This window comes from Amphiura filiformis, chromosome 14 (assembly GCF_039555335.1).
Source record: "Amphiura filiformis chromosome 14, Afil_fr2py, whole genome shotgun sequence".
Lineage (NCBI taxonomy): Eukaryota > Metazoa > Echinodermata > Ophiuroidea > Amphilepidida > Amphiuridae > Amphiura > Amphiura filiformis.
The window spans coordinates 29,579,622-29,651,710 of NC_092641.1; the positions used below are offsets into that span (position 1 = coordinate 29,579,622).

Consider the following 72,089-nt stretch of genomic DNA (forward strand, 5'->3'; position numbering starts at 1 on the left):
TTTCCTTTGCCCCCCCCTCCCCCATTTCCTCTTTCATTTTTTGTCAGAGGAAGCACAATTTGTTCAGTGCTTTATGGTTCTCATTTCTAAATTTCCTCAATATTTTCCAGGTCGTCCTCTCCTCACTGGCATTAGTATTGATACACCGAATTCCTTCATGACTTTTTCCCCATAAAATCCTCATTGCTGCCTCTCTATAAATTTCCTCAGATATGATTGCCGCCTCTCTATAAATTTCCTCAGATTTGTTTCCTGTTTCCATCTGCCTTCACCCAACTTCCTTTTTTCCTGTTAAATTACATTGAATACCTCCTCTGGTGATGAATTGCAAATTTCCTCATATGCATTATAACACATTTCCATATTCTAACACCAACACCTTCCCCTTTTTTGCTCTTATTTCTTGAACAATTATGTGAATTCCTCCCAATTTTGCACATCCAGTGTCTTTTAAAGATTTCCTCTCTTCCATTCAGTAGCTTCACGAGTGCCTCACAGCCCTCCCCTATCTTTTACTGAGATCTGTATCCTTCTACGTTACCTTCTACTTCACTCCTCTTCTTTCTCTTTCCTCTTTTCCCTCTTCCTCTCCTCTTTTCTTTTCATTTCCCTCCCTCTTTTTTCCTCTCTTTCTTTTTTCTTCTCAAGGCATTATTTCCTCAATTTTGACTGTCATTTCCTAGGAGTGGTGCGCCCCGCTCCCGCACAATTTGCATCCCTGGTTCCTAATGTGGACATCACTATCGATAATAACACCATCACTCCTTCCAAGAGGGCTGTCATTTTCTTCGGAATGGAATCAAGAATATACTATGGGTCATAGAATTTTTATACCAAAAATAGGGGGGGGGGGTAACAATTTTTCCACCAACATAGGGGGTCATACGTTTATTGAGGCATTATTTTTACTTTAATGAAAATTATATGCATATAATCGGCAAACTGACACTCGTTCACGGTAAAATTGAATATTCGTAGTCGATTTTTACACTAGGTTTCGTGGTCATTTAATAAACGAAAGGATCTCAGAATCGGAATTGTCCAATAAGTGGGCCCTTGTTAAATTATGCCGAGATATGTTGCATTCGATATCATTCATTTCCTCTATATTCATTGTGACTGTGACTAATACTGTAAAGATTCGCCTAATGGCGCACAGCGTATACAGCAGGTAAATAATTATTTTTTCCCTGCAATGAATCACGTAGAATTGTAATAACACCATCAAGTAACACTACGAAAACAAGCTGAGCTATTATGGCCTAATACTCCGTTGGTGAGCGATGGGCGATTGGTATTTTCCGAACGCAAGAAAATGAGCCCTGTCTGACTGGCTAGAAACCGATCGCTAGATCGCTCAGTTATGCAGTACAAACTCAGATGTAGAGATATATTCAATTCCATTTAAATCAATATTCTATTATTGACGCAGATAAAGAAAGTGGTATAGTGTTTCACTATGCTCCATTGTACTATAGAATTAACAACCTTGTGATTGAAATATATTCTATAGCCAGAGAAACAAGTGCTGTCAGCACATGGGTCTGAGCTGAATGGGCTATGCATGGTGGTGTCATATCATTTTGATATGATTATATTCTCAAACAGTTGAGTATATCATATTATTATCGGTCAATTTAAAACATGTTGGTGAAATTGCAGTTTAATAATATGTGTTGAAAGAATACGACGATCGCAGCTGAGTGTATTGAAAACAAAACCTGACAACAAATCGAATTTTCTTGTGTTGGCAACATCAAAGGGTGTACTGAGCATGCCCAGATCGTATAAACGTGTCAGTTCAGCTAATGAATGAAAACGCTGTGGTATCTCATATCGTTCAAGTGATGTGCTTAGGCCTCTCGCCATGCGTAGCTGTTGAAGAACTAGTGGATTCGCACTACTATCGCGGCAATTTTTGACAAGAAGATATAGACGCTCTGTGGCGCACATGTGCTCATTTTCCTAAGGGTACATTTCACGTTCAAAATAATAGAGAGCTCCTTCCATTGACAATACGAAGAACAATTAAAGGACCATGTTCTAATTTGCTGGTGACATTTTTATGAGAGGGCACTTTTAATTTGCTGTTTATTTTCTAGTTATGTCAACAAGCTCATGTGCGACATTATGTGCATCTTTTGAAAACCTTTTGATGATTATATATTGATTAGTTTCTAGTTCAAGTGACTATGTTGCGTTCATCATGATCCATAGCATAATTTTTATTTTTGAAAAATCGAGATTAGCATAGTCTAGCATAATCTTTTTCGCAAGAGTAAACACCAACATTCAACTTTATTTTTGATAAAAATAGCGTTAAATTGCCCATTTGAGGCACTTCGCACGCAATTTTCCCAAAGTAATTTTTAAAGGAGACTTTACAGTTTACCCGTTTTATAAATGTATTATGCGACTGAGTGCACTGGACATTTAAAGGCTAGTTAACTTAACTAAAAGTTCACCGTTCTTTAACGACTTTCTGTAAACAAGAATATCCGTTTGGTACACAAGGTCGTTGATGCTCATATGCTAGACCATTATTGTTACAAGCTACCACAGAACAATACACTCTTAAACGATGTACTCATTTTTGAATATAGGAACTTGCTGAATTTGACAATGCAGACTATAGCCATGGGGATTTGACAGACTCATTAAAATAACTAATCATTAATCAAAATGACATGTTGAGGCCAAAACCAAACTCAATTGAATTATCTTTCACGATAGATTACCACACGATGGATGTTGGATAGTGTTATAAACACATGCAGTCCGTCTCATTTGGGTACACGGATTATCTCTATTATTATACAATGGATAGATTCTTGATAAAATGACCTTTTGAGTAGTTTATCTTCTCTGAGGGGGATATAATAGAACCTTTTCAAAAGGAAACAGATACTCTTATCAAATAATACGATGAATATCGTGTCATTTTAAATATTTATTTGTTAAAATAGAACGGAATCTATTCAATTTGATAAGATTGTCGGTTCAAAGTGTTAATACGTTAGCCAAACTAATCAAAATAAACGATATATCTCATCAAAACGAATAGTAACGGGAGCAAAAACAAATGAGTAGGGATTATATACACAAAGAGGATTAGTTCGAAATTAGAGTGTATTTGGTGCACGGAAACTAAGTTAGGGTTGAAGATCATTGCCAACAATGTCCTTCAACAGGATGGAGTGCATATTATTCAAAGATCTATTTTCGTATTTGCGTGCAAAGCAACTTATCAGTATCATAAATACAGGTATAGATGACACGGCTCAGTTAAACTTCTAAAAATAATTGCGGGTTGAATTATTAAATTGTATACAAGATTATGGCTTAAGGCTAAAAAATGATGTTTTCTGGATAATCTCCTTAACCTACCATAAAAGCAATTATGTATTTTTACAACTTGGCTATTTTTAACTACAATAGCACCATTTTTTGTTATAAATGTGTAAATATTAGTCCAAGTAATATTTGCAGTTTTTTGATCGTTTCCTATAACCTATTAAGCTTAGGCTTGTACGTTGTATTTGATTTTACTAGCTTATTAAAACCATGACGAGGTATATTTAAATGCACTTTCAATTTTTATTAAATAATGCATTCAAATTGCGTATACAATATTATTATTACAACACAACACAAAAAGCACTGTGACAAAAAGAAAGTCCGCACTTATATATAACCCATTATCAATAATCTAATCCTGCTTATGTTGTGACGATTTGATTGGCGCAATGTACAGCAGCTTACCATGCTTACAGGATGATGGTATTTCTTATTTGATACCAGATTGCTACCAATACTGTCTCTAAATTGACAAAGATGGATACCAGTGTATGTAAATTGGTCCATTTATTAAAGTTGCATATTTAAAAGGGAACACTAGGAGCTGTCGAGGTGTAGCCCAAAAAAACACCGTACGTACATTGCGTATGGGATAGTCACACCGCACCCACTCAGCTCGTAGACTCATTTTGTACGTTTTCGTATGATGATTCGCATTTTTCATGTTAACAACTCAAAAAAAATTCGAACTTGTTGGTTTTCTATACAATGTCCTTTGCCTCCCCAATTTTTCCCCAACTTTCTCGGGGGGTCACATTTCTCTCTAATTTTGTATCCCCCCCATACAAATTTATTTCTTACATATGGAAAGTTTTCTATGCAAAAACGATTCTCTTATAAACCATCATGCGCACGTTTTCCACCTCGATACACCTGAGCACACATTTTCGTCCAACAGCTCTCAAGCAAGCAGTGATTGTCTCCACTACAGTCTTCGATTACACTACACGGTTGGGTGCATAGCATCGAAGAGCTGTGGAGCTTCTAGCTGAAAAAAATGAGCCTCTGATTGTTTTTGTCGAAACCTCAAGTGTTCACTTCATCCAATCATAATTGTTTTATATCAAACGAAAGCTAGCACTTCCCCCTAAAAACATTTTCGTCACTAGCTCAACAGATAACGATAATGTTATAGCAAGGCGAATGTGATAAATCTGTAGAAAACTTCCTATCCAAGCACATTTTCTGACCAAACTGTAGTTTTTTAAAGTCAAAACCTCAAGTGTTCTTTACAATATTTTTCAAATTTTATGTCATTGAATAAAAAAGCACACTTACATTGTTCATATACTACCGTCACTAGAATGAGCAAAGGGCAATTCTCTTTAAATTGCAAATTATGTGCAAAAAGTTATCTTCTCCTGTTTTGTCATACGGTTGTAAATTCAATGAACTGTGAATTTGCTAAAAGAGCGCTTACAAATTGATATGGTGGAATATTACAACCTGACTTTACCATCCAAGAGTCTCCATATCCAGGAATGAACCGGCGGAGGAGCAGGGCGGCCCGTCACACTGTAAAAAAGGGCCGTAAATTATCGGATGCCCGTATTTCGAAATTAAAATTTCCTGTACTTTTACGGGAACCAGCCGGCAGCCGCCCAGACACCTATATAATACTCCACACCCGCCCAGACACCTATATAATACTACAAACCCATGTGTATCCCTAACTCCCTCTTTGTCCTGCTTAAACACACTAAAAGTAAATTTTAAATTCCCTAATTTTACTGGGCCCCGTAAAAGTACGGAAAAACAGCAGCAAATGTTCCGGTTATCCTGTAATCACAACAAATCACGGGATAACCGAGTACAATTACCGAATAGGGTGCAACTTGCTAGACTTGAGTCTAGTCCTCGTGTACGGAGTTTAGGGTTATGGTTAAGGGTTGGGTAGGGCAGTCTTGTAATTAGACTAGTAGAGTTGCACCATATTCGGCAATTGCTTCTAATATAGAATACCAAATTAAAGCGCTCTATGCATGACTCCGAATCCATTATATAATATAGTACCTCGATATTGAATCGCCTAGTATTCCCCTTCCTGCAAATATTTCACTAATTATGTAATTCCACCCACATCCTAGGAAATGCGAGACGGGGAAATGATGAAGCGTGTATTTTATGAATTATTACATTTGAGTACAAACCACTGTATATGGTCCACAAAGTAGTAATGTTTTATTTCCTATTCCCAATCCCACTGGTTGCAGGATCTGGAAATTACAACGTAACAAAAACGCTGCACACCCGTCCCCCTGCATCTACCTCTGGGGTGCTTCAACCCGTCAATCCATATGTAATCCCAGCTTACAAGTTCCAACAGTGTCCCACATTTGTCAGGATAGGGCGTGGAGTAGTACCTGCAAGTGCAAAGTCTTTTCATAATAAAATATTTCGTCGGTCGCAACACATAATGGCGTACGTGAAGGACAAAATGCGTTTACGAGCAAAACGTTTTTGAAGGATATGCTACTAGTAACGGAGTCGACCCAGCAAACACAAAAACGTTTTAAAAACGTTTTAAATAAGTTATATTTTGGCTTTTGGTTTTGGCAAAAACGTTTTAATAACATTAAAATGTCGGGTTATATAAAGGTCATGATAACGTTTTAAAACGTTTTGTATGAAAACACACTACAACAATATATTTTAATGTTTTCAAAAAATGTTATTGTAAACTATTTTTGTAAACATTTTTGCCAAATATTGTGTCAATACTTAAATAACATTATGTTAAAATATTTGAACCCAGCAAACACAGAATTGTTCTTAAAATGTTTTTTTCAAAACCTTTTAATAACATTTAAATGTCGGGTTATATAAAGGTCATGAAAACGTTTTTAAAACGTTATCGAAAATATTTTGGGCAAACATTTTTCACAAAATATTGTTTCAACCCCAAAATAACATTCTGTTTAGAATGTTTTGTATCAAATTTTCAATAATGTTTTTGGAATGTTATTAAAACGTTTTTATACCCTTTATATAACCCGACATTTAAACGTTTCTGTAAAACATTTTTGTTTGCTGAGCATTAGATTATCAAAAAATGTTTTTTAAGGTTATGAAAACATTTTATACTCTTAATATACCCTTTATATAACCCGACATTTAAACGTTTTCTGACAACCTTTTATAACCTTTTGCGAATGATGTCGAAAACGTTTTGTGTTTGCTGGGGATACTCCTCTACTGATATCTCTCAGTTGCCCGATTCCATTTGAAATTGAAGTTTAAGGTTCAAACTATTAAATTGTATCTTTAAGGTTACACAAAGAGACGTATAAAAAACGTATAAAAGACGTATAAAGTTGTTCTCTAAAACAGAGATTTCTCAGTAATCAAATATCGCAGCGAGTGAAATGTTGGTGCATTGGATGTAGCTTAACATTTTGTGTGTGTTATATACAAATTATTAGAATAAATTTGAAAATCCTTCGTTTAAAGCATTTTTACCCACCATGTTCACAACATCAAAAACACGTTCCATGAGGTTTTTTTCAAATGTGCGCTCCGTATAAATCCACACCGAGCGATTGTTTTCTTCTTTTTCGTATTGTATTATAAATCGATCAAAGAAATAATGTTGCCATGGGGAAGAACCAAATACAGTACCGATTAAATTTTAAAAGCCCTTTTGGGTGGAAAATTTTGGAGAATTTGCTTGAGAAAAAGCTGGTTTGTGAAATTATCGATATCTTGATTACGAGACGTTAATTTAGACATCTGAATACCTACATTATTTCTCAACATTCTGCCAATTGCTATTCCATTTGATTTTCACTCCAAATTGAAGCTAGTTTTGCAAAAACGAGGTTTTCCTCCATCAGTTCGTTCAAAATTTCAGCGCCGACATGCGTGTTTATTCTAAGAGCCATAATGCGGACGCGATTGTAATCATCTTGAATTGCATCCAATTATAGTTATATCACCCGCTTTGAGAACAGTCTATTGCGTAAGTTGATCGATGGCCGAGTGGATAGAGCATTGGACTGATAATCTAATGTGAACTATTTTTGTGGGTTCGAGTCTCCGTGTGGCTGAATTTTCTTTTTTTTTTCTCTTTTCTCATTTTACTTCCTTTCTTTCCTCTTTTCTTTCTCCCTTTCTTTTTTCATTTCTTTTTTTTCATTTTTTTTTCTTTCTTTCTTTCATTTTCGTTTATTTTCTTTCTCTCTTTCTTCCTCTTTTTCACTATGTCTTTATTCTTTCTTGCTCCTTTCTTTTTAGTTTTATTTGATTGATTCGCTGAGTGCAGTGAATCGTGATTGATTGTTTTTCACTTTATATAATTCAGAAATTTGTAGGCCTGCTAAGTCTGTCTTGTTGATTTTCATCCCAAATTCGATTTACAAATAATTGCTTTTTGATATTGTTGTTGTTGCCTACCCTTAGGCCTACATTGTAATCAGGGAATAGCAGCATTGATTTCATCAAAGATATCAAGGCTATAAATTCAAAATCAACACATTTTCCAGGGCGTAGCTTGACGAAGTGCCCCAATCAATTTTAAAATTTATAAAATCCTTATGAAAATTGCCGAAAACGGCTTGTGCCCCCCCGGCATCCGAGCTCCGGGCACGAGCTAAGCCAAGTTTCATAGCCGTTTCATGTCTTGACCGTGGATCGATATTCTATAGTAGGCCTACGTCCCGGTACGCTTGTTCATTTTCTGCATGGCTGTTTCTGTTATGAACTTACGCCCTCTGAAATCAAGCGCATGAAAAACTCTCGGCTAACCTTAATAGTAAACAAGGAAGAACTATTATAGGATAATAGCTAGCTCGAAACCTATACGCCATTATGTGAAACGGAAAATTTGGAAAATCGCTCTACGCCACTATGTGTTGCGACCGACGATTTTGATTTAGCCATTTGGCTGGTACAAATTCTTTTTGAAAATTAATTCCAAAGTAACCAGTGAAAAGTAGAGACGATACAAGTTCATTATGGGGAATGCAATTATCGAAATTATTTGAGTAGCATAGAGACCAAAGAGTGCATTGACCATGGGGGAAACTGGATTCCCTGATTCCTTAGCCAATCCTTCAATGAATATGCGCGTGGTCCACTCAGCAAAGTTAAGGAAACAGAACAAAATCAGTGCATACCTAAACCAAAGAGGTACTTTTTCTTTCTTACGTCTGATATCAACTATTAAATAAGTCTGCGTGACTGTATTGCAGATTCCGAGCGTGGTCCAGCTGACAGACACAATTGCAGGGGTTCGAACTGTCTCGTCTAAAATAGCACATACTAGACCAGATAGGTCTCTCAATGTATACCAAAATACATCAAAGAGGCTCGTGAAAATAATAATGTATTCAGTCATGAATAATGGTGTATTGCCAGAGTCGCTATCCCATATCATTCTTCCAGCTAGAATCACTAAAAAACCGAAAGTAGGTATCTGCATACCATTTACAAGGTTGTCGCCAGTTTTGTGCTCGTCGAATTCTTTGAGTATAGCAAAACTTTGATTTACCAGGTAACCAATAGCAATTAACAAAGATACTAAGATAACAGCCCAGAGCTTGCGTTTATCTTCATTTAAGTTACATTCACATGTCCGTTGTTGATTCGAGGGTAACGCGCGATCAGGAGTTGAATACATTACTCTGTTCACGCTCATAAACAAAAATGCTGTTAACACAGCTGCAAATTCAACATGAAATGAATCAAAATAGATGCTAGCAGTTTGCATTTTGCATTTGTTATCGACGTTCGTATCATTAATAGGACTACATAGGTTCGAATTATTGTCAGGGAAGTTATGAAATGGTTGTGCCAGTGTGATCAAAGGTGCAAACGCAACTGCAAGCCAGGAACACATTTGCAACGTCGCGAGGGTAACAAATGTATACATGACTTTCTTGTCTTCAAAATTAAACCCTCGCAGAAACCTTGGAATGTAAAAAAGAATAAAAATGAATTGACTTATCAGCAAAACTATATCTACTGCATTGGTGACCTTGGTAATATTGCTAGGGTTACAGGTAAAGGCTAAAGCACAATCAACTAGACTTAACACATTCAACGTAAGAAGTAAAAACACTAAGACGTAGTCTACCATATCTCCTGTACCAAACGTTGGCCCTACTGATGATGTTATATCAAGATATGTTCTATCAGTGTTTTTGTACATCATCATGAAGCCCACATATAAAAAGAAAAGAAAGATGGATAGAAGAATGATAACCACTGCATATGCTATTTCGACTTTATCACTATCTGGTAAGAGAACTGCTGCAAGCCCAAACGTAAATCCTATTGTGACAGCTGACGTAATCAAAATCAAGGAGACGTTGTAAATACCTCCATGTCCTACATGGTGTACGTTGGCCTGTAAAAATAATACAAGATTATTTGGTCAGTAGCATGCCATTAACTCTTAATCTTTGGAGTTGCAATAATCAGGATAGTTCTACATTTATGTTTCCGTCAAAGTAGATTTGCTGACAAAGTAGAATTATGTATTTCTGAGCAGGCCTCGAAATAAGACGAAAAATCCGGACCCTTGTCTTTGAAATTTTCAAGGGTCCAACCACAGCCCCTTGCTTTTGAAATTTCAAGAGAGAGAATTAGCTACGGCGATCACGGTATGTTGGTTGTAGAAAATTGAAAACCCGCGTTGAAAACTTGATTGGAAACTAAAATAATCTAAAAAATGTATTATGTGAACCATATTTTCCAGTGGAACAACAAAACTAGAATTGTCTGCTCCTTGCTTGGTTCAATTTTTACGGGTCACGCGGACCCGTACTGTAGGAAATTTGCCGGTCCGCGCCTATACTTTCACGGGTAGTTGACGCAATGACGCGCCTTGTTTCGAACGCTGTTTCTGACACGTCCCTTTTGTACCTGTTTTAACTGTTATGCAATAAAATTGCAAAGAAAATTGCAAAGAGAAACAAATAATTAATTTTATGTATGAGTTACAGCAAAACTACCAACCCGTACAGCTCTTACAAACCTATAACTAATTGAATATGACCTGTGATGTTTAGTTGGTAACAAAGCATTCTAGTCAGTTCAGGCAAATTCCTTTTCTGTCTTAATTTTACTCAAATCATTTTCAGTGGTTTCAATGGCGTGCACATGGTTTTGAAAGTGGGGAGGCGGAGCAATGGTCACAATTTCCCCATTGCTCAATTATGTTCTATTCGCTTCGCTCGCCGTAATCAGGCTAAATTTGTTAATAAATTGTTAACCTCACTTTGTTTTTAGCCAAGACGCTCAAAAATGGTGGGGAAAGGGTGTAGCGACTAATTTTGTAAAGAGCTTTTTTTTTTCATTATTAACTACTTTCAATCGTATTGTTTTTGTCTATTACAACCACTTTCTACCAATTTTTCCCGAATATGTGCATATCCAGCTATTTCCTCAGACTTTTCCCCCGAAAGAGGGTCCGTGTCAATTTTCCCTCGACCAGATACATTTCCCCAAACTGTGTACATTTCCCCCGACTGGGCGCATTTCTTCAGACTAGCTGTCAAAAGTGCGGGAGCTGTGCATCCCGCCTCCCCTTCTGTACACCTTTCTGTTTTTGACTTGACTTTTGATTTTAACTTGGGAACGGTACGTCGCAAGTATCGTTTTTAACACAACACAAAACAAAACTTACCGACTTTGATGTCAAATTTAAGGACCTTTGACAACATTAATGACAATTACCCCCTCCCCCTGACCAACAATCACTCTGAACCCTATCTTTGAAGACATCGGTGCTTTTTATCGGTGTTTGGCAGGCGGTGTGTTGTGTGATTGTGGAGGGGTGTGTGTGAGGTGTGTATGTATGAGCTGTAGGTAGGGGTGGATGTATGGTGGTCACTGCGGTGGTACGTTTTGAATGTCCAAAACAGCATGATAAACACATAAAAATATTTATCATTTTCTATTTTCCAGCCATTATTATTTTTATGCGGAGCCAAAATCAAACCCAACACAAACACACATCCAACGAATCCGTGATTCAGGCAATAATGTGCAAAAAGTAGAAATTAGAGAAAATTGAACGCGACGTCCTCAATTGTCTCTAATTTCTAGATTGTGCACGGTTGCTGGCATGTTTTGGGCTTACGTGAAACATTGACGTGTAAACTGTGCGTATAATCAGTATGCATCTAATATGCATATATCCCTGCACGAAGCTACGCGAAGCTCTGCTTAATAACGACAGGACTGATTCACGCATTGCCGATAATTATAGGGACTGAAATGAAATGCAGATTTCCTTTGTTTTACCTGATTTGGTCGTCTCAAAATCGAATCGGTGTATATCTGATTGTGAACACTAACATTAAGACGTATAATGAAGGAAGACGGCGAATACATACCCTTATACTATTATATCCTGTATTGCCACCATCTAACAGGGTTGTCTCGTCTCCCTCTGTCTCGTGTGGGTCCATTTCTATACTAGAATTAGCCATTGTTTATCTTGTCTGCACACTGACTACTCCTAAAATAAACCAAAATGATGAGCCCGCAGTATTAAATCAAATTTACTTATGGGTGGCCGAATCGGTTATGTTAGTACCCTGAATGGCATACCTATTGTTGGAGGTCCTTGCAATATACCGCATTTATACCAGTTTATTTTGACAGATTCGCCTAATGGCGCACACGGGCTCCTTTACATTAGAGTAAATTACACGCACAAATAAAGAGCTTACCCCTCAGAACATCCTGGAATAATACCAATAAGAAATTCCTGGAATAGTGGGTCCGGTCATTTTAGCTTCCATGCCATATTTTGTTGTCACGTGCATTTTGTTTCACGCTACAAAGTATCACGCGGATTTTACACCAACCTATATCATTGCACAAATGTCATAAGGAAATCTACGTACGTCACTGGTATCGTGCTCAATTTTGTTTATTTACTTACCAAACAGATAAAAAGAAGCTTTGAAGAAAACACACAGTGTGGGAGAATCCCAGAGAATCAGGCGCTGCAATGTATGCTACAGGTTAATTTGACGCACTTGACGAGAGCTTGCAGTGTGTTTTCTAATGATATTACTATATAGTTTAATAGCACATGGTATGTTTACTGCGCATGACACAAATTGATATAATGCGACGAGTCCGGAGTAATGAAGTTCCGAATAGTATTTGGCCAAATGAGTGAACAGCAGTCCAGGCTCTTTGCTTAAGAAGTTGGATAATAATGACGTGATGTTTGCAAGAAACATATAAATGGTGAGGTGTAATGATACTCTGGAGTAATACAGACCAGACCTCTCAGAGATTGCCAAGTTGAATCACAGATTGGATACAGCTACGCCTCGTTATGCTACGTACTTGCAGAGAGTTTGACTAATTGCAACACCGTGCCAAGTTTCTACTACACTACACCTAGTTATGCTACGTACTTGCTGAGAGTTTGGCTAATCGCAACATCGTGCCAAGTTTCTGCACTAAAGGACGTGTCGGGGCTTTCCGGGTTTTGCTTATAAGTTGCATGCTGCTGTTTCCGGAGTTCACTGATCACTACTGATACACAAAAATGGAAACTATTACACCAAAAGGGTGTGCTATATGCTATGAGGATATACGCGATCCTAGACGTTTACCATGCCGGCATTATTTTTGTAATGAATGCATTCTGAAATGTGCCAACAATAATCAAGTAAAATGTCGTACGTGTAAGCCGGCTAAAAAATACCCCTTACCGAAGGAAGGATTTCCACCATATAAACCGGTAGGTTCTTTAGTGTTTGTGATTCTCTTCATGGTGTAAGAAACTGTAGGAAAAGCTGAAATAGCAGAATTTTGTGTCGATGTGTCTTCAAATCACATAAAGGCAATGAATGGTGCGATCGAGCTGCTTATAACGAGAATTATTAATCGTTTGAATATAAAGCTACAGAAAGAGCTAAAAAAAAAAGCTAAAAAGACAATATGTTGCAATCATTGATCTATAGTCATAAACTTTTGTGATATGCACCATTTTCGGTGTCCATTTATGTCGAGCTCTGTACGGTTCATCCAATTTCAAATCAAAATACTTATTGTCATTATATTATTGCCTTTGTTTATATTTTGATTTGTAAATAAAACTGAAACTGAAACTGATTATAATAATATAGTCTTACACCAATGACCCACATGAGGGTATTTCCACGAGGTTGGGTATTAAAGGGGTATCTCTATTGGTTTTGGATATGGATTATCTTTACACTTTGTTAAGAGTCGTGCTGACTCAAGGCCAAAACCACCTTTTATCCAAATTCTAACGAATGCACAACAAAAATACACTGGTTGATAAAGCTAACAAAATCTAAGCCCAAATCTGATCCATTTCACAATGCAAGGGTTTCCCTATGATTATTAATAAAGAGAAACTTCTAGAGATGAATAGGAGTTTTCCCCAGAAAATCTAAAATTAGATATGATCTAATTTGTTTTGATCACTTGACGAATGAAAGGGAATTCCCCTAAAACATGCCATAACACACAAACTCTTGCATGATTACTTCCAAGGTGTTTCCCTTTGTCTCATATTTCTCATGACATACTTTCAGCTTGTAAACAAAGTTAAATTATTAAATTAAATTACTCAGGGCACGTCACAGCTTACATACAATATCAAATACCGTCCCCTTGTGAAAAACGAGAGTATTGAGCATAAATGTGAATAAATAGCAAAACTTGCAATCCAATACCTTGGTACGCGTGAATTGCATTCTGGGTAGACATGTGCCGTAATAAGCTTAGACGAATTCCCGTTCGCACATGGTTTAACTGACAGACACTACACGTTCATACAACGTGTACGGTCATTCATACGATGTTCTCAATATATCTCTTACGTATTTGTGTCTCTAATGACCGTTCGGTAGTTCAATCTATCAAAATATGATAGCAAAGCTCCTTTCCATCAATATAATTCAAGCTCTGTTGCGGAACAAGACACAAATTACGAATAATGTGCTACAAAATTTGAATCTATTCTTACCAGGACATATAATACATAGTATTTGATTTATTTTTGTATCATACAGATAGCAGTCTGTGGTGCTGACCATGGAGGTGAAAGGGCAGCATATTACTGTGAGCGTTGTCTAGGTGATCCACTTTGTAGTAGATGCCTTGCGGCTCATGAAGGCGATGGACACGATATCAAAGAGTTGGAAAATGCCGCAGCAGAAAAGGCAAGTGCACTAGAGATACTTCAAAAGAAACTTGAAAAGAATGCCAATGATTTGATGGACATATTTGGGCAACTGAAATCTGAAGAAGAGGAGCTGCGAAAGAATATTCAGGATACCAAGAAGGCCTTGATCCCTGACGACTCAGATGAAGAATTCATATCTAACTACAATTTAATCGCTAGTAATGTAAAAAAGCTGACAGAAACATTACCAACAGCAGAGAGGTTCAATGCACTCACAATTAAAACCCTGAAACCATTGACGGAAATGTCGCGCGCTGAACTAATACTAGTAGAAAAACTACAGAGACCACCACAGCCTGAACTACAAGGTGTTTCGGCCAACGAATCTTCTTGGAAGCAAATTCTTGAGTTTTCTACCACTCCGAAAGTTCATCTCCCAACAGCTATCGCTGTGTGTGGAGATACAATTGCCGTAACTAGCACGTGGAACAAGGTCGCATTGTATACAGATGTGGGCCAATTCAAACAATACCTTAAAGATTCATCAAACGATGTTCTGGACATCGCTGTTTCTCCAAGTAATCAATACCTTGTACCCAGCGAAGACGGACTCAGTATATACAGCAGCGACGGTGTTAAACAACATGAAATCCCGGTGGGTGGTTATGGAAATGTAACTTTAAGGCAGTTTATAGCACCGTGGTTTGGGTCAGATGCTACTCTAAAAGACTCGAGTCACTCTGTTGCTGTAGATTTTGCAGGACATATTATATTGGGGTCATCTATAAGTGGACAACTGCGAATTTCAGTCCACAATTCAGATGGGAAGTTCAGAAGGCAATTTGTGCCAGAAGACGCAGAAGAAACGTCAACATGCAGGATTGCTTGCTTGAGAGATCATCTTGTGATATCTTTCTCTAACAACCAATTGCAAATTATCAGCAAAGATGGTTACAAGCTGGAAACCATCGAAGCTCCCAAGGGCACAGAAGAGGCTGACTGTTCATTATGGTGTCCTAAATACGTATGCTGTAGCAGGTCTAAGTCCGCAACTAGAGCTAGGCATGAAACGAAGGCAAATGACGGATTTGAGCAGCAGGTCGAGATTTTTGTTGGCAATTGTGGCAAGCCGAAAACAGTATTTAGGTACGTTTGTATGAACGGGAGGTTTCAATATAAGGATCGTGTTGATAAGAAGGACTGGAACTGGAGTCCATTCGGTATTGCATTATCTGCCGATAATAAGAAGTTGTTTGTTGTAAACAAAAACGGATCACTCATTCGTGTGTATGAGAGACAATATGACCATTAACATATCATGATAAGATTGAGTTCCATGAAATCCAAGATAAAGCTATAGATCTCCTTTCCCGACCACTGCTCACAAAACTGACACCATATGTCATATATATTATTATTATGTATAAAGAGAAACATTAATTTGACAATACAAATTATAATTCGATGAAATATTGTATTATATATGAAGAAATGGTTGAAATTTTGCACCAAATGTAACCTTGGTTGTATCCGTCATTGATTTGATGCCTTTTTAGATTATTCTGTACAAAAAAGTAATCCTACATTATCAGCCATGTTAATACACGGGTAGGAGGGAGGGAAGTCTCGTCTGATTTTGCAGCTCAATTTTCCATTTCCTGATAACTGCAAACAGCTGCATTCCTTGTAACAGTTCATTTCTAAACATAGTGTCGTAAAAAAGTGAAAAAAGAAATCGTCTACAAGCATATGGTGTGTTTTTAATGGAAGTTAAATCAATAAAATCAAGAACTGAGGATAATAAGAGACTTACAGAATGTCAGCCAAGGACTGGAAAAAGGAGGAGAGGAATACACTGGAGAGATGACATCACCACCTTTATGAGTACCACAGCTTGGGTATCAGTGGCTAGGAACAGACGGAGATGGAAAATGCTGAAGGAGGGCTTCACACAGCAGTGGGTGAAACAGCCTGATGGGATGAGTGAGAAATCAATCGCAAATCTTCCAATTCATTATATTAGTCATTGCAATAGTACTTGTTTGTACACGTTGGTAACTTATTTGATCAAACTCCATATGTGATGCGATCAAGCAACATCAGTCAGAACTCGGCGATAATACATTTTCAGTTTCCTATAGGATAGTAAAAAGCATTTACAAAGCTGGATTTTGCAGAAAACCCCATTGAAATTGAACAACCAGTTCCAAAGATATGAGCAATTAAAGAGTTTGCAAAACAAGAGGAAACAAAAGGAAATATTTCCTTTGTTTGGCTATATCTCAAAATCAATATTTCCGAGTTCCGACTGATTTTGCTTGATCGCATCACATATTACAATTTTGTTGGTGATGGTGCCTGGATTAATTTAACTTTCGGGTCACTCCATATCAAATCAAGGAGGCGCCCCACCTGACCCCCTCAGATTTGATTTATATTTTAGTCATATGTTGTACCTGTAAAAATATTAAAAACCTGCAAATTTGAGGTCTGTAGCTCTTACGGATTTTCTGTGGCAGCCATTTAAAGTTGGAGTAGGGGAGTCTAAATTTGGACCCAAAAGTTGCCCTTTAATCTTTTTTCATCTTTGGGCGTTTGTGCCTTCTTTATAAAAAGAAAGAGAGGTCTGAAACTTTGCATACACACTAAACTGCATGCCCAATTTGTCAAAAAATAAAAAATAAAAAAATTCTGTAATTGCGCGTTGTGTCACGGGCTCATTAAATATGCAAGAAAAAATGTAATGTTTTGTAAACTGGCAAGTTTAGCCCCTAAATTCACATTTTTGTCAGATTAATTATTTTTGTTGTCACCGATGCTATATATAGGATAAATACAATGCATACCCAAAAATTGGGGTCACAACTCATTTACATTTCGAACAGCGCCCTCACGAAGATGAAATTTATTGCAAATTCAACATTTTCAGGGGGCCCAAAGTCGATGTGGTCCACCTTCAAAATATAAAGCAAATCTGAGGGGGTCAGGTGGGGCGCCTCCTTGATTTGATATGGAGTGACCCTTTCATCAAAAGCAATGTTGTGACAGGTTGTAAACGAGGATTAACGAAACTGCATTTCTTATGTTCAAAGAAAGTTATCCGTATATGTAAAGTCAAGAATGTTCTGCTTTATAAATGTCAAATTCTGCTTTCTTCTGCTTTGTAAATTTTATTCGCTAAAAGTTTAATTTTACGATTTTGGCCTGATGTATGTAGTCCATATTTTGAAGCCGATTTTAATATTTATATTATTTTATTAATAAGATTGTTCATTATTTTCATTTTTTGTGGGATTTTTTTTTTTATTATCTTTTAACGCGGAAAACTTTAGGCTTTAGGTGTATGTTTCAAAAGAAATCGTTACAAGGAATACTGCGTCTGCCGAAGTTAATATTGCTTTGCATTCGTTGCATGATTTCAAATTCGTCTTTTCAAATAGGGCCTTTTCAAAATATGTATTTTTAAACATGCATTGATAATGTATCTTTTGATGAAATGTATGTTTCAACTGTATCTGCAATTTATAATTTGGTGGGTGGGTGGGGCGTTAGTAAAGCCTCCAAACGAAGACCTACATATTGATACCCACCATACAACGAGGACACACCTCCAAACGAGGACGTCCTCGGTTTGTTAGTATGACCAGGATGACGTAAATGATGCAAATATGCATATAAGATAGTATATGAGATAGGTCCCCAAAGGGGATATAGGACGGGTCACAGTTGGATAGTAAGTTGTCTGGTGTGTCTGTGTGAGGTCCACGGTGTGTTGATTAAAAACGGGCGTGTGAGTCCTCGGTTAGATCCTCGTTAAGTCGAGGTCCTCGTTTGGAGGTATTTACAAACATTGTATGGGTGGGGATGCGAAATGTGTTTGCTTGGGGTGGGAATTTGGGTGTGGTGGGTGCATCCATGTTTTCTTTCCTGATTTAGCTTGTTAGTTTTTGATTAAACAATATATTATAATTTAATTTTGGATTTTCATAATATGTATCTTGGTAGCTGAAAATTAAAACCATAATTTACGATCTTATATAAAATATGAAAGGTGGTTAATATTTTTTTCACACCTATTACCGTGTTGGAACCATCGTCTTGTATACTCTTAAACAAGACACTTTATCTGCACTGGCCCTCTATTGTCAACCGGGTGTACAAATTGGCACCAGAAACAAATTTGTTCGATCTTTGCATCGACCGTCGATGTTGCATCGAATCTTGTTAGCAATGAACTATCAACTAATTAATCAGCAATAATGTTAAATATATATTGGTCAATATCACTACAGTCAAAAATGACTATGTTATCAAACAATATCAAATCTATTATTATTATAGGTTTTCCCGTCCAATTTCAAACTTTGGTCGTTCAGTTTTACAATAGTAGTATAAGTGTCATTCCTTTTCGCGCGAAATTGAATGAACGCTTACATTCTCGATTTCAATTTAGCAAATGTGCAATCTATTTCATTTAATACGCATTTAAAATTCTAAATAGTGCACCCAATTTCGCACATTGTGCAGCAAATTTCGCAAATTGTGCAGCCAAATTCACATGGCCTTGAATTCAGAGCCTATTTGGAAATTCAAATTCATATATGCGGAAACAAAATGGAAAAATGTTCAATCGAATTCGCAAAATCCAGAAGTTCTTAAATATTTTACAATGGTTCAAATATAAAAATGCTATTTACCGTGTTTATATTGAACATTAGATACATGTATCGTCAACATTGTTCAAACAAGCACGTTCCTATATTAAATGTGAAGTGAAAAGATATCTTTAAGTAATGTTTAAAATTGCCGTATGCATATGCCTAGTAAAAAAGAAAATGAATTAGGCCTATAACTAATTATAATATATTTAAAAGCATTTTCACCGGTTTAGTTCAGAAACCATAAAGTGATGTATGTCCCAAAGTTCAATCAAGCTCAGTCTAGTTAATCATATAAATTATAAAAATATAATGAAACTCTTCCTTTAAGTTAATGCTACTTCTTCTTTCGATAGGTCTTTTTTAAATCTTCGTATTTTTAATTGTATAATATGTATCGTATAAGAATAAAAACTGAATGAACACAGTCAAAACAACATCCAGAAATTAAATAGCTAAGCATATTTTGCAGTCGACTTATAAACATATCCTTCACATCACAACCTGTTTAATTAGACCCATTTCGTGTCCATTTCATTGTGTGAAAATCTGAGCTATAGGTCTATTGTATAATATTTTATTAATTTTTATTCGGGGGGGCACCGACCATGAAGGGGAGACACTGGGTCTGATTGGGGGGATTTTTTAAAATTTCAGATCGTGCCCCTATGACGCTACGCCACTGGATTAACTGACATGTTATTTTATTAATTTTTATTCGAAGGCACCGACCACGTTTGGGGGCACCGATCTGATGGGGGGGGGCACAAGCCATTTTCGCCAATTTTCCTGTGGGATTTAAAAAATTTCAGATCGATTGGGGCACGTGCCCCCACCCCGCCCGTGCCCCTATGACGCTACGCCTACTGGATAACTGACATGTTAAAGTGTTAATATAATGCGTTCATGTGTTTAAAACAATATTAACATGTTACATTCGTATTCGAATTTGCAATCATTAATGTGTTTGCAAATGAACACTGTACCTAAAGTATACTTCTCATTACAAGCATTACCCATTAAAACATGTGTGTGTTTATTATGTGTTATATAGGGCTAGGCCTACTCACTTTTTTCTGCTGCAACGTAGACGTAGGGCCTATAGGCCTATGTCAGTATACTTGAAAATGCGCATAATTTCAAAATGAATTCCTTTTCGCTAATTAGATTGTCAATGCATGAAATTGAAAATAGGATTAACAACGTTTCGCAGCCCCCCGTGCATCTTTGGCGAAATTGGTTGCCTATTTCTTTAAATTAGACGTCTAATGGTGAAATTGAAACATTCGAGAACGAAATTGAATTCACAATAATGAATTGTTCTGATCATACATTAATTTGATTGAACTAAAATGAAATCGATTGCTCATAATGCGAAAAAGAAATCGGGATTCGTTGCGATCATTCAATCTTGCGCGAAAACGAATGACACTTTTATTAAATCGAACGCACAAGTTGCGAAATTGGCCAGGAAAACCTATATTATGATTATTAATTGATTTCATAAATAATAAGGTCCGACCAATGATCGCTGGTCGATAAAAATATCGAACTAAGATTGTTTCACTTGCCTTAAAGAAGCAGTACACATACCTGGCTAATTAGATGTAAAACTTTCAATGTCCATTCAGTGATTTGCTCATCCAGAGGATGGTAAAAATCCTCAAAATCAGACCTGGCATCTTTGTAATGTCATAAATGTGGTAACATAACCAGTGGCATACCCACGTTATCGGAACCGGGGGAGGTGGGGTGGCACAACTTGTAAGTGTACCGACGAAAATATTTTTGGCCGAAGGTAGTTGTAAATTGTTGACCCCTTTATCTTTGCTCTGTGCGCTCAAGAATCTATAAAGTGGGTGGGGTGGAGCTACGGATCAAAATGTTCGCTTAATACGGCTTCAATTATAAACGTCATTATACCGTTATATGTGGTACTAATGTATAGCTCTATTCTATCGAATGATACCGAAATAAGTATAAACATTCCCCACATAATGTCTCTATGACGTCATAATGTGAGTGTACCATACAGATTTGGAAACAATTCTGGCTGTATACAAAAGTATTGGTAAATTGATTTTCGGCTACAAATTCCACTAACATTCAACGTTAACCAAATGTTCTCCTAAATATGAAAGGATCATATGACTATATCAACCTAACTAAAATGTCAGTAGCTCTTGGAATAATTTGAACAGAGCGAAATGAAAATCGTGGATTTTACTGTACAAATCAATAATCCCCCCCCCCCCACATAGGCAGCAACAAATCCCTCATAATTCGCAAGACTGATGGCGCAATCAAACTCCTCATCTATAAAAAAAAAAACTCACCCATGCCGACCTATATCTGAACTTCAATTCACACCACCCATTACAACATAAACGTGGCGTTGTTTATAGAACGTTATTGTACAGATCTATCATCCTGTTCCATTTAGTTGGAAAGGATAGCTGTGGGTCTCCTGTTATACCAAAATAAGTATCGACATGCCCCACATTGTGATGCTATTATGTCATAATATGAGCACGCCCTTTCAATTCTGAAATTCTGGCTATGAACAAAATAGGTCAAAAAGCATAAATTAATGAACTACCATATAGGGCCTACTAATCTAGTTAAGTAGGTAATGGCGCTACGCATCCTGCAAAAGAACATAAACAAAATGGGGAACGATTGCTCGCTACAAGAGGAAACAGAATATCATTAATAAGAAAGAATGATCAATTTATCAACCCAAAGTGTTACAATTAAACCAGACATCAAATAAACACTTTGGGTTAACAAAATGTTCATACTTTCTTATATTAATCTAGACATGCGGTTAACGCACTGATGGCTTTCTGATGGTTAACCCTATCGAACACCCATTTGGATTAAATTTAAAATAATTAGGCCTATAAAAAGGAGAAATAAAGATCGATTTATATGGCAATGATCGCACACGACACGGCCGAAATAGCGAGTGATGATATAATTTAACAGACATCAACACGTTTAAGCCTATATTACAGTGCAGACAAATAAGGATATAAATAAAAGTGTTTTAAAAAAGTAGACTGCACGAAAGTGATTTTAATATAATATTGGTTACTTCGAACAAATAATTACCTCACTCGATCCTTACCTCACTCCTCAGTATGCTCCAAAATCGTGAAAATAGCGCGTTATAGTGGAGTGTGTATGTGAAAAGTCGGCCGTCCTTGATGCGGCTTTAAACGGCGATGGCTTACACTCGAATAAATCATCAGTCGGACTACACACAAACGATATATTCTTACGATTCCAACGACTCGACATTTACTGTTTTAAATGCAGGTAAATACATCGCTAAATAGTTTGGACCGCTACACGCTATTTATTGCATACATGTACATCGCTACACGCTATTTATTGCATATAGAGGGAGGTATAAAATAAATGAAACGCTGTAAATATTGCATTGCACTATCGTGCCTTGGGACACGCGCGTGGCCGAGGTAGCGTGCCTCAACCACGTTTGATGTTCAACTTATATTTTCGACCGCGTGTCTTGGGCTTGCAACTTATGAAATCGTGGCACACGTGGTCGGAACCACGATCGTGCCTTGCGTGCCAATTTTCTTAGACTTTAGATCAGTACTGTAAGTTTTAATCAATGTCACTCTAATTTAAAAAAACTGGAAAAAGTTAATCATTTGGGTACTTTTTTTGAGAGTTTATTCCGGCAAAAAAATCTGTTGGGTGTACAAAGTCTGCCAAGTACAATATTTAATATAAATAAGTAAGTAATCTATGTGGTGGCAATAAAGAATCAAGTACTGAATTTTGACATGGGCCCAATTTGTCAATTATGATATTGCACAGCGATACTGGGCTCAGGCCTACTTTTCTAGATGATAGCGACCTCAATATATAACAGAGAGTAAGAAATCAGTGGTGTGGCAGCATTCATATCACCATGTTTATTGTTTTGTCAGGGCATGTGCAATAATTATGAGTCATGGAGGAGGGTTATTGTTTCTTTTCTTTTTTTTTTTTTTGGGGGGCATTTTGGCCAGTCTAGGGAGGGACAAGCCGAGAGTGTGAATGTAGTTTTGGCACACATTCATAGCAGCCTTTTAAATACAACGCTCTAAAGGCTTAGGAATACATCAGAGAAACGATATGCACATTTTCCTGCACGCTGCGCTCTCAAAGGCCCCATGTCACATGGGGGAAAATGGGAAATCACACTAAAGCTATTCTTCTTTTTAATTATTTGAAAATGTTTTTCATTTTGTTAACATATTTGACATATTTCCACTTTTATTTTTCTAAATGTGTTGTGGTTTTAAATTTTTTCTGGTGATTTTACTTTTTTTAAATATTTTTAAAGCGATTTTTGAATATTTCCTGTGATTTCACTCTCTTTTTGTAATTGTTGAAGCGATTTTTGAAGATTTTCTGCGATTTTACTAATTTTTTGCAAATTTTGAAATATTTACTGTGATTTCACAATTTTTGTCACATTTTAAAAATATATCCCGGAATGCTACAAATTTGAGGGTGTTTTAGATTATTTCCTGTGATTTTACAATTTTTGCACTTTTTTAAGAATATTTCCTGCGATTTAACAATTTTTTTGGCATTTTTTTGTAAATTTCTTACAATTGTGTAATTATTTTTGAAGTTTCAAAATATTTCTTGGCATTTTACCATTTTTTTATGAATATTTCACTCGAATTAAGGGCTCAGAGAGCAACGTTTCACGTAATTTTTGTGGGACCTGAGAGCACATCAGACATGCCAAATTGCATTTTGAATACAAGGAATGTCCTTCTGATATCAAATAATTTTGTTTGTTTTTTAAATTCGCGGTATAATACAAATTTTAAAGTATTTATATTAAAAATTTATATTTTTGACATTTAACAGTCCTCGAACTAAATTGTATCAATCTAATGATACGTACTTAAAGTGTGTGTAGCTGGGAGGAAAAGCTGTCCATCATTTGAAAATGTTGACCTTTCGTATTGAAGATATCATTTTTTTCCAAATCACCTAAACATGTCAGGTCTTTTTACAAATTTACCATATTTTTGGTGTGTTTTAAAATGTACCTCAATGTTAAAACCTTTGTTGATTTTGAAATATTGTTGGCAATTTCGATAATAATAATTGTGCAATATTATTTAAATATCTATTCACGAAGGATCAGACCTATTTAAAGTTAATAATACCCATCACTGTATTTTTGTGATACATTAAAATTATGCTGGGAGCAGCTGCAATCCCGGTCATATGTATAGTTTGAACACTTGTGTAAAAATAGGATTGTTAAGTCATATTTTAATTTGGCTATTCCAGAAAATAAAAGCACTCCCCTTAACGAAGACATGGGATTCCCAAAAATTTTCATCATTTTTTTGCTCTGGGAATTCCATCAAAAAATGGTCAAAATACCTCTATTTTTAAATTGGGAATTCCCAAAAAGTTGAGCAAAAATTGGCCTGTCTTCTTTTCTTCTTTAGGGACACTGAGAATCCCCAAAATAGATGGTCTTTATTCTCTCAACCCTAAAGAAGGCATGGGAATTCCGAAGAAAAAGACCCCTTTATTGGCTTTGGAATTCCTAAAAATGTTGGCAAATATTTGGGACACTGGGAATTCCAAAATGTTTCAAGCAATTTTCCCCATTTTTCCAAAATTGCATGCATGTCTTCTTTAGTCCCCTTTTCCCCTTTTTAGGAGTGCCAATTCCCCCTCTCAAAAAAGGGAGTCATTATTTTCAAAACCCTAAAGAATACATGGGAATTCCCAAGAAAATAACCCTTTTTTAGGAGTGGGGAATTTCCTTAAAAAGGTAATTGTTTTATTATTTTCAAATTCCCAAAAGAAAACATGGGAATTTACAAGAAAATGTCTTTTTTAGGAGTGTGGAATTCACAAAAAATATCATTAGGCCTATTTCATTATTCTCAAAACACTAAAGAAGACATGTGAATTCCCAAGAAAAAGTCCCTTTTTTAGGAGTGGGAATTCCAATAAAAAGGGTCATAACCCTGGTTATATAGGGGACCACTATCACTATATTTTTGCTGAACCATAAAATGGTATCAGCGTATTTATGTTACTTGCTTACTAACTTACTGACTAACCGTTTGGTCTGAAATGGACATATCTTGAAATGCCACAAGGATATGACCTCCAAGTGGAGTCAAATGAAATATTCCCATTTGGGTCCTTTTCATATCTCGAAATCCTAAGAAGATACGACCCCAAGAGTGGTGTCAAATGAAAGAGAATAAATACAGAATGTAATAAAAAATAATTTCACCACCAGGGGTGACACTCCTCATAAGACTCTGGTCAAAATTCCTATTTTGGGTCTATATTTCAAAATCTCAAGAAGGTTTGACCCCCCCCCCACGGTTCAGCTATGGCGCGGTAAAACCGCGCTATAGTTCTTTTCAATCAGTTTCACTCTATTTTGGCAAAAATGCCCTTCCCAAAGGCATGTTTTTCCTTGATGGTTTTGTTGCCATTTATTGTAGGCCAACCCTTTTTTTGGACTCAATATTGATTTGCCTGTTTGAGCAGTGTTGCTGAATTTTGTAAATTGGAGGAATGGTTTGGATTCCTCCATTTGAAATCCACACACCCTTGTCATGCTTGTGGAAGATTTTGGAACAGGTACATGGTTTGAACCAATCCAGATCTAAAATATTTATTCAAAATCGTAGAAAAGTGTGGAAGATTTTGTAATTCCAACCAAATTCAACAGTTAAAGCAATGTCAGATCCAACCATTTTCAACAAATGTAACAGCCATTTCCAATGATATAACTGGACAAATATCCACCTTGATATTATAATTGCTGCTGTAGACATGGTTAGCCTATGTAAATGTAAAATTACCTCATACTGCATGTACTATTATGGGCCTATATATAATGCAGCAAAAACAGAAATGTGTAGGTCATCTCAGGACGAATCCATGTTATCCAAAACAGTCTAATTTCTCTTGACTCATATTAAATTCGGATCCAACCATTTTCAACAAATGTGGCTCATATCAAATTGCTGGTGAAATCTTACAATTAAACCTCATTTTGTTACGAATGAGCTTTTAATAGATAGTGAGGAACTGCAAAAACAGTGTTTAGAAAGTGAAGGCAAGAATGTGTTTAGTTTAGAATATGGATGTCAGATGTTTAGAAATTGAACACCATCACTGACCAATTTTCAAGTGGGGCAAAATACAAGATGACCCATAAAAAGGTTACACGTAGAAGATGAACCGGATTTTGCGATGGTACAACAAAACACTCATTTTTTTCAGATATTATTTATTCATCCTTCTTGTAATGAACACAAGCACATCTTTGTTCTGATACTTATTCTTATTACTTTTTATTTTATTTTATTTTTTTCATGGTTGAACTTATTGCACCACAATTGCGTAGCGTGAGTCATTCTATCATTCCTATGGATCTAGAAATGGAGTAAAAAATAACCTGTAAAATGTGGTAAAAAATTACACCTAATGATGTAGGGGTTAAGGGTTTGAAGCCGCCGTCGCTCTTGACCTCGCTTGTCCTGCAATGAATAAGTTTGATCAGGGTCCGTAGTTTGATAGTTATGGAAAAGCAACCTACATGTAATTGTTTCAGGAGCTTTCAGGATCAGGATGTTCGACCACAGACATATTCAGCTCCATTGGTAGCAAAAGGAAGAATAAGTGCATGCTAGGAACTCAGGAAACGCAGAAGGTTTTTACAGAAAATGTTTAAATGTCTGGTTATATAAAGGGTATATGATAAAACATTTGAATAACAACATTTTTGAACTTATTTCAAAATATTCTAACATAATTTAAGTGTTGATAAAATATTTTGCAAACATGTTTGCCAAACACTATTTTACAATAACATTTTGAAATGTTAGTAGTGTTTTTGCATCATCATCATCATCATCATCATCATCATCATCATCATCATCATCATCATCATCATCATCACCACCATCATCATCATCATCATCATCATCATCATCAACATCATCATCATCATCGCCCAAACTCTTATATGTCTTTCATCAGTTAATTGTTGAATCTCTAATGGTTGTAGGCCAATGTCGCTCTTGATGTGTCAGGGTATTGAAATGGCCTTGCGAATGCAGTGACCAGCAAAACTATAAGTGACATTGTCTGTTCGATTTAGTGATGACACAGGTGGGGGGTTGTCAAAATTTAAAAATCATGTCAAGTATGTGATTTTGGTCTCATAATCACTCTCTAAATGTAAAAGATTGAGTTTCCACCCTTTCAAGGAGTTAAACGAAAGACAGCCCGGTTTTTGATTGGAAAACTCTGAAATGAGAGAACGTACATAATTATTCTTTAGACAATATTCACTCTATTTGAGAGGGTACAGACTACTTTTTTTCAATTCTTTTAGAGTGAAAATTTTCCACTCAAAAAGGTGTTGTCCTCCATTTCCCTCTTTCAATCTTTTTTTCCACTCGCTTTCCACTCGATCGATGTACATTTAGAGAGCATATTGTAGCTAAAAGGGTATATTTTCTGAAAACATACTTTTTTCTGAGTTCATTGTTAGAAAAACATCCTAACTTGCATAAATTTGTATATTCTTGAGCAGCAAAACTAAAAACACAGCAGCTGCTCTGTACTGTAAAATTTGGAAACAAATTATGCATGTGAATATAAAGTATATATTAAAGTAACTCAAAATATAAACACCAGAAATTTTCATATTTTATAACGTGCTTCTCCGTCAGCATTGTTTGAGTACCAATTTTACGATTAAAAGCATCATTCCGCAACGCAAAAGTATCATTTATTAGCACTGCAATTTTAAAGTAAAGCCATATTATAACATTTGCTGAAAAGAACGCCCTTTTTAAATTCAGGTTTTTACACGATTGTAATGTACTTTAGTAAACAAAGATTCTCTGCAAAAATCAAGACTTTAGGTGCTGTAGTTATGTCAAAATCCGAGATTTTCAATAAACCGCCTGATTCAGCGTTTTATTATTACGATAGAAATGTTACTCGAACGCGTATGCGATGTCAACACACCCCTACGTACACGGCGTGCGGGACACACACAGACACGCCACAGGATCGTACCATATTACAACCGCCGGAGTAACATGCATTGGCGCTACTTGTAAATTCCAATTTTCTTTGCTTTACCTCACTTGTTTGGCTCAAAATTAAAAGGGGACATATCTGACAGTAAATGCTAACATTTTATTGAAAATGAATACTAATCTATTTTTAAAGAAATGTTATAATATGGCTTTAAGGTTTATTTTCATTAAAACTAGAATGCAAAGCAAATTTATTCATCCTTATCTATGAATCAAAAATAATTTTCAAAAAGTCTAATTTGCGGAGGTAACGACCAATTAAAGTTGTATCATTCCACAACGTTGCGGAATGATGAATAATTCATAATGTACCAGTTTGAAAAAATTAAACACAATTTTGGGTTTAAAAACAGAACTATCTTTACAGTACTTGATGTTTCAGCATTGCCTGAACCATTCTAAGTGACATTTCCCCTGCAAAACTCCTTACATCATTCCGCAACGCGATAAGGATGCATGGATTGCAAGGATTTTTTAAATTGACGATAAAATAAAAACGGTGGTGATTATTTCTTGATAGATGGTGATAGTTGTTATTGATACTTGTTATGTTACATCCTGTGGCTAACATCCAGTCCTCAATTTCACTTCCAAGAATTTTAGACTAGCAGAATGTTGATGTAATGTTAATTTCAGAATGTGACCTTGCAACAAAAATTATCGGATAAAAAAAAATAGGTAATAAATATTTTTGGATAAATATTGGGAATATTTGCCATGTCAGCTAACATAATTAGCTAAGTATATAAAACACAATTTACTCAAATGTATTGATGTTGATATTTTTATTTTCAAACATGGACTGCTTCTCATTTTCTATGGGATTTTACACACAGCGTCATTCTGCAACGCTCCACAGCAAACACAAAAACGTTTTTAAAACGTTTTAAATAAGTTATATTTTGGGTTTTGGTTTAGATAAAAACGTTTTAATAACATTAAAATGTCGGGTTATATAAAGGTCATGAAATCGTTTAAAACGTTTTGTATGAAAACACACTACAACAATATTTTAACAATGTTTTCGAAATGTCATTGTAAACTATTTTTGCAAACATTTTTGACCAAAAACACAGAAATGTTCTTAAAATGTTTTTAACAAAACGTTTTAATAACATTTAAATGTCGGGTTATATTAAGGTCGTGAAAACATTTTGAAAACGTTATTGTAAATATTTTGGGCAAACATTTTTTGTAAAATATTTTTTCAACCCCAAAATAACATTCTGTTTAGAATGATTTGTACTAAGTTTTCAAAAATGTTTTTGGAATGTTATTAAAACGTTTTTATACCCTTTATATAACCCGACATTTAAATGTTTTCTGTAAAACATTTGTGTTTGCTGTGCAGTAAATTATCAACAAATGTTATTTAATGTTATGAAAACGTTTTATACCATTAATGTACCCTTTACATGCTTTATATAACCCGACATTTAAACGTTTTCTGACAACCTTTTATAACCTTTTGCGAATGATGTCGAAAACGTTTTGTGTTTGCTGGGTCCTTGCATCATCATGATCATTCCAAAATTGCAAAAAATATTTTCTCTAAATGAACTCTAAATGCCGAAGAAAAATCTCAGGAACTTGGAAAACTAATTTTCCATGATCTGTGGGGCACTCTAGACATTTTGTGAGAAATTGTTTAAGCTCTAGCATCCGCAGCATTGGGATAGGCATCTGCTATCTACTGAAGATAGCGACATTCACAGAATTAGTCATTTCTGATTGGTTTGTCCGTTTATGTGCACACATGTAGTGATTTTCTTCACTTGTTCTAGTGTACATTAATTTTGTATTGTTTACCTGACACTGCTGTCTGTGGGCTCTGGAATTGGTCATATTTGCTCATTAAACTTTACCTATTTTGAGCCTACATTTGTTGTTTGGTTCAGCTTGGTGTCACATCATGTGCACACCATCATGACCATGTTGGTTTACCTTGCACTTTTCTTTCCAATCCTGAAACCCGAATTGCTACACATGGAATGCCCAGTTTATTAAAAGCTGCTGATGTGATTTTTTACGAGTCAAATGTTAAATAGATATACTAGAAATTAACATGACCATAATATCCTTGCTGACATTATCAACACTATGGTTGGTGGGAAACATGACCTGGCAGTGTTTGCATTCATAAACTAAGACAACTAAAGAGGACACGCAATAGAGAATATGTTGTTGGTTCAATAAAGGAGATCCCAAGTCTTTATTTGATACAAGGAGTGTCATTTCTTTCCAATATCTGTGATTTTTCTCGAGCAGAGGAAACACACAAAACCTTTGTTTTTGGTATTTTTTTGGGCTGAACTTAATTAGTATCATCCAGACCTATGGAAATATAAATACGATTGTTGGCTTCCTTCACTAATTTATAAGATCAGTGTATAATATTCAAAGTACAGTTAAATCATGGCATTCTGACATTTTGGCATTATTTTGCAATAATTTTGGTGCACTAAAATCATACATTCTCAATTCAATTGGTGCAAAACAATGCAAATTAGGACTATGCACCAGATAAGATACCGTTTTTGTAAGCATGGAAGTCTTACCATTTAAAAGCATTAAAAAAAGGATGTTTTATGCATAATTGTGACATTATTGTACTAGAACGTTGACTTGTGACAACACTGCACAATTTCAATGACAAGATAACTCTAAAAATATCTTTTGCATTATCGTTAGAGTTAGCATCCAAAGTCTGTGGAATGTTTTCCAATGGGCTGAATTATCATGACAATTGATTATCCTAAATCACAATAAACATGGCTTTGGTCTGGATTGAATCAAATACTTCATGAATTTTCATCATCAGCATCAGCATCAGCATTGTTTTGCAAGGAACATGTCCTGCTTGTTTGTCAAAACATGTACAAAAATATGAAGATGTTTATGTTTTTTAACACAAGATAGTGTTAAAAGTTTGCTTTTTAACACTATCTTGTGTTAAAAAACATAAACATATTTTTATGTGTTTAGTGTTTATAGATTAACACCCCTATACCTTCACTGTACAAACCACTGTACAAAGCGTTTATTAAGTGTTGCTCTGCTGTTTTTGCAGTGTTGGTGTTATGTGCTAGTCAATCACAGCTTAAAATTACATCTCAGGCTATGGTGTAATATCCCAGTAAACACACGAACGTTTTAAAAACGTTTTAAATAAGTTATATTTTGGCTTTTGGCTTAGGTAAAAACATTTTTATAACATTAAAATGTCGGGTTATATAAAGGTCATGAAAACGTTTTAAAACGTTTTGTATAAAAACACACTACAACAATATTTTAACAATGTTTTCAAAATGCTATTGTAAACTATTATTGCAAACACTTTCTGACAAACATGTTGTCAACACTTTTAAGTGTAGACAAAATGTTAAAAATAACATTATGTTAAAATATTTGCACCCAGCAAACACAGAAATGTTCTTAAAAAGTTTTTTCAAAACGTTTTAATAACATTTAAATGTTGGGTTATATAAAGGTCATGAAAACGTTTTTATAACGTTATTGCAAATAATAGAAGTAGGAGAGTTGGCCCAGTCGTGGTGACAGACTTTGATTTTGCTGACGATATCGCACTGTTGTCTGAGGAAATACACCAAGCACAAGAACTCCTTCATAGAGTGGAGACTTCAGCTGCTAAAGTGGGCCTGAAGATGAATGGAAGCAAAACAAAGTATATGTCCTACAATAACAGGAGAGAAAACATCACAACGAATGAGGGTGTAGTACTAGAGGAGGTAGATGACTTCAAGTACCTAGGCGCTTGGATGAAAAGCACTGAAAGGGATGTAAAATTACGTAAAGCAGCAGCATGGAGGGCGTGCAGTAAACTTAAGAAAATCTGGAGGTCAACTCTTACCAGGAGTTTCAAACTCCGAATCTTTGCTGCAACAGTGGAGTCGGTGCGGCTTTATGGTTGCGAAGCATGGACCATCACCCCTAAACTTGCAAAGGGTCTGGATGGCTGTTACACCCGCATGCTAAGAACTGTTCTGAATGTACATTGGAAGGAACATATGTCAAATGCAAACCTATATGGAGATATTCCCAAAATAAGCCACAAGATCAGGGAAAGAAGAACCCGGTTTGCTGGCCACTGTTCCAGAAGCGAGAGCCCGCATCAAAAATGGTTCATTGGATACCCAAGCATGGGAGGCGGAAACCTGGAAGACCTGCTCTGACCTACATTGACATTCTGGAAAATGACACTGGACTGGAGGCAACAGACTTCAAGAGAGCAATGGAGGACAGGAAGTTGTGGAAAGCCATCACAGTTCGAGGACACCACTCGAATTAAGCAAGTTAAGTAAGCAAATATTTTGGGCAAACATTTTTCGCAAAATATTTTTTCAACCCCAAAATAACATTATGTTTAGAATGTTTTGTATCAAGTTTTCACAAATGTTTTTGGAATGTTATTAAAACGTTTTTATGCCCTTTATATAACCCGACATTTAAACGTTTTCTGTAATACATTTTGCGTTTGCTGGGCAGTAGATTATCAAAAAATGTTTTTTAATCTGATGAAAACGTTTTATACCCTTAATATAACCTTTATATAACCCGACATTTAAACGTTTTCTGACAACCTTTTATAACCTTTTGCGAATGATGTCGAAAACGTTTTGTGTTTGCTGGGATGTTCTTTGTTCAAATTGTTTTTGCGAAACAATAATTTAAGCCCATTTTTTTTTTTTTGGCATTATGAAATGGTTTAAGGTGTAGGGCTGGTGGGGCACTTTCGCAGTCATTTTGTGAGAGCAAAATGTAAATTGGGTGATAACATGATTTTTTTTAAATTGCACCTTTTTGTGAGAGCCAAAACAGTCTCACAGAAGCTTTGAACATTTACTTTCTAGGTCGAACAACATGTTCAAATGGCTTTGTTATTTGAAAATAAGTAGTAAAATTAGTGATAAATGCACGTTTTTGGTGTTCACATTGAAAAATAAGAGCTAATAAGGGCCTTTGGGTGACAGATCGAAAATAAGGGGTCTTTGGGTGACAGCCCCGGTGACAGAGGATTTGTTTGAATAAAAATGGGTTTTTATGTGACAGTGATGCTGAAATGGGGGGGCTTTGTGCCCTGACATTATATGCGTCACCACCAAATTGGAACTTAAAAGTGCCCCCTGCATGCTGGGTATAGCCTGCACAGACACGTAGGCCCATGCTTTAAAAGTATGCATTTTGTGTTAGTTGATAACAAAATGTTTTAACACTATCATTACAGCCATGTGTTTGTGTCTTCAATAAAGCAGGAAATATTTACCCAAAATGTGGGGAAAAAAAACATTAAAAAGACAAAAATATCATTTATTGGTCATTTCATGTTTTCATATATATTGAAGAAAACAAATTACCACCCCATTCCTACATTGTATTTAATGATTCTCAATTTTGCTTCCCTTATTTTGTGGAATTTAGGGTTGAATGGTGAACAATTGCGAACCTTATTCCTCTAAATTTGGAAACCATTGAAAATTTAGTGAACTTTCAATGAAAAAAATATAAAAAGTGCTAGTCTATAAAACTTCTTTACTGAAAAATGGGGAAAAGACTTTGCTACCATAAGACCGAGGTATTCAACTTCAGAAGTGACAGTATGTGCCTGTCAATAGGCCCCCTTTTTGAAGTCGAATATTACCGATGACCCCATACCCGATGACCGCCCTTTTTTTATATAGGTGCGGCTACCCATTGACCCCTTTTTTTCTAGAGTTGTGTCATCAAAATGCCACAAAATAATGCGGAAAATTTCAAATTCTCTTTTTTCCGCAAATTTGTATTGTAAATTTGGAACAAGAAAAAGATTTTTGCTCCATTTTTTTACCCGATGACTTAGGGAGTACTTTGGTGGGGTGGAAAATATATCAAACAAAATTTTGGGTCCTAAAAAGGGGGTTCAAAAACAATTCAGTCCTTAATAGGGGGGGATCAAAAATATTTGAAGGTAAAAGTCCGGAGTAACATGTACGACAAGGCATCCCCATTCCGATTTTTTGCGCATAAAAGTATTCAATTGTGTACTCTCAAGCTTCAAATCAACACAATTCAAAATTCAGTCAGTAGGGGGATCAACAAAATTAAAGGAAATACCTGTCATATGAATACTTTGTAATAAAAGTAAGTTTAAATTAGATTTATTTGATAGCGTTTGTTATTTTTAGTCTTATACTCGTACTTATTATAGACATGAGGGGGGATCAAAAAAATTTGGACCCTACAAAAGGGGGGTCAACAAATTTTTAGACCCTAAAAAGGGTGATCAAGAATTTTTTTGTATCCAAGGCGCCAACTTTTCCAATCACCCACCCCTACCAAAGTACTAATATTAGGTATGTCACAGTGGCTGCACAATAATTCTGCTACACTGTGCATGCAAGCATAACTGTGAATTGAAAAGGGCGCGCTTCAAATTTGGCCAATTTTAGAAAACATCCATGTCGATAAATGAATTTCTTCATATGCTTCATTTATCCAAATTGTTTAAATTTTTAATATATGGTGTGTGAAGCCTTTCCGATGCTAACATCGTGTCCTTAAATAAAAATATTGTTTTGTTTAAGAGCTACTGCCTGTTTTTATGGATTTTTGAAGATCGCTCATAAATCAGTAAATATAGGCCTATTGAAGTAAAGGAACTACCACCATTTAGCTGAAATACTAATCTTTCTTAGCATGTAAATTAATTCCGTCGACAACGAATGAAACACTTCCCTAAAACTAGTTGAAGCAAAACATTAATCAATGATATTTTTTAGGAGTAATTTTCCAAACCACAATAGCTCTAAGCCATTGTGTGTGTCCAAAAGCCATACTATTTTTGTATACGCGGTACAGTAAAATTGCTTTTGCTTTTACCGATTATCCTCCCATGTTAATCCAGATGACAAAATGTTAATTTAAAGTCTCATTGCAACTGAATTTTAATTTTTACTTTTCGGACTTGGCTTTGAGTAATGGGGACACATACCATGTTTACAGTAAAAATGAAAATTATATTCCAGACACCGTCAAAATGTCAAACTTTTTATTTTTTTGTATTGTTTTTAAATAATTAACTGCAGTTCATTTATTCAACCTCATAACAATATCATACTTAAAAAATTTATGATGAATGAACAGACGTTCATTAAATATTGAAAAAAAACCTAAAATTACTCATGCCTAATTTGCATAATAATATCATAAATACATAATTAGCTGTAATTACCTAATTTGCATAATTAATTACTTTTTGTGTATTTTTGTTATCAATTGAAAGAACTTTGTATACATATGTGTGCAAAAAAACCGCACCTTTATATCATGTACGGTTTTCTATTGGCATCAATTTTGCATATTAATTAGCTGAACTTAGTCATTTTTTGAGATTTAATTTGTCTGCAGATTGGCCGAAATTGCTAAAATAGTATATTTGGTTAATTTATTATAATTTATTCAATGATAGATTTTTTAATTTTGTTTTCTGTAACGAAGTCAGGAAAGATATGCATTTAACATGTGATATTTAAATTAACGCTGCTTTTTCAAGCAAGCGTCCAAATATACCTTCAAAATCTTAAAATGTGCCAATTTTGTCATTACAGCCATTTGTGGCAGGATTTCATTCCATCTACGAGCATCTTTAAATTGACACTACGTCACAATGCATTGACCGATTTCAATTCTGTTTTTTGATTTTTGATGCTTTAATAAAGCTCAATAATGTAGGAACATTAAATAACATGTTTCTGCTGCGATTATTTTTGAGGTGATATGCCTACTAATATATGAACACTCCCATAGGTTTATAAAACGTTGACTGATGATATCACTTTGCGCCAATTGCTAGCAGGCTATAATAAGGGACGCACCATTAGACTTCAAGGGGGGATGGAGGAAGTTGGGGTCGGGGCGAATTTTTTTTTTTTTTTTTCGTTGCCAAAGGCGGCAAGTTTTTGTTTTTTTTTTTTTTCATGCATTTATACAGTTAGGTGGGGAAAGGTTTTTTTTTTTTAGTGTTGGTGGGGAAAGTTTTTTTTTTTGCTCATGTAGTGGGGGAAGTTTTTTTTCAAAAACTTCCTCCCCCCTCCCTTGAAGTCTAATGGTGTGTCCCTATAGGCCTACATTAGGTACACACATGCGGCATTATTTATAATATTAAATGGTTTTTAAAACAAAACTATCTGTGATTTGATAAATAAATGGGACAAAGGAGGTATTGTAAGTTTCACAGCCACAGTGTTTTCTTTTTTGTGGGATTTCTTTTGGAATTAATACCCAAGTTCCACTTTTTAAATGGTGTCTTTTATCAGGGAAGTGCAAATATGAATGACCCATACACATACGCTGTGAATGGGCTGGCAATTTATGTTTATTGTTTGATTATCTATATGTATAGACCTATCTGATATTTGACCAAAAAACGTATGAAGACATGTTATCGACTTATTTTTCCTGGTTGCAAAATTTGCTATGCTACAGTACATCACAATTTTCAAAATATAGCCTAATTTGGTTTTGTGAGCGTCCCGAACCCGGAAAGTCATGAACTCTCCTTCATGTCTTTTTGGAGTTGTATCACTTTATTTCGCCTTTTCTTTTACCTATTAAACAACTTCTTGGTTAAAGCACCTTTTAAGATAACGCTTTTCAGGAAATGTCAGATTTTAACCAGTTTTCACGGGTTTCTTGGATTTAACCACCAGTGAAAAATTATTCAGTAGGCCTACAGCATATTTAAATAATATTTAAGTAGCAAAGTATATAATAATATCCAGTATCCAGACATGACCTACATGTAGATTTTAACCAGTTTTCTTGCATTAAACCACCAGTGAAAAATGATTAAGTTTACTGTTTACAGCATGATAATAATTGAATAACAAAATATATTCAAAAGCTGCTCAGATCACAGAGACCAATGTCAGTGAATGAATAATATTAAGAAATGTACACACATAATACAGCAGCATGCAGCATATACACAGATCCTGGATCTGTGGTATAACAGAGCTTATAGGTCAAGGCCATAATGTAATATTTTAACTTGCTGTGAATTTTAACATAATTCATGTAATTAAATGTTCATGCCATCATACATACACCAGTTGCAACCAAGATCATTCTTAAATATATCTTTTAAACTTTTAAAGTTTTTTCCATGTAGTACATCAGCTACAAAATAGAAAGTAACAATCTTGCATGGAGAAGAACTGCAACATATTTTTACATGTTTGGTGAAAATTGTCTTGATCAAAAAAAAATTCCACAATTCATTCACAAAATTGATCTACAGATTTGATAAAACAAACCTATCAAATTTTAGCATTATAAAATAATAAATAGTAGCCCGAGTTCAAACTCATTGGAAATTATGGGCATATACAGAATGGGTTGGGAAGTTCTTGATTTTGGATGCGGCTGCATGGGATTGTGAAATTTAAATTCCCACTTCAAAATCAGAATTTGCAATTGTAGGAAAAACTGCAATCTTTGTAGGCCTACACACTTAAAACTACGGGGTCAAAAAATGACCCAAACGGGGTCATTTTTGACCCCAGCATAGTTATCAACTAAACACCATACCACTAACGGGGTCATTTTGACCCCATCGGTCGGGGTCATTGCAATGACTACGTATTTGGGTCAAATAGTAACCCCATTGGGGTCAAAATATTACTACATTTCGGGGTCAAATGAAATAACCCCTTCAAAAGGGTTGCCTTATTGGGTTACTTAATGACCTCATTTCGGGGTCAAATGAAATGACCCATTTGAAAGGGTTGCTTTATAGGGTTACTCAATAACCACATTTAGGGGTTGTTTGGATTTTTTTAGTAGGCCTATGGTCATGCTGGTCCCACCAGGACATAAGTGTGTTTCTGCACAGAGAAAGCATTACATAAACAGCAAACTGCAAAATGCATCTGTGTATCACACTCACACACAGTCAGTCATCGCCTATGACAGTTCACGTATTATAAGCTTACATGATATAAGCTTATAACAACTGCAACCAAGACACCAGCCACGACAGCATGAAATTGGAATGAATCTGCGTGCATAGACAAGGGTCTATGCATCCTTGCAGTCTCACTTTTCAACTAACTTTTCATATTCCATCATGCAGACAAGCACACACGACAATCCGCTGAGCTGCACAATCAGAACAAATATGGCGCTGATGTGACCACGTGAGCCGATGCACACCGTGTGTGCAAATAGTTCCGAAATGCAAGTCATTATAAAGTTGACAAATTGGGTAACTTCGGTCAAAAAATTAGATTTATTTATTAATCAACAAACATTAATTGCAGCTCATGTTTAAACTCATTTATGAATTGAGATTTTCAAAGCGGAAGATTGAAACTGATATCAATGCGCCACGGTATCGGCAAAATGACCACTAAGTTTTTGACCACGTTCGTCGTGGCTAAAATGACCTCGTGAATGTGGTCAAATTAAAACAGTACAACCCCCTTGAAGGGTCAAAACAACCCCAAACGTGGTCAATTCAAAATGACCACGGAAAATATAACCCCGTAGTTTTTAGTGTGTATGGAAATATATAGGCTATTAGGCCAAATAAAAAAATAAACATGTTTCACGTCCCTCCCGCTTCCTTTTGAGGTTTCTTCAATTTTATTTTTTTATTTTTTGAAATTCAGTTATAACTTTTCAAAACATATGTCTAGGAAAGTAGAGATGCTTTCTATAGCCCTGCTTATATACAAGAAACACGTTTGGATGGTTTTGAGATAATTAGAGGGGCCTACCTCTCAAAACAACAAATAAAAAGAGGCCTCCTCCTATTTCCAGGCATTATTGTGTACGCTAAAACAGCTCTAAGTATGGGTATTTACACCGATTTCGCGATAAAAAATAAAAAATAAAAAATAAAAAGCCCCCTCCTCCTCATTTTTTTCAAAAACCCGGACGTGAAACATGTGTTTTATTTTACTTGGACTTACATTTTAATGATCAGATAACCATTGTCATGCAAAAAAAAATCATTTTGAAATAAGCCTATAGATACATGTAGCAAGTACAAAACAGAGTAGGAAATTAAAGGAGTATTAACGTGATCCTAGCATCCTCTATTTATGTCATTTTTCATTAGATATCCACGAAAAAACCTATTCCCAAAATTTCAGTTGATTCCGATTTTGCGTTCGCGAGTTATGCATGATTATGTGTATTATACACTGCTCCATAGACAATGCGTTGTAATTTCGTTCTGGTGCACCAGAACGAAATTCAAATTTCACGATAACTTTGCTACAACGAATTAATCTGCAAGAAATATTTTGTACATAAACATTATGTAGCCAGAGGTTTCCAGTGATATAAAAATCTCAACTTTTTTTTGAGAAAAGTGGGGGATGAGGCTGTGGATCACGAAATGCCCCTTTAAGTGGCCAAAATACATGCACAAAAAAGTTTATAAAAAAAGCATCCATCTATAAAATTGCCATTTTTGGCATTTTCATTTCATTTTGGCAGGTTTGCGGATTGTAGTAGGCTAATAACTTGAATTTTGGCCCATAGCAGCCCATGAAAAATTCCCAGGTGTGCCATCTGGTATGCCCATGCAAAATGGGGTATGCAAATGTATTGTAAACAGGCTGCATATACCTTTTGTGTTTATTCCCCCAGCTTCCCCCATTTGATGTTGTGTCACATGGTATTTTAAAATTCAATAGAAAAACACATATGGTTTGTTGCAAAAGAGCTGGGGCATAAACCAGGGCCATCGCAAGGGGGAAATTTTCCAATTTGTCCTGCTGATCTGCTATTAAAATAACTTAATTGAGGCGAAAATTTGCCTGTCTTCTTTAGGAACACTGGGAATTCCAGCTTGGCCGAATATGTGCTTGTCTTCTTTAGGGACAATCCGGGGGGCACTTCAATATGAAATGGATATAGGTGTAGGGCTGGCACTTCCGCACTAAGGGGCATTCAGTGAGAGCAAAATGTAAAAAATATGGGGTCATTGGGTTGAGAGCATGATTTTGGGCATTCGGTGAGAGCAAAATGTAAAAAATATGGGGTCATTGGGTGAGAACATGACCATTTTTTTAAATGGAATCTTTGGGTGAGAGCCGAAACAGCGCCACAGAAACCTCGAAAATCAAATTTCTGGTTCTAAATGGCTTCAAATTTCTTTGTTTTTTCAAAATAAGTAACTAAAATCAGTGATAAATGCAAGTTCTGCTGTTCAAATTGAACTTGTAAGGGTCTTTGGGTGACAAAAAAAAAAAAAAAAATAGGGGGTCTTCGGGTGACAGAGCATGTGTTTGTAAACAAATATGGGGTCTTTGGGTGACAGCGACGCTAAAAAGGGGGTCTTAACAGCCCTACATACGCGTCACCTCCAAAGTGGGAGTGCCCCGGGGGGGGGGGGACAATGGGAATTCCCAATCTTTTTCAGCAGTTTTTTTAAATGGGAATTCCCAATTCTTGTGGATACAATCTTGGTCTTGGAATTCCCAATTCTTGGTCTGGGAATTCCCAAAAATGTCTTCTTTTAAGGGTCACTGGGAATTCCCAATTTTTTAAACATTTCTTCTTTTTTTTTTCAAAATGGGAATTCAACATTTTTTTAGATAAAATTTTGGTTTGGGAATTCCAAAAAAAAAATCACATATCTTTAAGGGGGTAAAAATAAAATTTTTGGAATAGCCCATTATACTTGACATAGGTCAACTGAAATTGAGCTTTTTTGGGGGTAAAGTCTGAATCATTTCCTATACTGCAGCCCCCCCATCCCCACCAATCAATGTTAATTGTCTCTAGGGGTTATTTAATGCGATTTTACATTATTCGGCGCGATTTTACATTATTTCATGCGATTTTACATTATTTCATGCGATTTTATATATTTTTCAGTGATTTTTGAAATATTGGTTAATTTTACAATAATTTACAAAAATTTTTAATAATGTAATGATTTTTACTGTTATTTCACATCATTTCCTGCGATTACATATTTTTTCTTGTGATTTAATATTTTTCATGTGATTTTATATTTTTTCTTGTGATTTTAGTTTTTTGCCAATATTTTATGCGATTTTGAGTGATTTCACTGAATTTTATAATTTGTAAGACTTTTTACTAATACTTAACAAAATTTTTCTAATTTTGTCATAATGTTCCGACATGTTAAAATAGTTTGCTGTTTTAATGTGATTTCCCATTTTCCCCCATGTGACATGGGGCCTTCTCAATATATCCATTTATGTAAATTGGGATCACAAACATCTGGCATGTGCAAGGGTGAAGATTTTTAGGCAGGTCGAGAGACGTGAAGTGAATTGTTGGCACGCAGTGGTAACCAGACCTGACCTTGAAACAAATCCAAATTTCTGATCAAAAGTTGTAGTATTTATGTGTGACCGCGAATGGCTTGCCGCGAAGCGTTAAACGGGTGGGGTCCATGTCCAGGGGAAAATAGGGCGGGGCCCCCTGAAGCTCCTGGTTTTTGGCATGTTAAAAACTTTAAGAAAATCAGTGTTTCAGAGTACTAATTTCACAATGAAAGTATTATAGATTTGTTTGAAATTGCATTAAAATTCTTCACCATTTCTTTTCTTTTCTTCTTTCCCCTTTCTTTTTCAGTCTTTTTCTCTCCTTCCTTCCCTTTTCCTCCTTTTTCCATTTCCCTCTTTTCCCCTCTCCCTCCCGCTTTCTATTCTTCCCTCTTTCTTTCCTTTTTTCTTTCCTTCCATCTTTCCACCTTCCCTATTTTTTGCTTTTCTTCCCAGTTTCTATGTGGTGTGGGGGCAACCCCCACTGGTTACGCCACTGTTGCCACGCCGTTTGGAATTTTTACAGGGCTTATTCTAAATTGTTTACTTATGCCCACGTAAAACAAAGGTCACGAATATATTTTTAAACAAACATAACTGATATTAAGTATAGACCTATATTTGTTTTTGATTAACCAAATATGTAATCATGCAGATATCCTCAGTATTGTAAATCACATCATTAGTATTATGTTACTTTGTATACATTTTTATTCTATACTTGCCAAACTTCTCAGGGGCGTAGCCAGCAGTACAAAATATGAAATGTACCAACGCCTAAAAAATGTCATGAAACTTTCAGAAACTTTGGACATTTCAAGAGCATCCAATGTTGTATTTGGTAGAGATAGGCTTTTTTAAAATTGGCGGGTACCAGTCATTTTGATACACATTGTATGACGATATGTACCGACAGGTGTCAATGCGCCTACAGACCGTCGCGTCGGTACTGGAGGCAGGGGCACATGCAGCACCTACCACCCCGCCCCTTTGGTTACGCAACTGAAACCAACTGACTTGAATGATTGTCTATTGGTCCTGATAGGGTTAAAAACAAGTTTGTTATATAAAAAAACTTTTAAACAAATATGCGTGGTCAACGATTTTATTGATTTCAATTAAACATAAATTACATACACTTTTTATGAATGATATTCTTTCTCAAGCCTATCAAACATTTATCACGTACTATCATTAAACTAGTCTCATTTCAAATGGCACAGTTCATCAATCTTCAAGTAACAATCATAGCTCAAAATGTGACCTCACGTTGCAATTAACGTGTATTTTACCCATACGAAAAATCATTCCGTACGGACCGTACCGTGCATGCACAGATCACAGACAGTGCCGCAATCAACCAATCAGCAGTTGGGAAATCGTTAACCCAATGACGTCATCGCTGCATTTTCATTGATGAAATTCAGAATCGTTCAAAAACACGAGTTTTTAATTGCAAATATTTATTATTTGTTATTATGAATGTCATTGTCTATCTCAAATTAACATTGTGTATTATCGTAGCGTTGAATGTGTTGAAGCTTGTGAGGCGGATCCGTTGCAAATTTGGCGGATCTTTTGTTTTTTGTGTCATTAAAAATCCATCTTTCACATGGCCGCTGTGTGTGGGGGTGTGTGGGAACGGGGTTCAGCTATGCACGCGCTGCATGCATAAACACTATAGTACTGCTGACTGCGTGTACCAATCGTAGCAGGGTGTAAAATATACAACAAATTCAATGTTTAATCTCAAATACGTTATTTGGGTAAATATAAGCATTTGAATAATTTAACAATAATTTGAATCTGAAAAATAAATGAACATAAAAGTTAATGAGTGATTTTACAACATATTTGACTGTTGGATAAATATGGGTGCTGCAGCTTTGGAGCTAAGGCAATATGGCGCATTACTTTGAAGTTGGTAATGGGTAAATTACACTGTGCGTTGTCATGGCCATGATGGATGTGGAGCATGAGTAATTGTACCCAACATATTTTAAGGTCGTTGCGTTGATGAACTTTGTCCTCGCAGACGAGCCTGATTCAGACCCGAATGATCCAGCTCCGGGTTTTCCCTTGTATTATGAAATAATGTGCCTATTTTCGACCCTGGGCGGGAAAACTTTACAATTTCAAAGGTCAATGCAAAAACTACCTTGTAAAAAAGGCTCCAGTACACAGACTAATTCGTATACGAAAATTTGGTCTTTTTTGTTTTTGTTTTATGTGTATGTGACAAAGTAGGTTTTGTCATTGGCCATTTTAACTATATTTTTTGACATTTACATTTTCACGACGTGAGGCTTTTCCTATCTATCGACATTTCGCTAAGTTCCTGATGTCAAATGACAAACAAATTTATGCACAATGTTGCCAGAATGATCGGTGAAGTATTCAGTTGGGTCCCCGACGATACTATGGCATACGTCAAACATTATATAAAAAAGTCACATTTTGGCCAAATTGACGTATTTGGTAGTTTTGATGTGACTAAGGGGCAAAGGTAAAATTTGGGTACCATCGCTGATCTGAGTCTATTCATTTGAATTAAAAAACATAGTTTAAATAATATTTCTGCTAATAATAATATATTTATTTTCTCTGCAGGTCAGAAAACAAATTACTATTACCAAACCGTAGTGTGGTTGCATGGGTGTGGCCCGTTGCATCAAACTTATTTGCGTCACAATCAAAATTTAGTTGATTGGCATGTTTGGGACGAAATAATAATTTATATTTAGTCCAAGATTATATCACTTCTGATTAGCAAATAATTATTTTATATCAATTAAAACCATGTGACTCTTACAAGTTGGATAAAGGTTACTGGGTTATATTTTCAATATTGGGTGATCATCAAGGTATGCTGCGAGGTTACTGGGTTATTTTCCCTGTCATTTAACCAACTGAACTTAGAATTTTGTTAATTGTTAACTAACTGTTGCTTCTGTTTATCAGCTTGATTTGTTTCATATCTGGCAAGATAAGTTTATTAATCTACATGTTGATGCTACTAATAGAACTTAAATATCAATGATTTTAAACGGTTCCATAAAAGTACCCGCCGACCAATTGCTCGACCAATTCTCTTGTTTTAAGTTTGGAACATATATAGACTGATTAGTTATTCATCAAGTGAGTGGGTTTTTGTTGCTATTTTTTATCATCTTCATTGCAAAATACAGGCATTTATGAAATTTTCGACCAAAAAAGTTACATTTGTCTACATTATGCTTCAATTTGTCTTTTTCACTCTAAGTGAGTAATTTTATTCAATGCAATTCAATTCAATTCAAATTTATTTAATCAACAAGAAGCACCGATAATTTAATTATAGTTTAGCTTTTCCCGACTTAGGTGTCACACATTCAAAATCACTTTTTAAGGTTCAGTGAATAAATTAAAATGTCGATGAATAGCTTGTCGGCAAATCGAATCGGCACAAGGGAACAATGCGTTACGTAATATAGTGTGTTTCCATGATTTAATAGCTCCGTGGTTCGACCTGCTGATGATTTACAATTTTTATTAACATGATTATTTAGAAAGATGCAAATTCTAGTCACCCATTAATCATTATATCACTCATACATAAATTCTAGACAGTTCATTGGTTGATTACCATTTGCCATTTTTACCATCACCCACTCCGTGTGATAGTCTTTACCATCATGTGCTTTGCCGTAGTGCGCCTGCGCCAAGCCGTGCGCTGACTCTTGGACTCACCGATTTAGTTATGGGGTGGACCCCAAAATGTAAAGTATATCACCGCAAAACATGGTGTTATGTTGATGAATAAATGTATACTTATATAGTATTTTAGTAATAGAATTTATGCATGAGTGATATAAAACAAATATTAACTGTCTTAAATTCGTGTAATGGTCGAAATATAATCACTCGGTGAAAGACGTATTGTTCCATTCCACTCGCCGTTCCGGCTCGTGGAATGGAACAATCCATCTTTCACCTCGTGATTATATATTGACCATCACACTCATAGACAGTTAATATTTGTATACTATATCATGTACCAACAAGTCGAGATGTACCCATGCGCGGTCTGTACCGGGGACCACATCCCCATTCCCGCCTTTTGATAACCCCGTTTGAAATTCACACTCCCTGTGTGGAAGATTAAGGTCATTTCTTGTTGTCTTCCATAGTAGCGGGCATCGATTTGAATTGAAAAAAAAATCCAATGTCATTAGATAAAACATAAAGCAAGTATGATGAAATTATAACAACCATAACTGATATTAGATATTTTTTTGTGATCAATCACAAAAATATATGAAGACCTAATCATGTACAGACAATAGATATCAAATCACGTGAAATTGATTCTCAACAGAAGGTAAATTCCCGTTATGTTTCAATTCGAATCTCTACAGAAGGTAATTTCCTGTTATGTTTCAATGTTAAAAGGTATCCAGCTTTTTTGATCATTGGTCTTGATAATAGACCAATATGTCTATTATTAGAAACGCTAACGCGACGCTGTTTAGACATCTCATCGAGGGAACTGACCAAATTCTATATTATCCAGTGTCTCACTGCCAGGAAAAAAGAAAAAGAAAACACAAACACACAAACACTCGCCGAAAATAAGAGATTTATCTCTTTTTCCCCTCTTTATTTCTGCGCCTGTTATAGTAATACAATGCGATTTCTACATATGTGTAATTTTAAGTTTAAGTTTGCACTATCCACAAACAAACAACCGTCTATGCAGAGAGTCCGCCTTGGCTTTCTGCCTCGATGTTGGCGCTACGCGCCTCTTCTCGACTCGGCTCTGCGCACCTCGGTATCGACCTAACGCACTCGCTGCGTAGACATCTTGATTCGTGGGAAGTAGGAACTGATTGAGTTTTAAGGCACAACATATAGTTTGGTCCGGTGCCCAGGGAGTGATGTTACCTAGCCGGGTACCGATAGTTTTATAGGACCAAATTTGTATTCAAAATAGTATGACAAAACTGAATATATTTCGAAACGATATATAGCTTCATGCCCTTTTCATCAATTCGCAATTCAATTGAATGACGTCAATATCGGTCGTTACCAGATTAACTGGCTCACGCTGTCTGTTTTTGGAACCACTATCAAAATGATCTAGTCAGACGTTAGGAATCCCACTTTCGTCGAAGAAATTTACTTTTTATTAACCCTAGAACTACTTAGCCATAGTCTGTTACACGGACTTAGGGGCATGGATTACAACCACACCTATTTTTCATTTCAATTTTATTTATACACGGGAAAGCCCGGATCAGCCCTTAAGCTGGTCTTCCCTGGGGCCGTGTTGCAACAAAAATGTACATGTTACATTACATCATTAAGGATTTTAAAATGTAATTGAAAATACAAAACAAGTAAATGTATAAAAACTATAAATGACAAAGTGATAATATATAAATTAAACATACATGTACAAATCAAGTATAATTGACAAAGTAGTAACCAAAAGGAAAAATTTAATGTTCAATTATAAACGTCATATCGTTATATATGATACAATGTATAGCAATGGTTCTCCTCTATGGTACCACAATAAGTACAAACATGCACCACATATTTTTGCTATGATGTTATAATGTGTATAGGCAAATTGATTTTCGGATAAAAACTCTACGAACTTTTTCCTAAATATGAAACATTCAACCTAACTAACAAGTAAAATCCAGTAGTTCTTGGACTAATTTGACAAAAACGAAATAAAATCATGGATTTTACAGTAGAAACCTGTAATGTTGAGCCTCACCAACCCCCATCTATGGTCAGTTTTTATTGCAGGTCCTACCCCCGGGTAAGGTGATGGGGTAACAATTTGATCTCTAAATTGAGCGCAAATGATCTACGATTAGCTTAGGTCGTTTGGGCATAAACAGTTGCGGTTTTTTTTTATAACGGAAACAAAATTTAAGGGCTCTAGGCTTAAACAAAAATAGAATTTAGCAAATTATTTATAACATATGACATAATTACAACACTGATATTTTACCTATACATACCCCAATTCAATTCTAATGCAACCGAGGCAGAATGAAATCGGAATAGGCACATCACTGGCAACAGAACTAAACATATGATTTTCGCTGTAGGAATCCCAAACAAATCATTCATTATTTCAGTAATAGGGCTACCATCGTACTTACTAATACCGTATGAATATCCTCTTACGAACCATTCAGCAATATTCATTGAGCATATAAAAACAAGGATATAGTCTACTAGTTTTAATCGGCGAAGTTGTCTACGTCGTGAATCTATCAAGAATTTGGTCTGAATCCACGCATTTGTGATCGCAATTATACTCCAACATAATACCAGTTTTTCGGACCAAGTTTCTACCACTCCTTGATTAAAATCACTGAACATGTTCGTTTGATTTTGCGTATGGTGGTGTGTTTGATTTAGAATCAAGTGCGCAATTGATGCTGTTGACCTAAATGTGTACCAGATAAAGTCTGCACCAGCTGTAACCAATAGTGTGTATTCGCTTATACTCAAGGGCCAAATTATATCGTCTCTCTGTGGCCAAAACATTGCTATAATGATTAACAATAATGTTATCGGTAAGAAAAAGATAATTCGAATCGAAGTATATACACAGTAGAAAAGGGTCTGACTCTGTTCCTTGTGTTTCTTTTCAATAAAACCAGTTGCTAAAAAGGGTAAAATAGCTGCATAACTAACAGCTAGAAATGCTGATACGATTCGCCAAGCAAGAAATCTTTTTGATCTGCCTTGTGGTTGACCTAGATCATCTTGTCTTTCTGAATGGACTTCTTCTTGTAGAGAAGATCGGCTGTGGTGCACAGAACGGTTATCATTAACACCTGTACGCATGGCTGTTTTCCATACGTAAACAATTATACCAACTGCTACTGTTGTGAATTCCACGTAAAACAGATCAAAAAACTTTAGAATAGTACAAAAACACCCTTTTTGGTGTTTACCAGCATCAAGTAATATTAAAGGTTCGAGTGTTGCTGTAAGCCATAGGTATATTTGAACAGTTATTAGAACAGCAAAGGCATAATGCCATCTGGGACTGTTTCCCAAATTTGCTATTCTTTTGGGTCCATATTCCCAAAAGAAGAGTAACTGAAAACAGAGTACGACAATATGCGTTACATGATTCGCCATTTTATATTGCCGATCACCTTGATCATTATCATCATCATGATCATTGTCACAAAACAAGCCAGTTACACTGTATAAGAAACTACCTGTTCCAAAAATACCAAGAGTTATCAGCATGAATTTGATTTGTACAGATACATGTGGATTAACCACAACTATTTCTCGCCCATGTCTCTTGTAGGCAGCATAAATGAAAATTGCACAAACTGTGCAAGAAATAATAGCAACAATTGCGTTAGATATGGCAGTAATAGACGGGACAGCATTCTCTTCTGTCTTGTTGGTTGGCAATATTACTGCAATAAGCCCAAACGCTAAACAAATACAGACGCAGGTATAGACTGCAATGATGGCCGAATAGATTGTTGACTGGGAATTGATTTGATCGTCTTCGATTTCTGCGGTTCCATCTATTTGAATGATATTGGTATCTTCGTTGTCTTCGCACTCCTCGTCAATCTGGATACAAAACAAATAACGGAGTTTCATTATTTTATGGTGATGCTGTGGTGCAAATTACTTTGACACTGTTTAACAACGTGCAGAAAGGTCATTTTAATTATTAAAAGTCTTAAAAAGTACGAAAGTTTCTGGTAAGCACCTGTTACGAACTTTTATATCTAGAAAGATTTGTTTTACAAGTTAAAGAACAATTGGTATTTTGACAATTTTCATTCAAGTGAATTGTCAGAAGTAATCGCTGTTGGAATTTTGTTATAGGCTTACATGCATATACAGCGTGTCCCAAAAGTAACTTAACATTGTGAATTGGCCATATCTCAAATATTTCCTACTTCATACCAAAATGGAGAACATATTCATATAGATTGATCTTTTAGAATTATTCTGATACCAAAAACAGCATTATTGATGACCCTTTGACCTTACTCTGCGACTATACATATGTGTGTATCAAACCCACAAAAGCAAGCTCATGTGTTCTTTGTTCAAGAACATAAATGATGTGCTTCCCTGAACAATAGAGTTGGTTCACTCACTGCGCACGCTACATTTAGGTATGAACATTCATGGATTACATGGCTTAGCGTATAATTAGGATATATTGACAATATTAAACTTTACTTTAAAACAGTTGAAGTGAAGATGAATTTCCTATAGATCAACGGATTCGGGTCGTATGGTTCTTTGCCGAGACAAAGTTGGACAAACTCACTGAAGCAATGTTTAAGGAACAGTTTAATGTAAATTATGCACTACCCGGCCGAAATACAATCCAGCAACTAGTGCTGAAATTCTTATCAACTGAATCTGTTCATGATCTACTTCGGGCAGGACGTGGAAGAACATGAAGATCGGCTACAAACATTGATGTCATACGAAGAGCGGTGGCGAAAAGCCCAAGGCGATCAGTACGTCGACTTTCAATGGAGAACAACGTGCCGCGTACAACTGTTCATCGAATCTTCAGAAAAGATCTTAAGTAGTTTCCATATAAAACCCAGATAAAACAGAAAATGAAGATTACGCATTGAAAACAAACAAACAAACAATCAAACAAACACAGCCAAATTAAACAAAACAGATTTTAAAATGATAACACGTTATATCGTGTTCACGTCTCAAATGACGAGACTTATCTTGCGTTTATAAAAGTGGGTTTTACGATACGGTAGATATCCATTAATTTCATGCCAAAGGATCATGACCACATCGGCATGTTTGGTATCATAACATTTCTAAAAGAATTATCTACATACTGTGCAATTTTTGTAACAACACTATTAACCCAACGCAAGTTATGGCAAATTCACAATGTTAAGGGACTTTTGGGACACCCGGTACAACAATTTTCCGTATGATTTTAGTACCAGCTAGTTTCACGATTAACTGTTACACTTTGATTTGTGCCCTCATTTTACTGTTTTCGATCGGTTTTGCACAAGGAACGACTTTGCACCGCAGACAGTCGATAACTTTGCTCTATATATACTATACTATGATCAGCTGGTAATAGGCGAAAATTATTTACTTTTAGTTATTCGCAAGTACTAAAGTCCAAACTTACGCTCGCTTAACTCACGTCAATCATGCAGTACATAAACTGCGGTTAGCGTTTAACTAGCATAAGCATTGCGTACAACTGCGTGCATGCCGTTCTATATCAATACACGGTGCACAGTGTCATCGCCCCGATATCTTCATGGCAGAAAATGCCATGGTAGGGTGAATCCACAGCCATGCATGACATTGTGTTCCCACCTGTTTAATAGTTTTTAAATGTATAATGGGCTGAAGGACACAGGCTAATGACATTAGGCTGTGACTGACCTCTGTACGGTCAGCGAGCATACATTCGCCATTGTCATCTGCTTATAGACTGCCTCTACTATAGTCTCCTACACAGCCAGTTTGTGTCAGTCGGTCTGACACTCGTCGATCCTGTATGTTCGTGATAGCCACATACAGTCGGGAGAATGCCATTGAACAGTGAAGCGGTTCGTTCGAGCACATCGAAAGACCAATCCCTCGCCTATACGAGATGATCAGAATAGAGTCATCGTCAAACAAACATGACAAAAGGATAACCCTTCGCGTCGGGAGGCAGGGGGTCATTAGTGTTCACTTCTGAATCGAAGGGTCATTCGTTCTTTCCGCATGAACATTTGAAGAATAGACTGAAGAAACTAAATTATAGTTACCTTAATTTAAGTACTTACATATTTACATCAAAATACATATTCAAGCAAAATAACGAAGCTTTGTATACCAATATTATTAAGTGTGATACGAACTTTTGTAATGCAATAACAAGTATAAAAAGGGTCAATTTTTGGTCAACCTGACCAAAATCCCCCCAAAACAGGCATTTTATACTACTTATAAATTTCCAGAGATTTATAGGTCAAAAAACTATAGGCCACAGAAACATTCATCGCGAGGTCCTCATTTGTGCGTATGCACTAACTATGTATCTTGTAGTTGTCAGTGATGCAGTTATCACGACGAGTTTGCGCAACTGCTACACCTCCACTTTGGAAATGACGAATCTATATTTCACTGGTCGCAGTATCGCGAGTTGCGGTCTAAATTCCGAAGAGCATTATGTATATTAAAGGGTATAACTTAAGGGCGGGTTTCGGTACAAACACCTCACTATCATTCTCGCATTCAAATGAAATACATATGTGACCATCCAGCAAAACTGAGCCCTGAAGTCGCCATTCATAATTGTTGAGATATTCAAGCAAAACATTCTGCTTGAAATTAGTTTTAAAATGATGTATATCATGTCTATAGTACTTGCCATTCAAGAAGTGAAAAATCAATAAAACAGTCAATAAATCCTTTGTTTCCTATTGTTTATTGTTAAGTTCAATGGAGCATATATTGAGCCACTCAATAGTGGCAATTGAGATATCCGGGCTCAGTTGTGGTGGATGGTCACATATTATAATAAATCACAAATTATGTTATTAGCGTTTCTTATTACCTGATTGTTGTTACTAGTATTGGGTATAAGCAAATCATCTTCATCTTCCATGGCTACCGGATTTTAGCATATCTGCGAAAGAAATGTAGATTTATAGGTATATAGATTCAACTACCTGGGCACTACTGCCTTTCTCCCATAGCACTCGGGAGAGGGGTGTCATTCAATTTTAGAGGTGACGATTATGAGTGAGCATACGTATTGGTTAGTGAAATTTATGAAAAGGACTTTAAAGCTTAGGACTTAAGAAAAGGGGGCCTATTGACAGGCTAGGCACATAACCGTCACTTTCAAAGTTGAGTGTCAGGAGTATATCTTATGATTGGTTAATTGCATGATAAAATTCTCATAGTAACCAATCAGAATGGGTTTTGTTGATATTAAAAATTCTTACCACATCCCTGATTGGCTGAATACAATAATTATAACCATCTCTGTAACCAATCAAAATAGCTCTTAGAGGCCAATAATTCTACTAATACTGGCCATTAATGTAATAATAATGCCACCGTAATCACGGTAACGGTGTGTTTTTTAAATCAGATTTAAAACCCTTGTGATGTATTCATGATGTTATCCCCTTTACCTCGAAGTTTTTTGTCCACCCTGCATGTGTGGTGATGGTGCCGTGGTGGTGGTGGTATAGTGATGGTGGTGGTGATGGTGATGATAGGTGAAAACGTTTTTGGCTAAAATGAGCTTAAGGTATAATCCCAAAAATAGTCCTCCATTCGTTGGAATATTTTAGCGTTTTAGTGCACCGGGAAAAACTGTCAGGTGGTTGGTACAACCACATATAGCAAGATTAGAATTAAAGCAATATTGCAATATTTACTGAGGATGATGCCCTTAATATTGTTCAAAATTCTGTTTCTATTGTAATGCGCTTTATTAAACTAGCATACCCAGCACAATTCAAAACTTTAGGTGATGTAGTTTTGTCAAAAACCGAGATTTTGAATAAAGCGCTTTAACCGTCGATTAATTATTACTATGGGAATATTAGTCGAACACGAAGGCGATTATTTGATACACATATCAAAGGACCGTGCCATAACACGACCGACGGAGTAACACGCATTGGCGACATTGGCGCTGGTAGCAAATTCTCGATTTCTTTGCTATACTTCAATTATTCGGCTCAAAATTCAAAGTTTCAAAATGACAATAAAAGCCAACATTTTATAAAAAATATATACTAATCTATTTTCATGGAAATGTTACAAATGTACATGTATACACATGGTGGTCACACATTCAGACACTTTTTTTGTTTCTCTATATTTCTATCACACGTGTCTTGTCGTCTGTCTTTTCTTTCTTTATGTATCCCAGTGACATTTATATCTATATGGCGTTACTCTGTCACACCGTATCACTATTCCAACAGGCAATGTGCCAATCCGACCCCTACTGTCTCTCTATATCTCGTTCTGCATCGCTAAGCGGTAGAAAAATGTAAGATACTTACAGAGTTTCTAAAGGGACGTTTCTCTCAGATTTGTCGAATTGGATATTGCTTTCAGCTACGGCCAGCCTTAAAAATATGACTGTGGTCTCAGAAAAAAAAAATGAATATTGATTTACTGTTGTTGTTTGTGAACTTGTTTAGGGGAATTCCCAAAGTCATTGTAAACAACGTTGTAATAATCATGTGTTTTTGTCACGAAGTCCACAGCTACAAAGGTCGTGTTTAAACGAGGATGGTCCGATTTAATAACACGTTGTTTCGACCTTGAACAATTATTTTTATTTTCTTGACAAACCACCTTTTACCCAAACGCATTTCATAATGCACAACATAACCACACACTATTCATATACGGTAATTAAGTCACCAGAATTTGAAACTTTTAATAATGGAAGTACAGTATGATTAGACAATATTCTTGCATAAAAACAATGCATACAAAAATGAATAACAGACACATAAATCATCTTATGACTAGACAAGCATTTAGCAAAACAACCACAACAAAAATGATTAAGCGCCAAAACGACGCATTTAGGAACATTTTCACATTAAAAATGATTAACCGCCAAAACGACGCATTTGCACACTCCCACAAACAAAAATGTGATCGCTTGCTGAATTAAATGAGTCTAACTCTAACACCGAATGTTTTATATAATAAAGCCGTTTTGTGCGTTTTGAGACATCATAAACATTTATGCCGAATATGAACAGAATTGAACAAACCGTTACCAAAAAAAACCCAGATATTATCAGGTTACTGATCCAAGTTGATTGGTCAGGACTAGTGTAAGTTTAATACTCCGGGTGACCTCTCCCTGATTGAATGTATACTTGGATTTACCACGGTTTTGGGGTACCTTTTCAGGGATTTTGATATATCGATAGGTGGGTTTACAGTGAAGACGAATGCCCAATTGGGCGTATTTCGGCAAAAATTCCATTAAAAGCGCCCAATTAGAGCCGGGTGTAAGAATTAACCAAATTGATGAAAAGATGAATGAACTTTTCATATCAGAGACTAAACAAATTGAGCTGATAACTCAGTACAAAAACAGAAACAACAGTAAATAATTAACCAGATTCCAAGTTCAGTCGGTTAAATAACATCCATCATGGACAATAACCTCGAAGCAAACCCTTGATCACTCACACCATATTGAGTAACATAGACTATAAACCCAGCTACCTTCACCCAACATATGAAGAGCTTTGTTGCAAAACCCCTTACATCCATTTTTGACTTTTTGAGAAAAACATCTCTTTTTAATTGCGCAAATATTACTTGTTCGATTTGATTCAATTTGGGTTTGGATAAAGTGTTGATGAATAGAAACTAAAAGAATAGGTTTGGTACAATTTTCAAGCCTTCCTATTTATTTTATTATTTTTATATCGCACCTTTTGTGGATGTAAGGGGTGGTAACAAAATAAATTTACCTCTTTTCTCTAGAAATCACCTTTACAATCAAATTTGAGCTCATTTGTTTGCACTACTTTATGTAACTTGACTAATGGTTTCAAAATCAAAAAGAAAAATTGAAATATCTCATTTACTTTTTTAATTATGAATTTTTAATTAAATTGGGAAAATGGCATTTTTGGGGTATTTCGTTAATTAAAATGATTTTTTTCAAACATACGTGACCCAAAAACAGTTCCGTTTGGTTTTAATAGGTAAAGAACATTCCAGGCTACTATTATACATCAAAAAAATTAAAACAAAACAATTCTATAATTATTCATTTTAAGTTCAGATTTCCAGAAATTCCCTAAGATTTCCCAAACGGCAAATATACGACACCTCCGGAAGTGAAGGTGGTATGAAGGTCAAACAACCACCAAAATGTGTAATTTTACCCACACTGTAATATCATGCCAATAAATCAATTTCAGCCAAAAGTGGATGTAAGGGGTTTTGAAACAAAGCTCCTCATATTAGAGTCATGTAATTTTAATTAACCCTAGAACTACGATGGGCTTGACCCCGCACCTAAGTTTTTCTATCCGTCGTATATACAAAAATGCGCCTCTTTACGCCAAAACGATTTAAATAATCCATCCTTAGCGCTCACTTTAGTGACAACAGTTTACCCAAGCATCTAACCCGAGGGTAGTACAGACCATCAAAATTACCATAGAGAAGGGGGGGGGGGGCATCATTATGTATATACAGTAAAAGCCATGATTTTAATTTCGCTCTTGTAAAATTAGTCCTAGAGATATTGACTTTTTACTTGTTTATTAGTTTTAAATAGTCATTTCATTTTATCTTTGGGAGAACGTTGCATGCCCGTAGTATTTTTAGCCGAAAATCAATTTTACCTATATACTTTTGTACATAGCCGGAATTTCCCAATTTTGCAAGGACGCGCTCACATTATAGGTCAGTCAAATTCAGAAAAATAATGGGATAAGCCACCACTAATTGCAACATAACTCATTTGATCACCATTCATTTCAAAAAGCATATCAAACACATCAAAAATCCCCGAAAAGTAGTGGAACAGTGCCTAATTTGCATAAATCAAACATGTCCGTTTATGCACGGGGCAGAATTAAGAGGTTGGTCAAATCTGGTTAAAATCCACACTAATGTATTGCTCTCATCATAAGAATCCAGAAAAAGTATAGTTTGTCCTGGTTCCAACATACAGTTCTTGAGTTATATCACAAAAAAGTTTAAGTCAAAGGCAATTGAAATATGCTCCAATTTTCATCTCAAATTATTCCTTTGGGAAAGACGAATTCAAATGAGAACATTTGCATTGTTTTGGATGTTTTGAGATATGGCAAACTATTCTTTGTATTAATGTTTTTGCAAGCGGGGCAATCTGAGAAATTTTGAATTTTTATCCCCTGTGCATCGGAAATATGTCAATCTATTTTTTTTTTCTAAATCCTTGTGACAAGAGGAATACACGGGTTTGGTTTTTAACAAGAGTTGACCAACTCTGAAATAACACCCCTGCATAAGCGGACATTTATGCACTGTTGCACTATTTGGGTGTTTGGGGACTTTTGATATGTTTTTGTGTAAGCTTTTGGAGGTGAACGCATGTGAAATGGATTCTGTAGGAATAATTTTCATTGGCCTATGATGCCGTCATAGCGATATCATGTGGGCATTTTTTGTACCTATTTTGGTATCACTGTATAGAAGGAAACCCATATCTATACATCAGTACCAAAATGGTATATGGTGTTTATAATGGGGTAAGTTTAACACCCTGTCTCGTAGTCCGTGTTACAACATATGGCTCAGTAGTTCTAGGGTTAGTATTGAAGTCAATATCTTATCGCCAAAACAAAGTTAATTAGCACTGCTATGATCTTTGACTATAATTATTATCTCGTATAAACATGCGAATCAATTTGATTTGCTTATGAAACCTAAGTTGATAAAAGTTCACCCTTTATTGAATAACGGCTTCACCCAGATACACACCCACAACCAGTGGCGTAACATGAGGGATTTGATCTTACAGTCACCAAAGTTACCCCCTGTGTTTGGACTTTTTTCTTCAGAAAGTTTAAGGCGTCTGTTTAGAAAACCGGGCCGCTTTCTGTTTTAACAATAAAACACAATCCTTCACATTATCTTCTAAGGTACCGTTCACAAACACTTGTAGCGGGGGTCGGATGCAAAAGGGGAGGGGCTTAACTTTTCTTTTATCCCTGTGACGGTGGGTGGCTTTAAAAATATCACCTTAATCTTTCTCGTAAATCATGAGTTTACAGTTTATCCTATGGAGTTGATTAATTTTAGGTCAGAAACGGGGGGGCTGAAAAATATGAGATTTTTTCTTCTTTGTCCATCATGCCCCTGTAATAAGTGTTTGTGAACGGTCCCCAAAACACACCACTAGGGTGCACCCGCATCGTACGGAATACGCTACTCCAATAAAATACCCTCCACATGAATAGGCCTACTTTGTTGTTTTTGTAGAGTGTTGTTGACTTTGCTATATTTCCAGTATTGATTTTAAGTAAACTCACGTACATGAGTACGACTGAAAACGAATATTTATTTTTCAAAGATATTTATTAAAATTGTTCATAATCATAAAGACACCAACATACATAAATATTTACATTCACTTAAGGCGAGTCGGAGGGTTGATTATTATTATTATTATTATTATTATTATTATTATTATTATTATTATTATTATTATTATTATTATTATTGTTATTATTATTATTATTATTATTATTTAGGTTTTCTCAGTTTATTTAAAACATTTTTCGTTATATTTAATATCCTGTTAAGTTTGAATTTGTCCATAAACTTTGGAAGTGTCTGTTTGTAAACTTAAATTTCGTCTTATATATTCATATTTGGATCAAACATATTCATACATGTTCGTTTAATTTCGTCCAATGTTGGTGTTATCAACTTAATGTGTAAATATATTTCGTCTTTGATCAAATTTGTTCATATTCAGGTCATTTAATTTCGTCTTTAACATAAAGCATGTAGAAGTAGGCCTATATATTTTCTTTTTCTTTCTGTCTTTTTATCTTTTATTCTGTCTGTTTTTCATTCTATATTTATTTCACATTTCTTTATTTCCTTTATTTTGTTTTCTTTATTTCATTATTTCTTTCTATTCTTTTTGTTTTGATTTTTTGTTGTTTCTTTCTCATTTTATATCATATATTTCAAACGTGGTTGTATGGCCCTCTTTGTCTCGCTGCCACATTATTGTGATAACTGTTATTTGGGCAGAATAAATTTATACAGATTGTTCTGATTTATATCAGCAAGGTGAGAAATCAAGACCAGTGGTTCAAATCTAAGCTGCAATCCAAAAATGAAGGCCTACAATGCATTATTATAACATATGCAAGACGAATTGCTTTAATGAAAGCATGAAAATTACTGAACAAAGACTAATTAAATTTGTGCAAGCAACAGGTGAGACGATTTCAATGCGCTCTAAGACGAAATCAAATGAACATTATATGAATCTGTTTGATCAAAATATGAATTTATTTGACCAAAGACGAAATTTAAGTTTACAAATAGACACTTCCAAATATTATGGACGAATTCAAACTTAACGGGATATTAAATATAACGAAAAATATGTTATATTAACTGAGAAAACCTATATTATAAAACATTTATATGGCGCTCCACAAAGCACAGAGCGCATTATAAGAAAACATATACAATATTAATCCAAGCAAATATACAAAGCAATTCCAACAATTGAATCAAAAATACAAAAACAAGCAGCAATACTAATCTGGATAAAGATGAGTTTTAAGCATGCGCTTGAACCCAGACACCGACCCCGCCTCTCTGATCTCAGTAGGGAGCTCATTCCATATTTTGGGAGCACCTATGGCAAATGAAGTATCCCCAGCCTTTCTAAAGGTGCGAGGAACCCATAGGCGGGTGAGATCAGATGAAGAACGAAGCCGAGATCTGAGACCAAGCGCAACACTACTATCAAGAGAAGAATTAGATCAGTCAGGTAACCTGGAGCTCGGGCATTAATACATTTGGAAATGTACAGAAGTAATTTGAAATGAACCCTTTGTTTAACTGGAAGCCAGTGAAGCTCATCAAGTAAACTGGTAGAGGGCTGGTCCCGTCCACAACTAAAAACCAGTCGCGCAGCTTTATTTTGGAGGCGCTGCAAACGCATAAGATCTTTCGCACGTGCACCTAGTAAAAGCGAATTGGCGTAATCTAGACGAGACAGTACCAACCCTCTGAAAGCATTGTGACAAGCTTCCTGTGATATAAAATGGCGAATACGCCACAGATTGCGTATATGAAAATTACATATTGAATTTATGTGAACAGACATCCAGGCTTGTGCATTTGTATGAGCTTGGAACGGTCCATGGTTTTCCATGGATTAGCATGTGTTCCTCACGGACCAACCTGGGTAAACAAACAAACAAACAAACAAGCATAACACCAAGATTTTTCACAGATGATTTTGGATGAATACACAGGTTACCAAGTTTGAGTTGAAAATTCTGAAGCTTAGGCAAAACACAAGTCTTTGCAAAAACAATAAATTCTGTTTTGTCTTGATAAAGTTGGAGCATGTTGTCCACCATCCATTCATTTATTCTAGCAACACAAGATGTTAATTTATCAAGAACACATTCTCAGTCCCCTATGATCTTAAGATTGAATTCAGCAAAAAGTTTGATGTCATCCGCGTTTAAGCATGAAAAGAAACATCATATGCACGAATGATGTCACCAAGAGGGGTGGTATATAACGTAAACCCCCGTGGGCCTATTATAGAGCCCTGGGGAAGTGAGTACGTGAGCAAATGCTCTTTGGAAAATGTTTTCTTGACGTTGACCTTTACGGTGCGGTTATGAAGATATGTACTAAACACATGCCAAACCTAGTCTGAAGCCTATGAAGTATAAGATACCATGATCCACGGTATAAGGCAGCGGACACGTCCAGTAGAACCATGAAGACAGCATTACCTTTATCAAGAGACTGCAGGATATCGTTCTTAACTTTTATGGGGATTATGACATAGAGGTGTTTGCACTTAAAGATCGAAACAAACAAAGCTGACACACAAGCGGAATGGCACGAGTTCTACATTGAAATGAGATCCCAATGTCATCTCTGTTCCATGTGCATTATTATATTTCCTGCTATCCCATTCACCTTAATAATGAGTCATATGGAACAATGTCCCTCTTACTATAACTTTAACAAATGAAGAAGAACAGTACATATAAAGCCTCAATATTCAAATGCCTTTACATTGCTATAAGATGGCACCAAATATATATATATATATTTGGTCTATCCATATCTACATTTTTGGATGTCGAATATTCGTTCAACAAGTAGGCATATTCGTTATTCAATCTATCGCTTATAATGCTTATTGATGAAAAATCATTTATATTTGGGAACGAGTGGAGATGCCATTCCTCAACAAACCAGGGGCCTGAGATTTCAGCTTTCACATGCATGATATTTAACTCAAAGCTCGACCCATAAATATGGATTCAATTGATGCAATTTTATATTAAGATTGGACGAATGAGTTATCAAAATGAGCTTAAGGGCAGTAGAATGTACCCATCCGCCGGTAGATTCCAGAGGGAGGGTTATCTTTAAACGGAATAGCCACAGAAGAGTATGAACTAAAAGTGAGCGCAAAATAGGCTAATAAATAATCACACATCTTGATTTACGATATAATGTTTCCTTTTCGTAATTGAAAAAAGATGAATTATTTAATATTTTCAATAAGCCGCAGGTGGGAATCGAACCCGGGACTCTTGCCTCAATATGCAAGCGTTCAAACCACTACACTATACACCGACATGCTGACTTAGTGATTTAATTATGCAATAATCTTAGCTAAAGTGATCAATACTGTTTGATCGAAAATCCAGCAATTTACGATGTCAAATAAAATAGAAGTACCGTATTATATCAGTAAATAATATATTAACTATCTATAAAGTGCATATAGTGTTTCAAAGTATAAAATAAATAAATAAATCCAAGTTTTTCGACGTGACCCCGTGAACTCACTTTGTTCTGTACGCTCTATTTTTGGTAACTCGTATTTACACAGTGCAGTCTATGCGGACCTTCGCATCTATGCGCACCTTCGCATCTATGCGCACCTTCGCAATTTCACTCCCATTCAATTACACACTCCTGTGCACTTTTCACCCCTTTTTATACTGCGGGAGTGCGGGTAGCGGCATGATCGATTGCTTGAAGCCCGGCCCAGGTGTGAACTAATAAACAAGTGGCAGACCTATTATGCTGATGGTGCTCTCCGGTTTGATTATAATGTCCGGTAGGCCTACATGTATAATGTGCTCCGGGAATGTGCTTAGACTGAAGAAAATTGATATTCATAAACATAGGCCTAATGCACGATGTGCACGGACTAACTGCGGTTTGTGGATATAGGCCTAATGATACGGTGCATATAACTTCAGTTTATTTAATACATACACGTTGCATAGATCATTGACGTCACATTGCATTTTCATGAAAAATAATTCATATGTCTGAAATTAAAGCGTTAGTGATATCGTTTGATTCGTTTCTAATTCTAAATAATAATGTGGAAATTAAATCTGTTTCAGTTCCATAGCATTATAATTATATTTATTTATGTTAAAATCTTTCTGCACTTCATTTCAAATTGCAGGTATGTTTTCATGAATGAAGATTTTTAATTATAAATTAGGGCTGTTTCCCCGGAAATATATTTTAAATTAGTTCAATATAGGCTCCTACTAATTCTACAGTCCCATAGCCTAATATCCATATAGCACCATATAGCAAAATGTGCACTTGAAAGAGTGTCCACTGCCTAGGTATAGAGTGAAAGTGCAAAATATGCCTACATTACTTTCAACACAATTTTAGTCTGGGGCCTATGGTGTTCTACGGGAGACCATGCATCACTGAGCCAACTATGATAAGTGTTATTTCTTTTTGGCACGGCTTGGTGCCTTTTAGCTGTGGGGCCTGGGTCAATTATGAGTTTTGAATCTGATTTCTTATTTACAATGTTATTGATAGTCCTAAACCTAATTACGAGTATTATATCAGAGAAGATACTCTGTTACAGAAATATTGTCACAAATTTAATTAAATTGTTATCACGTATAGGCATAGGCCTATTTATAGTTCCAACAAAATTCTTTTAGCATCCCATCTTTTACCAATATTTTTGTAGGCCTAAAGAAAACAAAAACAATAATTAGCCAATTTCTTAAAGACAAATGTGCACAGCAAAACAAACGCAAGCAGCAGCTATGAGATATTTTTGGCCCCGCCCCGTGCTGTGCATTCCACTCCCAGCGGTGTTTGCTGCCGTAATGAGTTATGACTAATACGCAAAAGCGCCGGGTGTGACATGGGTGTGACAGGGTGCGTAAATGGTCGGGAGTGAAAGTGACGGGGAGCAAAACGTCTCAGCATTCAGCTGTTATATTTACAAATCATATTCTCGCTGTATTCGGCCCCGAGTGTCATGTCAAAAATGCATATTTTCACCAAAACTAGGTAAGTCTTCATAAATCTAATGCTATGTACTTAAAGTGTATGAAATATAGACGAAAATGCGACGATTATATGAAAATTTTGACCATCCGTATTGAAGATATAAATAAAGTTTCCCAAAAGGCATAAAAATTGTAAGCTCCTCGGAAAAAAATATTCATATTTACTGCCGGCAGTGGTGATTTTTAGCAAACCCGGTTGGAAATTTTTCCTAATCATGTGTGTTACCTGTCTGCAAAAGGAATTTAATTTTCGGACTTCGAGGACTGTGAAATGTTAAAAATATCATTTTTTAATAATTTGCCATAAAATTGGTATTATATTGCAAATTTCAAAAAATCAAAATTATTTGATATCAGAAGGACATTCTTCATATTAAGAATGCAATTTGATGTGTCTGATGTGCTCTCAGGTCCCAAAATAAATACTGTGTCAACGTTGCTACCCCAGCCCTTAAATAAACCATCGTTTTCTGCAAAGATGCTCCTGTATTGATCGTAATCGAAGACTGGTCACGTGTCAGCCGGCAATGAGTATTGATTATTGATGATTCTTAGTCAGTGGGAGTGGTCTATTAGTAGACATATAATCTGATTGGACAATCGCATGATTTTGGGTATCGTCTATCAGGCTGTAGACGACCCTACGTCATCATGAGTGTTGATAACGCGTAACACGCTCTTCCAATATTTGAAAACTCATAGTGCGACCAATAAATATTTGGCGTAAACCATCCAATTTTACCATTATTATGTGTTTGATCCAATATTTTCACATACTTGGATCATCAAAACATAATAATGTTCAATATTGACAACACATCAGTGTTTTTAAAGAACCAAAACCCAAATTGAAAAGTTGCACTTGCCACGATTAACGGTATTAAACGCAAGCATTGTGGTACGGTATTATAGAACCCGCCATTGTTTCGCGCTGAATTAATATACTGCTTAAATACTGCTTAAACTTAAATTGGGTACTTTTCATCTTTAAGCTCACGTAACTCGGTCATTTTTAACAAATGATGTGCTAAAATTCAAATACCTAAAACAATTAATACTTTTAAAGTTATAGGCATGTTAAAAATACGTTAAATTTACCCTAACCTTAATACCGTAAAAACTCGATAGTTAGCATGTGCTTACTACCGAGCGCTTTTGAAAACATGACATTGTACCAAAGTCCGGCGCTTTACATACTGTGCTAATGGGGTTGAGACACACATTTGAAGGTTTACTTGTTCGTATATTACTATGTATATCGATGGTTTGCTCAAAACCCTTTACACTTTTGTTTTAAAAGCGATCGATTGTAAGCACATTATGCTAACTATCGAGCCAAAATCGGGAAAAAAGGGTATACTTTTACAGCTTGGATGCGTGTAAAGGGTATATATTTTACCATTCATGAAAATAAAACATTTGAGACATGATCGGGTTGTAATCAATCGTAGCTAATTGTGTTTTGTGCCTGTGACTCGGTTCGGTGACAATCCCGACTTCTGTTTACATTCTATGATTCTATTTTTAACCCAGCGAGGCAGCGACTCCGCGAGAGTTGTCGCAATTGAGCAATAGCGGGACCTCTGATAAATTAGTGATACATCCCATACTGGAGAAGGTACTACGCACGCTGTCTCTACATATTTCTGCGCGATATTGACCCGGGAACTTAGGCTAACATACGGTGGTTCTCCACGACATAAACGGGAATTCATCAAGCAAAGGCTTACTTGAAAAGGGTATGATTTCAGACTTGATTTGAAAATACTTGTTTAGGGTGTGGAAAACATGACAAAATACTTGTTTAGGGTATTCTGAGAAATTACTTGTTTAGGGTCCATTTTGAAAGTCCATACATGAGCATGGTGTCCACCTTGTAATGGCAGTGCCCACCCCCCCCGGGCCTTTTCCATGCGTACCATAAAGGCCTAACCGTTACCCTAACCCTAACTACTCTAAAATTCTTCTCGCGAATCGTTATTTACACTACATGTAGTCAACCATTTTTTTTATTCTTATTTTTACCACCTGAACGCCACTGGGTTGTCAAATATAAAATAATTATTTTGCCTTTAATCCTCAAGTTGTTCATCTTATCAAACAGTTTACTACGTTTTTTACCAATGTCATGAATGTGGAGTAGAGTGTGTGGTGTCAACTCTCCTGTAGAGTGTGTGGGGTCAAATCAGTGAACACCTGTCTTTGAAGTATGGAAAAACGTTTAATTTTTGTAAATTCATTAATTTCAGTGCCTCTATCAGTGATTGGGGAAGTGGACCTTTTTTGAATAAAAAAGTGCTCTTGCCCATATTTGTTGCCAAAGGTGTACCCACGCCCCGATAAATATCCCTTTTTGGAAATTACTTAATATCTTATCACCAAAACCTGGACCTTTTGTCAATTTTTCTCACACTTTTTGGGCCTTTCTTTTGGAAAAATACAGGAAAACTGCTGATCCCCACCAACCCAACACATAGCCATGCGTAAGGACCAACTTAACTTAACACAGGAAAAATTAAAATGAACAGTAAATTTTACCAAAACCCGTCATCATTACGAATTGATAATGATGTAACTTTTTCTGTAAAAATATCTTTTGGAAAATGCGATTATGGGAAAAAGAAAAGTTATTTTGAAAAGGGACAATTTTATTTAAGTAGCAAAATATGTAGGCTTTCTCGGTGGGATTAATAATAAGTGAAGTATTTCTACGTGTACGCCGACGGTTATCATTGTGCCGGTGCGATATACGGCACGATTTAGGATTATAAATTTTTGCTCTATTTTGAAACAGAGCGAAAAACAGAGCAGAGAGGAGAATATTCGAGGGCTTAAATAATATTTATGCCAAAACTGGGTATATCCATTTTAATACCACAAGTGGCAAAATTTTATGTCCAGTTTAATGTACTTTTTCCAGCTAAAAGCAGCAATGTTCATCGTGATATGTTTAAATCTGGTGCTGTATTGCAAAAACAAAGCGAAAAACAGAGCAGAATATGAAATCTGTGGCTATATTTCAAAAACAGAGCAATAAAAAGAGCGCCTTTGCAGATTATGAAATCTGTGGCTATATTTAAAAAACACAGCGAAAAACAGCAGAATGTGAAATCTGTGATTATATTTCAAAAACAGAGCGGCATTGCAGAATGCGAAATATGTGGCTATATTTCAAAAAACAGAACGAAAAATAGAGCAGAATTTAAAATCTGTGGTTATATTTCAAAAACAGAGCGAAAAACAGAGCAGAATGTGAAATATGCTCTATATTTCAAAAACAGAGCGGAATGTGAAATATGAAATCCTTTTTTAAAAAAACAGAGCGAAAATCTGAGTGGAATTGCAGAATGTGAAATATGTGGCTATATTTCAAAATCAGAGCGAAAAACAGAGCAGAATGTGAAATATGAAGCCCCACCGTTAGAGGGCAGCAACCTCTCTATTTACCGCTCTGTATTTGAAATATGTGGTTATATGTCAAAAACAGAGCGGAATGTGAAATATGAAATTTGTGGCTAAATTGCAAAATCAGAGCGAAAAACAGAGTGGAATATGAAATCTGGTGCTATATTTCAAAAATAGAGCGAAAAACAGAGCAGAATGTGAAATGTGTAGCTCCACCGTTAGAGGGCATCATCCTGTCTATTTACCGCTCTGTATTTGAAATATGTGGTTATATTTCAAAAACAGAGCGGAATGTGAAAAATGAAATCTGTGGCTATATTTCAAAATCAGAGCGAACAACAGAGCAGAATGTGAAATATGAAGCCCCACCGTTAGAGGGCAGCATCCTCTCTGTTTACCGCTCTGTATTTGAAATTATGTGGTTATATTTCAAATACAGAGCGAAAAACAGAGCGGAATGTGAAATATGAAATCTGTGGCTATGTTTTCAAAATCAGAGCGAAAAACAGAGTGGAATATGAAATCTGGTGCTATATTCAAAAACAGAGCAAAAACCAGAGCACAAAGCTCTATTTCAAAAGCAGAGCAAAAATCTGAGTGGAATTGCAGAATGTGAAATATGTGACTATATTTCAAAAATAGAGCGAAAAACAGAGCAGAATGTGAAATACGTAGCTCCACCGTTACAGGGCAGCATCCTCTCTGTTTACCGCTCTGTATATGAAATCTGTGGTTATATTTCAAAAACAGCGGAATGTGAAATATGAAATCTGTGGCTATATTTCAAAATCAGAGCAAGTGGAATATGAAATCTGGTGCTATATACACTGAGCTCAAAAAGAAACTTATAAATTTTTACAACTTGTGAATCACAAGGTCATATCTTAAAATACTGTCATTCAAAATGAACCAAAATTACACACAGGATTACCTTAATTCTCTACTCAAACCACATGTCAGTAACCAAGCAGTTATCCAACTGACACAACAGCAAAATGCACTGTCATGGGACAGCTTCCTGGACTTCCTCCACTTTCACAGCCCAACATTTGGCACCCAGCACAAAAATTTGTGAGAATGCACACAAGATCCTTGCACAGATGATAAAACGGTGCTGCTTTCTGCTTTTCATACACTTTTTTCATGACACAGGGCTGGGTCCAGGAAGCTGTTCCATGTCAGTGCATTTTGCTGTTGTGTCAGTTGGAAAACTGCTTTGTTACTGACCTGTGTTAAGAGTAGAGTATTGAAGTAAACCTGTGTGTAATTTTGGTTCAATTTGATGGACAGGATTTCAAGATATGACCTTGTGAAAAATTATAAGTTTCTTTTTGAGCTCAGTTTATTTCAAAACTAAAACAGAGCAGAATGTGAAATATGTAGCTCTACCGTTAGAGGGCAGCATCCTCTCTGTTTACCACTCTGTATTTGAAATATGTGGTTATATTTCAAAAACAGAGCGAAAAACAGAGCAGAAAGTCAAATATGTCGCTCTATTTAAAAAAAACAGAGCGAAAGTCTGAGTGGAATTGTAGAATGTGAAATATGTGGCTATATTTCAAAAATAGAGCGAAAAACAGAGCAGAATGTGAAATATGAAGCCCCGCCGTTAGATGGCAGCATCCTCTATGTTTACCGCTCTGTATATGAAATCTGTGGTTATATTTCAAAAACAGAGCGAAAACCAGAGCGGAATGTGAAATATGAAATCTGGTGCTATATTTCAAAATCAGAGCGAAAAAACAGAGCAGAATGTGAAATATGTAGCTCCACCGTTAGAGGGCAGCATCCTCTCTGTTTACCGCTCTGTATGAAATATGTGGTTATATGTCAAAAACAGAGCGGAATGTGAAATATGAAATCTGTGGCTATGTTTTCAAAATCAGAGCGAAAAACAGAGTGGAATATGAAATCTGGTGCTATATTTCAAAAACAGAGCAAAAAACAGAGCACAAAGTGAAATACTTAGTATGCGGCTCTATTTCAAAAGCAGAGCAAAAATCTGAGTGGAATTGCAGAATGTGAAATATGTGGCTATATTTCAAAAATAGAGCGAAAAACAGAGCGGAATGTGAAATATGAAATCTGTGGCTATGTTTTCAAAATCAGAGCGAAAAACAGAGTGGAATATGAAATCTGGTGCTATATTTCAAAAATAGAGCGAAAAAACAGAGCAGAATGTGAAATATGTAGCTCCACCGTTAGAGGGCAGCATCCTCTCTGTTTACCGCTCTGTATTTGAAATATGTGGTTATATTTCAAAAACAGAGCGAAAAACAGAGCAGAAAGTCAAATATGTCGCTCTATTTAAAAAACAGAGCGAAAGTCTGAGTGGAATTGTAGAATGTGAAATATGTGGCTATATTTCAAAAATAGAGCGAAAAACAGAGCAGAATGTGAAATATGAAGCCCCACCGTTAGAGGGCAGCATCCTCTATGTTTACCGCTCTGTATATAACATCTGTGGTTATATTTCAAAAACAGAGCGAAAAACAGAGCGGAATGTGAAATATGAAATCTGGTGCTATATTTCAAAATCAGAGCGAAAAAACAGAGCAGAATGTGAAATATGTAGCTCCACCGTTAGAGGGCAGCATCCTCTCTGTTTACCGCTCTGTATTTGAAATATGTGGTTATATGTCAAAAACAGAGCGGAATGTGAAATATGAAATCTGTGGCTACGTTTTCAAAATCAGAGCGAAAAACAGAGTGGAATTATGAAATCTGGTGCTATATTTCAGAAACAGAGCGAAAAACAGAGCAGAATGTGAAATATGTAGCTCCACCGTTACAGGGTAGCATCCTCTCTGTTTACCGCTCTGTTTAAAAACAGAGCAGATTTTTCTTATCCTAAATCGTGCCATAGATGGCCGGTGCAACCGGTTTTCTTCGGCCTCAGTATTACAGTTAAGTGGCATACGCATCTGTCATTTGACTATACCACTAACGCACTTATCTTTTTATGGACTTGATGTGGATACTCCTATGTTGTAACATTAAGTGGCATTTGACAACATCTAAGCTGCTTCACGAATATTTGCTTATAAATTATTACTTCACATTATACTATTTTACATGACATTGTTTTATAATATATACATCCATTCATTCATTCATATTTTATTTTTATCAATCATCAACATCAATATACAAGTGATACTAACAGCTCAACAAAGTAATAAAAGTAAATGTAAACAAGAGTCAATGGTATAAATAAATATCAATACATTTAAGCAGTAACAATTAAATCAATATAATCCGAGAAGAGCATTATCATGTATGATTCACCACAATATACTTTAAATGTGTATACTGATATTACGAGCGTGCTTGTAAACTGAGCTCAAAAGGAACTTATAATTTTTCACAGGGTCATATCTAAAAATCCTACGCACAGGTTTACTTCAATACTCTACTCTAAACACATGTCAGTAACCAAACAGTTATCCAACTGACACAACACCAAAATTCACTGACCTGGAATAGCTTCCTGGACAACATTCGCAGCCCAATAACTGGCACCCAGCACAAGAAATTTGTGAGAATGATTACAAGATCCTTGCACAGGTGATAATTCCCAGAGAGTAAGTGGAATAGTAAGGAACAAGACATGTTTCTTGAGGAAAGTGCGTGAAAAGCAGAACGCAGCACCGTTTTATCATCTATGCAAGGATCTTGTATGCATTCTTACAGATTTATTGTGCTAGGAGCCAAATATTGGGCCGTGAAAGTGGTCCATGGAAGTTGTTCCATGTCGGTGCATTTTGCTGTTGTGTCGATTGGACAACTGCTCGGTTACTGACATGTGTTTTGAGTGTTGTATGAAAGTATTCCTGTGTGTAATTTCGGTTCATTTTGATAGACAGAATTTTAAGATATGACCCTGTGATTCACAAGTTGTGAAAAATTATAAGTTTCTTTTTGAGCTCAGTTTAGTAGTTTGTCACGGAAATACCGTGCAATGGTAATTGATTTTGAAGTACTTATACGATAATAAGCGCCAAACAACGGATAAACTGGCTCACTACAAACACGCTCAGTGAATACATAATATAAAAATATAACATAGTAATACAGAGAAAGGATCCTCTGGTTTTAGAAGTATCGCCAGCTAAAATAGTGTTAGTATGGATGATGAATGGCTCATTGGCATGTATCGTGTTATAATAATGAGCAGATACATCTATGTTAAAGATATTGTCATGTAGAAGATCTGGACGGAGAAGACCATTATGAAACTGATACACAAAAGAGCATTATATAAGAGTATATATTACCTTGCATTGCACTACTAACACGTAATCCAGGAATAAAAATAAACGTAGTTAAAAGGTGAAAAACGTTTTCCCCAAAACGTATTAAATGCATCACAATAGGTCAAGGTCAATTGGGTATTTGACATATTCTGCTATGTTACCTGCGTAATTGTGTATGCAATCCTATATGAAAATGAAAATTTATACACCTAATTGTCAAAATCGTAATATTTTGGAGGTGCCCGCTAATTGCTTCAAATTTCGTATTTTCTAGATTTACTTTGCCTCTGTTTTATACGTGCTTAGAATAAGTAATACAACTAATTTGGTTTTGATTTACTGTTACTGTTACTGTTTACTAATAAACATTGAATGCAAGTTGGTTCTATATACAGCGGAATTAACACTTGAAATATGAAATTAATGAAAACGCCTTTTAGGTCTTCTAAACACGCAAAACGCCATTTATATATGCAATCAAAATATTTCAAGAGATGACGCTATGAAGACAGAGTACGATCCAAGTGCGGCATGATTTACTGGAATAAACAGAGACGGCATAACTGCGCACACGTAAGACACGTTTTTTGTCCAATAAAAGAGAGAGAGAGAGGGAAGACTGGATTCCTCGGTAAAGAGCATGGTGTCCCATTTTTTGATCAAGAATTCTATCGATACGATTTTACACCTCTCTCGCTGCAATAAATATGCTTTCCATTTCCTAATCTTTCTTTGCTTACTATACTAATATTACATTATATTGATGAATTTATGACTGTTCTCGCAACTAATGTTCACTTACGTGAGCTTTACCAGTAGACTTCGGTTATATAAATGCGCTTTTATAAATGCGCACGTGACCAGATGCAGCGCCATATTTTGCATTACATCACTGTCAATCACTGAAATGGCGACCATTGAGGGAGTGGCTACAGTTGTGACCTTGTTTCGTGGCTAGAACTGGCAAGGAACATTGGCTGGAGGTTCGATGCTATAAATTTGCAAGGATAAATCATGGATATCGAAGGATCATGATTAATCCACAGCACCCCCCTCCCATGTACAAACATAACCGATTTTTATTTATTTTTATTTATTTATTTATTTATTTTTTTTTTGGATTATCTCAAATTGCTAATTATTTACAGATTTTGGTGATTTTTTGGGTTATTTAAAAATTAAAAAAAACCAAAAAAAAAACGACCAACCGACCCTACTTGAAAGGTCCGTCCGCCCGTAGAACAGGGTTTCTTTTTTTCGCCTTACTTATAATTTTATAAATATACTGACCTTCCTAGACAAACCCCCCCTTTTACACTCATAAATTAGTTGTTTTTTTTGCTAAGTTTCCCCTTCCGTGTAAAGTAAAACTTTATAACCCGTTTGAACCAAACTGAACAAAATTGACGTATACATTTACAATATACCATGACAATAATGTGTATGACGATCTAACTCACCATACGATACTAACCAAATAAACCATGATTTACATACGTGATTGTACGTCAAATTGTCATAACGTATGAGCGTGATGTATAGTATACGAGTCTTCCTCAACATCTTCCAGCCGGGATGATTAGATCATGTACAGTCATCTACGTGTTTATACTCTAAATTGTACGTCAACGGGTGTACAGATTACCGATTTAGCATGGGGGACACAAAAAGGTGCTTAAAGACACATTTTGAATTTGTTTTTTGTCCATTTTGATACCTATTGTG

At 35.8% G+C, this 72,089-nt stretch overlaps 2 protein-coding genes across 2 annotated transcripts; one reads left to right on the forward strand and one right to left on the reverse strand.

Annotated features, from left to right (window-relative positions):
- Positions 1-8,102: 8,102 nt before the first annotated feature.
- On the reverse strand, positions 8,103-12,449 carry LOC140169923 (uncharacterized). The gene is made up of 3 exons (XM_072193241.1): positions 12,251-12,449; positions 11,697-11,821; positions 8,103-9,703 (listed from the first exon to the last, which is right to left on the reverse strand). The coding sequence occupies exons 2-3, from the start codon at positions 11,790-11,792 to the stop codon at positions 8,228-8,230; spliced, it is 1,572 nt and encodes a 523-aa protein (XP_072049342.1). The 5' UTR covers positions 11,793-11,821; positions 12,251-12,449; the 3' UTR covers positions 8,103-8,227.
- Positions 12,450-12,750: 301 nt separating this feature from the next.
- LOC140169922 (uncharacterized) lies at positions 12,751-17,248 on the forward strand. The gene is made up of 2 exons (XM_072193240.1): positions 12,751-13,066; positions 14,370-17,248. The coding sequence occupies exons 1-2, from the start codon at positions 12,872-12,874 to the stop codon at positions 15,792-15,794; spliced, it is 1,620 nt and encodes a 539-aa protein (XP_072049341.1). The 5' UTR covers positions 12,751-12,871; the 3' UTR covers positions 15,795-17,248.
- The last annotated feature ends 54,841 nt before the right edge of the window (positions 17,249-72,089 follow it).

Excerpts from the sequence above, each read along its gene's own strand:
- LOC140169923 (XM_072193241.1), bottom strand. The coding sequence starts at position 11,792 with ATGGCTAATTCTAGTATAGAAATGGACCCACACGAGACAGAGGGAGAC. Across the intron at positions 9,704-11,696 it reads CAGGATATAATAGTATAAGG|GCCAACGTACACCATGTAGG; the intron begins GTATGTATTCGC and ends TTATTTTTACAG.
- LOC140169922 (XM_072193240.1), top strand. The coding sequence starts at position 12,872 with ATGGAAACTATTACACCAAAAGGGTGTGCTATATGCTATGAGGATATA. Across the intron at positions 13,067-14,369 it reads GATTTCCACCATATAAACCG|ATAGCAGTCTGTGGTGCTGA; the intron begins GTAGGTTCTTTA and ends TGTATCATACAG.